This window comes from Lolium perenne, chromosome 4 (assembly GCF_019359855.2).
Source record: "Lolium perenne isolate Kyuss_39 chromosome 4, Kyuss_2.0, whole genome shotgun sequence".
Lineage (NCBI taxonomy): Eukaryota > Viridiplantae > Streptophyta > Magnoliopsida > Poales > Poaceae > Lolium > Lolium perenne.
The window spans coordinates 226,146,093-226,215,112 of record NC_067247.2 but is presented as its reverse complement, the minus strand read 5'-3'; the positions used below and the strand labels follow the sequence as shown (position 1 = coordinate 226,215,112).

At 46.3% G+C, this 69,020-nt stretch overlaps 3 long non-coding RNA genes across 6 annotated transcripts; 1 reads left to right on the top strand and 2 right to left on the bottom strand.

Moving 5' to 3' along the window:
- Positions 1-25,184: 25,184 nt before the first annotated feature.
- LOC127323262 (uncharacterized) lies at positions 25,185-26,928 on the top strand. The gene is made up of 3 exons (XR_007865489.2): positions 25,185-25,417; positions 25,827-26,458; positions 26,656-26,928. It is a non-coding gene; the product is annotated as an uncharacterized lncRNA (long non-coding RNA).
- Positions 26,929-53,405: 26,477 nt separating this feature from the next.
- Positions 53,406-59,620, bottom strand: LOC127323320 (uncharacterized). Of its 4 annotated transcripts, none has more exons than XR_007865546.2 (4): positions 59,235-59,620; positions 58,907-59,145; positions 58,719-58,819; positions 53,406-54,164 (listed from the first exon to the last, which is right to left on the bottom strand). It is a non-coding gene; the product is annotated as an uncharacterized lncRNA (long non-coding RNA). The 4 variants fall into 4 exon arrangements; XR_007865548.2 differs by having other exon boundaries at positions 53,406-54,135; XR_007865543.2 differs by having other exon boundaries at positions 53,466-56,252.
- A 3,537-nt stretch (positions 59,621-63,157) lies between these two features.
- LOC127323321 (uncharacterized) lies at positions 63,158-66,257 on the bottom strand. The gene is made up of 3 exons (XR_007865553.2): positions 66,122-66,257; positions 64,664-64,737; positions 63,158-63,379 (listed from the first exon to the last, which is right to left on the bottom strand). It is a non-coding gene; the product is annotated as an uncharacterized lncRNA (long non-coding RNA).
- Between the last annotated feature and the right edge of the window lie 2,763 nt (positions 66,258-69,020).

Genomic DNA, 69,020 nt, shown 5'->3' with positions numbered 1-69,020 from the left:
TCTCCTGATCCTAAATTTGCTACATCTCCTATAAACATTAAGGATAAGGATTATGATTTTTCTCTTGATTTATCTCATATATCTATTGTTGAGAAAACACCTTTTTGTGGTACTGAAAAAGAGAGTGCTGTAGAGCACATGAATGAGCTTTCTACTTTGAGTAGCTTGTTTTCTGATGATATCAAGAAGCGTACTTATTTTGTTGCCAAAATTTTCCTTTCTCATTAAAGGATGATGCTAAAACTTGGTATAATAGTTTGCCTCCTGATTCTATTGATAGTCCAAGTAGTTTGCTTGATGTTTTCTTTGGGGACGCCGCCTCGGCTAGCCCCAGGCGCTCCCCTCTGGACTACCTAAAGCCCTTGACCTAAAAACCGAGGGGGGTTCGACTAATTTTCCGGAAGACATCCAGAACTCCGCCGCCATCGAAAACCCCAATCTCGGGATCAGAAACTCCGTTCTGGCACCCTGCCGGGACGGGGAATTGGAGGAGATCATCGCCATCATCGCCACCGACGCGTCTCCATCGACCATCCATGTTTCCCCCATCCATGTGTGAGTAAATCCCCGCTGTAGGCTGAAGGGGATGGTAGGGATTGGATGAGATTGTTCATGTAATAGCCATAAGATTGTTAGGGCATGGTGCCTAGTATCCGTTGTTGGTACTTTTATGATATTGTTGCAACTTGTTATGCTTAATGCTTGTCACTTAGGGCCCGAGTGCCATGATTTCAGATCTGAACATGTTATTGATTCATGATGATATTCATTTTTTTATGATCTTACCTGCAAGTTGTATACACATATTGCTGTCCGGAACCCGAGGCCCCAAAGTGACAGAAATTGGGACAACCGGAGGGGAAGGCTGTGATATGAGGATCACATGTGTCCACGGAGTGTTAATGCTTTGCTCCGGTACTCTATTAAAAGGAGTACCTTAATTACCAGTAGTTTCCATAGAGGCCCGGCTGCCACCGGCTAGTAGGACAAAAGATGTTGTGCAAGTTTCTCATTGTGAGCACGTACGACTATATATGGAACACATGCCTATGGTTGTTTAGTACTTGGATACTGTTTTATTATTATCTGCAAATGCCTAGTCTTGATTATTACATGAGTTATCTTATCCATGCAGCGCCTGTTCATCCATCCCTATGCCTACAATATTTTAATCCTGTTGTTTACTAAAATCACTACTGTTGTCTTTATTACACTGCTGCTTATATTTCACTACTGCCACTGCTATAAAACTGTTACTACTGATAAACTATTGCGAGCAAGTCTGTTTCCAGGTGCAGCTGAATTGACAACTCCGCTATTAAGGCTTACAAATATTCTTTGGCTCCCCTTGTGTCGAATCAATAAATTGGGTTTTACTTCCCTCGAAGACTGTTGCGATCCCCTATACTTGTGGGTCATCAACCACTCACATACGATACCGATTCCCTTTGTCACGCGATATTTTACTTATCCGAAGTTTGATCGTCGGTATCTCCATACCTAGTTCAACCTCGTTATCGATAAGTAATCTTTACTCGTACCGTGATATGATATCCCTTGTGAACCAGTCACATGCTTGCAAGCTAATTAGATATTATTCCACCGAGAGGGCCCAGAGTATATCTATCCGTCATCGGGATGGACAAATCCCACTCTTGATCCATATGCCTCAACTCATACTTTCCGAATACTTAATACCATCTTTATAACCACCCATTTACGCAATGGCATTTGATGTAATCAAAGTACCCTTCCGGCATAAGTGATTTACATGATCTCATGGTCGAAGGACTAGGTAACTATATTTTGAAAGCTTATAGCGAGTTTGAACTTAATGACTTGATCTTATGCTACGCTTATATGCGTGTATGTCCATTGTATCATTCACCCAATGACATAACCTTGTTATTAACAACATCCAATGTTCATGATCATGAAACCATGATCATCTATTAATCAACAAGCTAGTTTTACAAGAGGCTTACTAGGGACTCTGGTTGTTTACACAACACACATGTATCAATGTTTCGGTTAATACAATTATAGCATGGGATGTAAACATTTATAATGAACACTAAGATATAACAATGACTAATTTATTATTGCCTCTTGGGCATATCTCCAACAGCTCGTCCTCGAGTAGGTAAGTGATAACAAAATAATTTTTGAGGTGACATGAAGCCAACACAATCTTGATCAAGAATGTAAAGCATTGTGTGATGGGATCGAAGTACTCTAAACACAGGCATGATAGATGTATTTCAATAGAACTTAGCAACTATATTATAACATGAAGAGTAACTCAAACAAAGGATCATGAATAATAGTGCATTGAAAGCAAAGAAAACATAGTAAAGTAGTACTCAACATGTCCTTTATGGAATAGCAAAACATAAATGCTAGGACACCTTCAAAGTTTAGACGGTGACTAGATACAAGTAATTTAAGAACAAGCAATAGCACAATCATGAATCAATCAATAATAATTTTGGGAATGTGCACATTGCACTAAGAATGAAAACTATGCTCTCTTAATTGGTGCATAAAGTAGAAGATGAAGACTCAACATGAAAGTAAAAGAGAGACTCTTTGCAAAGTAAGCAAGATAAACAAGTTTTATGAACCTTCCAAAAAGTATGGTACTTATTAGCTCTGAGCTCTCATTGCCCCTATCATAAGTATCTTGAATGGTTAAAGTTAATGTGAGTCAATAATAAGTTATATGCTTGCAAATCACAAGTTGAAAATCTCATGCCCCTTGAATGCGAGTACCTAAACCTCATGTTACTCAACTTAGGTCTCAAATAAGTCCTTGACATTGTAAGTATACATGTATCATTGAGAACCGCCAACAAGGTACCTCTTGCCCGATGATATGGAGGTAATCTTGTAGGAGCAATCCCATGCCAAAATGACAAGACAAATAGACAATGAGCTCAGCAATTTTTTATTTACTATGGGTATAGTTTTTTATTGCAAATGCTTCATAGAATGCTCACTATGGTTTAGCTGTAAATTTCCACCATGAATGATGCATGGCTTAGATTAGCGGCCCAGGCGTTTCTCTAACTCATATACAAACTCCATGGACTTACAAGTTTCCATTTTATTCGCATCGCTAAGCATCCATAAACAAAAGAACATCACATCAACTAAATATAAGTGCAATGTCGAAAGTGTTCCCCATGAAAGCATGGTTCTACTAACTCCCAACTCGCAATTTGCAAACATATAAGCTTCATAAGATAGGAACAATGATCAAGTTTATTAAGTGCAAGAAAGTAAATGTGCCATCAAGTTCGTGAGAGCTTTACTGACTAATTTTCTCATTCCAAATTTAATTTGGAAGATAAATAAAAACATGATGAATAACTTGGAATAGAAATAATGCTACTAAGTAGATATGGTGGACACAATTGGAAAACTTTGTTTCATGGTAGTTGGATGCACGAGTAGAGATCATACTCAACACATGCGAAGGCTAGCAAAAGACTGGGAGCAACCAACTAAGAGAACAATAATGGCCATAATCATGCATAGCGACAAAACATTATCAATCAAAGCATAAAGTGATATTTACAAGTCAAAAACTAAATGATCATAGAGGCTTTAGTTGACTGGTTATAGTCATAACATGGTATAAGCATGTGCCAAGTCAACCCAATAAAGCATCAAAGGAGAATACCACAATATTATACTTTTATGATAGAAACAACACATGATTCTTTGAATGACACATTATGCACTCTCAGCCATTTGAGACAAGTCATGCTACAACAATAAATACTAAGCATATGACAAGAATAACATCCAACATGACATGCCAAAGTCTACACAAGCTTTCTTTTGCATCACTATAGTCATGAAACATTTTACTCGTATCCAACACCAATCGACTTATTTGAAGTAACTCTCAGATATGAAATACATTATGGATCAGAGAGCTAATAATACATAAATAAAGAATACTAACAAGCTCTGAACATAATTCGAGTGAAAGAACAAGAGCTAAACGCAGTATCAGAAAACTAGAACACTCGCAGAACAATAAGAGCGAAAACTAGAGCGTTCTTTGCAATGAAAATGGAGCGTGTCTCTCTCCCACACAAGGATGCTAGGATACAACCATATGCTACAGCAAACAAAACAAAATAAAACAAAAACACAAATAAAGACGCTCCAAGAACAACACATAGCGTATGAAGCAATAAAAATATAGCGCATAGAAAGATGACCTATTGCTTTGTTGATGAAGAGGGGATGCCTTGGGCATCCTCAAGATTTGACGCTTGTACCTCTTGAATATGTATTGGCATGCAGGGGCATCCCCAAGCTTGAGCTCTTGTCCATTCTTCATCTCATCCCATCATTCTTCTCTCCCTACACTTGAAAACTTCCTTCACACAAAACTTCACACAATTCTTTATTAGCAGTATTAGTACAATCAAAATAAACAAATCCACTTGGGTTCAATACTTAGCATATATCAAACATCATTAAAACATTAGCTACTGTAGCAAATCTTCAATAAGCTCTTTGATCAAAAGAACTCAAACAGAAGGAGATTTAAGAGGCAAATGCAAATAGTGCAGAAATTTGTCAAAACAGAACAATAGGTAAAGATTAATTTTTTTAAAATCCTCTGTTGCTCATCTCGAAAAGTGTTCAACTAACGAAAGCTAGATAATAACCTGGGGCATATGCATAAAACATGGCAGCTCAAACTTCCGCTCTGGATATTTATATGAATTTTTATGGTAACAACAAGAATATGTTTTCAGGACAACAACTTCCCCAAATCTTACTTTATTAATATTAGAGGCTATTCTTGGCACAAAAACGAAATAAAAATTATAAGGAGAGGTTATTACAGAGGTAATAACTTCCAAGACTCAACAAAAAGAAAAATTACAGAAAATAAACATGGGTTGTTTCCCATAAGCGCTTTTATTTAACGTCTTTCAGCTAGGCGCAGTAGTTTGAGAAGATGCTCACATAAGAAATATGACTTGAAGTAAAAGAGAGCATCAGGAAGCAAATATAAAACAAATTTAAGTCTAATCCACTCCCTATGAAAAATAATCTTGTAAGGAAACAAGTCATGAAAGCACAAAGCAACAAGCATAAGAAAGCAAAACAAGTGCAACTTCAAAATTTTCAACATAGAGAGGTGAAACTTAATATTGTTGAGATACATAAAACCATGTTCCCCTCTCTCATAATAACTTCCAGTAGCATAATGAATAAAATTAACAATATAACTATCACATAAAACATTCTTATCATGAGACGCATGCATAAAATAATTATTACTCCCCACATAAGCATAGTCGTTCTTATTAATTGTAGCGGGAGCAAATTCAACAAAATAGCTATCATTATTATTCTCATCATCATAACCATCAAATATAGGAGGCATATAACTACTATATTATAGGGGAACTATCCTATTTTTTCTCATAATTTTGAGGGGATTTGGGAATTAACACGGTGGAGTAACTGTGTACAGCTTCGGTGGTCTCTAGGAATTTCCAGCTACCTTTATCCACGAAGTGGAAATCTGTGGCGTATTCTATTGGTAAGTTGATCGCGTGCGTGTAGCTTCCTTGAGTTCATCTTGGACGTCGTGTCTGTGCAGTCAAAGCGGTGCCCATGTCCCACGATCAGCACCGCAGAGAGAATAACAAGGGAACCGGCTTATCCTTTTCTCATCGTATCTTCCATCTTCCTCTCTCTCCCTTACTCCACCACCGCCGCCGCCATCGACGATCTTCACCCAAGCTGGCATCCTTCTCTCCCTTCTAGACTAGAGAAATCTAAGCACGTTGTGCGGTGGAGGAGCTCGGCTCAATCGTCTCCTCCTAGCCACACCGTGGCGCCACCGATCAATCCAAGGATGTTGTGCGGTGGAGGATCTCGGCTCAATCCTCTCCTTCCGAAGGAGGATGGCGGCGGCATGGCGCAGAGGAGAATCTTTGGGCGCCCTTCTCCCTCACCCCTCTACGGCGCCGGCGGCAGTGCACTCGCCGCAGCGCACGGTGATGAAGAAGAGAGGGAGGCAGAGCCGGATGGAGGCGTCTTTTCCGGAAGCTTCCCTACAGCGTGAGCGGCTGTCGTCGCCCAACAGTTCTTTTCAGCGATGACGACGGCGTCGACGCAACAGACGGTGGAGCGGAATATCCTGGTTGAGGCAGCAGGGGTAGGATAGTGGGCTCGGCTGGCATCCAGGGCGAAGAAGCGGGGGTGGGCATCTGTCCAAGAGCTCGCAGGTACGCCGGCGACAACTTCTGCCACAGCATTGGCTGCTGGGAATCTCACATTTTGTCTTGCTCTCTCCCCCTTTGCCCAACGATAATACTAATCCTGTTTTTCCTTCAATTTGGCAGCGACCATAGGAAGCAGGTGTACATCTGGTTTGATTTGCCTGCGGGGATCTTCAGTTTGCTTCGACAGCTTCTATTACCGGTGGAGGCAAAGGTAAATAAATAATCATCTTGACAAAGGTAAATAAATAATCAATCTGAGGCCCTTTTGTTTTTGATTTGCCTGCAGGAATTTTGGTTTGGTTCATAATTTTCGTCTGCCATGGTTGCAAAGGTCTGGGAGGCAGAGTACGCTCGGACTTGTTGATTTAGGTGCCACAGTTGCCAAAGTCTAGATTAATGCTTTAGGTAGCGCTCTCCGCCCTCACGGCCCTATGTTACGGCATAACTCCCATGTACAATCATGATACTGAATTAGTTGTTGTTGTATATTCTACAGAGCAAGTGCGTAAAGATAAAGATGGTTTTGTGGTAGGCTGACAGAGCGTTGATTTAGTAAATCGGTGTGCTCTTAATTTGCACGATTAGGGCGCCACCCAATGTGCATACGAATTGATGTTCAGACAATTCTTAGTGTTCATCTCCTCCACAAGTCAAGACCCGTGTAATAAAAAATGCAGATCTTAACTTTTTTTTTGTTTGCTCGAAATTTTACCTGTCCAAAAAATATTGATATTCGTACTTAAGCAGAATCAAATATGTTTGCCAGGCCAAATGCAGCCTAAAAATTGTACTATAACCAAGGATTTATCATTCCAGTATTAAGCTAGGCAGGAAACAGAGAAGTGCTTCTCTAATAGTTTGTTGAATAGTCTGGATGATGAGAAAATTATATAGAGAAGATTGCTTTGCTTATATTGTATTCAGTTTAAGTATTCAGCATGCAACTTAATAGTCGGTATATTTGGCGAATCTGGTTATGTTCATCCATTTCGGTACTTCGATCATAAGCGTACATATGTTACCTGTGCATTTCAGAGTGCCATGAAGAACCTTTTCCTGGGACCGAAGTTTCTTTGTTTGGACAAGAAGGAAAGTTTGGTGCCGGTTTTTTTGCTAGATATGGCTCGAAGAAAATGGTAAGCTTAAAAATATTCATTGTCGCATATAAAATACTTTTTTTAACAAGGCATATAAAATACTTAGGCATTTAGAACTCTACACTGCCAGTCCAGATGTATTAGTATACAATGCCATGCATGGCGCACAAATTGCATTTACTTCCTTTATCATAATCTATTGAAATGGTGTGTATTTTTTTACTCTTTGTAACTCTCGAAAGGAAACTTATTGCAATATTCAATTGATGGTAAGCATTATTCACTAATTTTTCGAAAGCAAAATATTCAAATAGATCAATCAATTGAATTTTCACCAAATAGAATCTTGTCATTCTTCAAAATCCAACTGGTCTTTTCTCTCGGCCTGCAAAACATGGGCCCCCTCCCCACAAGGCGGCGCGGCCAGGGTGGAGCCCGCGCCGGCCTATGGGGGGCCATGGCGGCCCTCCTCGGTCTCTCCTTTTGGCTGGCTCCTTCTTCTGGAGAAATAAGACTTTCGGTGTATTTTCCGTCAATTGTTGATCTTCAGAAATATTGTATTCGAACGGTGCTTTTTCCAGCAGAATCCTGACTCCGGTGAGTAATTCTCCAATAATCATAAAACATGCAAAATAGGTGAAATAACATAAGTATCACCTCTAAATATGAAATATATCAATGAATAACAGTAAATTATGATATAAAATAGTGATGCAAAATGGACGTATCAGGGTGCAAGCCAGATTTGCACACGCGGATACTAAGGTTGCCTTGACGAGCCTAGCATGTACAGACATGGTCTCGGAAAACGGGAAACCTAAAGGTAGAGCATGAGTCATATGAATGATATGATGAACACTTTGAGTGTTCGCCTTTGAAGCTACATCTTTTCTCGTGAAGATCGGACTTGGTGTAGTGGATTTGGTTCATGTAATCACTAAGACAATTAATGTGAGGGATGTTGTTTTGAGTGGAAGTTCACCTAGTTAATTTAAGAAATAAAATTGAACTCAATTTATCATAAACTTAGTATAAATTCTTTGCAAATATGTTGTAGATCATGGTCGGCCCCTCCATCAATTTTAACCAGTTCCTAGAGAAAGAAAAGCTTAAAAGCAATGGTAGCAACTTCACTGACTGGTTCCGTCATGTGAGGATTTTCCTCACTGGTGGAAACCTGCAATATGTGATCTATGCACCGCTAGGTGCCCCACCTGCTCCTGCAGTATCTGAGGAAGTAAAGAATATTTACGAGACTCGGAGAACTCAGTACTCCCAAGTTCAGTGTGTCATCCTGTGCAGCCTAGAGGCAGAGCTCCAAAAGCGTTTTGAGCACCACGACCCCTGTGAGCTAGTCCGTGAGCTCAAAGCTATCTTTGAAACTCATGCGGCCGTGGAAAGCTATGAGGCCTCGAAACACTTCTTTGGCTGCATGATGGAAGAGGGTAGCTCCGTTAGTGAGCACGTGCTCGCTATGTCCGTGCCTGCGTTGAGCATGAACATTATATCTGGATCTTGTTTAATGCAAGACGGTTATTCGTTTAAATCAGAGAATAATGGTTGTTCTATTTATATGAATAATATCTTTTATGGTCATGCGCTTGAGATGAATGGTTTATTCTTGTTAAATCTCGATAGTAGTGATACACATGTTCATAACATTTATGCTAAGCGAATTAAATTGAATGATAATTCTACTTATATGTGGCACTATCGTCTTGGTCATATTGGAGTGAAGCGCATGAAGAAACTCCATTCCGATGGACTTCTTGAGTCACTTTACTTTGAGTCACTTGATAGATGTGAAGCATGTCTAATGGGAAAAATGACTAGGACTCCATTTTCTGGTACAATGGAGCGAGCTACAGATTTGTTGGAAATCATACATACCGATGTGTATGGACCAATGAGTGTGGCATCGCGTGGTGGTTATCGTTATGTTCTAACCTTCACGGATGATCTGAGTAGATATGGGTATATCTACTTTATGAAACATAAGTCCGAAACTTTCGAGAAGATTAAGGAATTCCAAAGTGAAGTAGAAAATCAACGTAACAAGAAGATTAAGTTTATGTGTTCTGATCGCGGAGGCGAATATCTGAGTTATGAGTTTGGCATGCATTTAAAGAAATGCGGAATACTTTCACAGTTGACATCGCCGGGAACACCACAGCGCAATGGTGTGTCCGAACATCGTAATCGAACTCTCTTGGATATGGTTCGATCTATGATGTCTCTTACCGATTTGCCGTTATCGTTTCGGGGTTATGCATTAGAGACAGCCGCATTCACTTTAAATAGGGCACCATCTAAATCCGTTGAAATGACACCGTATGAATTATGGTTCGGGAAGAAACCTAAGTTGTTGTTCCTTAAAGTTTGGGTTTGCGAAGCTTATGTAAAGAAGTTACAACCTGACAAGCTACAACCCAAAGCGGAGAAATGCGTCTTCATAGGATACCCTAAAGAAACAATTGGGTACAATTTCTATCACAGATCCGAAGGCAAAAAAAAAATTGTTGCCAAAAACGGATCCTTTCTTGAGAAGGAGTTTCTCACAAAAGAAGTGACTGGAACGAAAGTAGAACTTGACGAGGTTATTGAACCTTCTCCCATAGATCAGAGTAGCGTAGTGCCGGAAGATGTTCATGTGCAGCCTGCACCGATAGTAGAGGAAGCCAATGATGATGATCATGAAACTTCGAACGAGGAAGCTACTGAACCTCGCAGATCGACGAAGGAACGTACCACTCCTGATTGGTATGGTCCTTGTCTAAATGTCATGATTGTGGATAGCAATGATGAAGACCCTGCGACGTATGAAGAAGCAATGATGAGCCCAGATTCCAACAAATGGCAAGAAGCCATGAAATCCGAAATGGGATCCATGTATGATAACCAAGTATGGACTTTGGTAGACTTACCTGATAGCCGCAAGGCTATCGAGAATAAATGGATATTCAAAAGAAAAACAGATGTTGATGGTAATATTACTGTCTATAAAGCTCGACTTGTCGCGAAGGGGTTCCGACAAATTCAAGGAATTTACTACGATGAGACTTTCTCACCTGTAGCGAAGCTAAAGTCTGTGAGAATTTTGTTAGCAATAACTGCATTTTTCGATTATGAGATTTGGCAGATGGATGTCAAAACGGCGTTCCTTAATGGTGATATTGAGGAAGAGTTGTATATGGTACAAACCAAAGGTTTTGTCGATCCTAAAAATGCTGACAAGGTATGAAAACTTCAGTGTTCCATTTATGGACTGAAGCAAGCATCCCGGAGTTGGAACCGACGCTTTGATAAGGTGATCAAAGACTTCGGGTTTATACAGACTCATGGTGAGGCTTGTATTTACAAGAAAGTGAGTGGGAGCTCTGTAGCATTCCTAATATTATATGTAGATGACATATTATTGATTGGGAATGATATAGAACTATTAAGCAGTATTAAAGGTTATTTGAATAAGTGTTTTTCAATAAAAGACCTTGGTGAGCAGCGTACATTTTAGGCATCAAGATTTATAGAGATAGATCAAGACGCCTAATAGAGCTTTCACAGAGTACGTACCTGGACAAAATTGTAAAGAAGTTTAGAATGGATGAAAGCAAGAAAGGGTTCTTGCCTATGTTGCCAGGTAAGGTCTTGAGTAAAACTCAAGGTCCGGCTACGGCAGAAGAAAGAGAGAGGATGAACAAGATCCCCTATGCCTCGGCAGTAGGCTCTATCATGTATGCCATGTTGTGTACTAGACCGGATATCGCACATGATGTTAGTTTGACCAGCAGATATCAAAGTGATCAAGAAATGGAACACTGGATAGCGGTCAAGAATATCCTGAAGTACTTGAAAAGGACTAAGGATATGTTTCTTTGTTATGGAGGTGAACAAGAGCTCGTTGTAACCAGTTACACCGATGCAAGTTGGAACACTGATCCTGATGACTCTAAGTCTCAGTCTGGGTACGTGTTTATATTTAATGGTGCTGCAGTAAGCTGGAGTAGTTCCAAGCAGTGCACGGTGGCGAAGTCTTCAACTGAATCTGAATACATAGCGGCTTCGGAGGCTTCATCGGAAGCGGTATGGATGAAGAGGTTCATTGTTGAGCTTGAAGTGGTTCCTAGTGCATTGGACCCATTAGTCATCTATTGTGACAACATGGGTGCCATCACCAATGCACAAGAACCAAGGTCACACAAGAAGCTGAAGCATATCAAGCTGCGTTTTCATTCGTTTTGCGAGTACATCGAAGATGGTGAAGTAAAGATTTTCAAGTACACACATATCTGAATGTGGCAGATCCGTTGACTAAAGCTCTCCCTAGGGCAAAGCATGTCCAACACCAGAACGCCATGGGTGTTAGGTACCTTACAATGTAATCTAGATTATTGACTCTAGTGCAAGTGGGAGACTGTTGGACATATGCCCAAGAGGCAATAATAAAGTGGTTATTATAATATATTTGTGTTTATGATAAATGTTTGCATACCATGCTATAATTGTATTAACCGAAACATTGATACATGTGTGTTATGTAAACAACAAGAAGTCCCTAGTAAGCCTCTTGTATAACTAGCTTGTTGATTAATAGATGATCATGGTTTCGTGATCATGAACATTGGATGTTATTAATAACAAGGTTATGTCATTAGATGAATGATATAATGGACACACACCCAATTAAGCGTAGCATGAGATAAAGTCTTTTAGTTCAACTTGCTATAAGCTTTCGATACATAGTTACCTAAGTCCTTTGACCATGAGATCATGTAAATCACTTACACCAGAAGGATGCTTTGATTACATCAAACGCCATTGCGTAAATGGGTGGTTATAAAGATGGGATTAAGTATTCGGAAAGTGTGAGTTGAGGCATATGGATCAAGAGTGGGATTTGTCCATCCCGATGATGGATAGATATACTCTGGGCCCTCTGGGTGGAATGTCGTCTGATTAGCTTGCAAGCATGTGACTAGGTCACAAGAGATGACATACCACGGTACGAGTAAAGAGTACTTGTCGGTAACGAGGTTGAACAAGGTATGGAGATACCGATGATCAAACCTCGGACAAGTAAAGTATCGCGTGACAAAGGGAATCGTTATCTTATGTAAATGGTTCTTTCGATCACGAAGTCATCGTTGAATATGTGGGAGCTATTATGGATCTCCAGGTCCCGCTATTAGTTATTGATCGGAGAGGAGTCTCGATCATGTCCGCATAGTTCTCGAACCATAGGGTGACACACTTAAGGTTTGATGTTGTTTTAAGTAGATATGGAATATGGAATGTAGTTCAAATGTTGTTCCGAGTCTCGGATGGAATCCGGGACATCACGAGGAGTTCTGGAATGGTCCGGAGAATAAGATTCATATATAGGAAGTCACTTTCCAAGTTTGGAAATGATCTGGTGAATTTATGGAAGGCGCTAGAATGTTCTAGAACCTTCCAGAAGAAATCACCATGGAAGGTGGAGTCCCGGATGGACTCCACCAACCCTAGCCGGCCAGCCAAAGGGGAAGGTGGAGTCCATGGTGGACTCCACCTCCATGGCCGGCCATAGGGGAAGGAAAGGGCGGAGTCCCACTTCCCCTAGGTTTCGCTCATATGGAAAGTTTTGAATTGGGGTCTTATTCGAATCTTTGGGCAAACCCTAGGGGTTCCACCTATATAATGAGAAGGAGAGGGAGGGGGCTGGTCACCACACCAGCCGCACCACCCAAGGGCACCAAGGCCGGCGCCCCAAGTGCCCCCTCTCCCCAAACCCTAGCCACCTCCCTCCTCCCGATACTCCCGCGGTGCTTAGGCGAAGCCCTGCCGGAGATCTCCACCACCACCGCCACCACGCCGTCGTGCTGTCGGGATTCCGAGGAGGATCTACTACATCCGTTGTCCGCTGGAACGGGGAGAAGGACGTCATCATCAACACCGAACGTGTGACCGAGTACGGAGGTGCTGCCCGACTGTGGCACCGTCAAGATCTTCTACGCGCTTTTGCAAGCGGCAAGTTATCGACTACATCAACCACGAGATCTAATCTCGTTAACGCTTAGCGATCTTCAAGGGTATGTTGATCTTCACCTCGTTGCTACCATCTACTAGATTAGATCTTGGCTTGTTATTCGTTCTTGCGGTAGGAAATTTTTTGTTTTCTATGCTACGAATCCCAACAGCACGCGGTGGCCGGCCACATCTCGGTGGAACAACACTCATTGGATGCTGAAGCACCGACCGATCGAGCTTTCCGGAGGCCTCTTGCATCGGCAATCCACGACACCGCCAGAGCAGGTTGGGGGGGCGGAGGCAGCGGAGCTCTGGCCGACGCGGAGGAAGATCCCTCGATCGCCATCGATACGGTGGCGCGAAAGCTGCGATGGATGGAGTGAAGACGGCTGGAAAACTGGAGCCAGTAATGTCCAGGAAGCTGAGAAAGTGGGAGTGAGTTGGCCGGCGGCGAGGAACATCTCTGTATGTATGGGATTCTTCCCCAAGGAGGCGCCACTCCCCACGATGCCTACTTCCTGGTCCAACGGTCCGGATGACACACTTCCTCTGTAACTAGCGGCACAGGTGGCAACCGCTCGAGTCGTGCGTTGACTCGGCTCGCGAGCCGGACCCAGCCACGATAGGGCCCCTGCCCTTTCGCCTCCTTATGGACGCGAGCAGGACAGACGCCCGGGGGCTACTGTGGGACCAGTGGCTATGGGGGTACCATGGCCCAACTACTGGGTCCAGGCTCCCGAAGGCATATACAATCGAGATGGGAGTGATCCCCATCTTGAGGCTCCACGCGGGACCAAACCCTCTTGGAGGCACACTGCAGAAGCCAAAGATAGGGGCACCCACGCGGAGGTCCCTGATACGTCTCCGACGTATCGATAATTTCTTATGTTCCATGCCACATTATTGATGATATCTACATGTTTTATGCACACTTTATGTCATATTTGTGCATTTTCTGGAACTAACCTATTAACAAGATGCCGAAGTGCCGATTCTTTGTTCTGCTGTTTTTGGTTTCAGAAATCCTAGTAAGGAAATATTCTCGGAATTGGACGAAATCAACGCCCAGGGTCCTATTTTGCCACGAAGCTTCCAGAAGACCGAAGAGTCAACGAAGTGGGGCCACGAGGTGGCCAGGAGGGTAGGCGGCGCGGCCCCACCCTTGGCCGCGCCGACCTGTCTCCTGGGCCCCTCGCGACGCCCCCTGACCTACCCTTCCGCCTACAAATAGCCTTCATCGCGAAACCCCCAGTACCGAGAGCCACGATACGGAAAACCTTCCAGAGACGCTGCTGCCGCCAATCCCATCTCGGGGGATTCAGGAGATCGCCTCCGGCACCCTGCCGGAGAGGGGAATCATCTCCCGGAGGACTCTACGCCGCCATGGTCGCCTCCGGAGTGATGTGTGAGTAGTTCACCCCTGGACTATGGGTCCATAGCAGTAGCTAGATGGTTGTCTTCTCCTCATTGTGCTTAATTGTCGGGTCTTGTGAGCTGCCGAACATGATCAAGATCATCTATCTGTAATTCTATATGTTGTGTTTGTTGGGATCCGATGAATAGAGAATACCATGTTATGTTGATTATCAATTTATATCTATGTGTTGTTTATGATCTTGCATGCTCTCCGTTATTAGTAGATGCTCTGGCCAAGTTGATGCTAGTAACTCCAAGAGGGAGTATTTATGCTCGATAGTGGGTTCATGTCTCCGTGAATGCGGGGAGTGAGAGAAACCTCTAAGATTATGGATGTGCTGTTGCCACTAGGGATAAAACATTGATGCTATGTCCGAGGATGTAGTTATTGATTACATTACGCGCAATACTTAATGCAATTGTCTGTTGTTAGCAACTTAATACGGAGGGTTCGGATGATAACCTGAAGGTGGACTTTTTAGGCATAGATGCATGCTGGATAGCGGTCTATGTACTTTGTCGTAATGCCCAATTAAATCTCACAATACTCATCATAATATGTATGTGCATGGTCATGCCCTCTTTATTTGTCAATTGCCCAACTGTAATTTGTTCACCCAACATGTTGTTTATCTTATAGGAGAGACACCTCTAGTGAACTGTGGACCCCGGTCCAATTCTCTATACTGAAATACAATCTACTGCAATACTCGTTCTACTGTTTTCTGCAAACAATCATCTTCCACACTATACATCTAATCCTTTGTTACAGCAAGCCAGTGAGATTGACAACCTCGCTGTTTCGTTGGGGCAAAGTACTTGGTTTGTGTTGTGCAGGTTCCACGTTGGCGCCGGAATCCCTGGTGTTGCGCTGCACTACATCTCGCCGCCATCAACCTTCAACGTGCTTCTTGACTCCTACTGGTTCGATAAACCTTGGTTTCTACTGAGGGAAACTTGCCGCTGTGCGCATCACACCTTCCTCTTGGGGTTCCCAACGGACGCGTGTCGAACGAAAAGACAATACGTCAACCACGCGCATCAAGCAAAGTTTCTGGCGCCGTTGCCGGGGAGATCAAGACACGCTGCAAGGGGAGTCTCCACATCGCAATCTCTTTACTTTGTTTTTGTCTTGCTTTATTTTATTTACTACTTTGTTTGCTGCATTATATCAAAATACAAAAAAATTAGTTGCTAGTTTTACTTTATTTGTTATCTTGTTTGCTATATTAAAAACAAAAAAAATTAGTTACTTGTATTTGCTTTACTTATTTGAACATGTTTCCTTTTAATTTTACCGTAAAAGACAAGCCGGTAGGACGCGGGTCTATAATTGGGAGAAATAATATAGAAGAATTTTTCAATCATGTTAGTACCGTTGAAGGTTTTGAAGATAGACACTTGGTAGACCTTGCTCCTACTTATGAAATTGCTGCTGCTGCTTTAGTTCGCATGTTGGAAACTAAATTTGTTAATCTCAATCCTATAATCCAACATATTTTTCTTACACTCGGTGATATGGAAGAAGGGGAAAAGAAAGATTTTGTTTTAGAAACCCTTCTTAGAGAATTTGGTGGTATAGCAAGAGAGGCTAGAAAGGTCTTTATTAAATACTAGGAAAAAGGCCCGTGCGTTGCATCGGGATAAACAAATACTCAGACGCTTCAACAAATCATATGGGTTGACACTTCTCTTTTTTACCATCGTCGATGCTGGTCACGGATAAATACCTATGTGGGAACTCTTAGGTGCAAAATGTACAATCCTGGCGCTTCGACCCGTTCAAACAATACTATCCCACTCACCTGAAGAAAACTCATTTGACTCGTTCCCTTCGTCCTTCCACCAATTCTCGAGAGAATTTCGTCACTGCACCACATCTTCGACCCATGCGCGGCCTCCTGCTTTTCGTCGACATGGCTCGGGCCCCATTCCTGCTCCTTGGCTCGGTCCCATTTTAATGCTCGCTAGAGCCACCCTCCTATGTCCTATTTCTCTCAAACTTCTCCCCTCCTCTAGTGTCGGTCAATTCTTCTTTTGGCCCGTAGCACATAAAACCAGTGTGTTAATTAGTATGTCACTATTATCCCCATAGTTCTCCGAAACCATGCATTTGAGCGCTTAGGAAAATTACCAGTGCGTTGCAACGGGAAAAAAATCAAATTTGAAAACATCGATGCGGTCCATTTTTGTTACGAATGTCTATCAACCCGTATAACCATAGCCTCAATTCATCCTTCCTTCAAATATTTAAAATTTATAATTTATAGGGAAAGCATGGACACACATAATTTGGAAATATGTATCGTGTCCTCGTTGTACGATCAACCATAAAAAAATCACAAGATTGTTTTTAGAGAATGCAAAAAATCATGGAAGATCGGAACTCCGCGTAGTTTGGATTCATCATTTATGCACTGACTGACCTCCTCCCTTCTAGGAGTGCCCCTTCAATTTTGTTGTGCTTTTTTTTACAGGAAAGCAACAAATAAATACACCAAGGTTGCGAAAAAACATGAGCTAACCCCGGTCCAGCTTGATGTCGAGCAGCAATGTTGAAGATGCAAAATATCCATAAACATGATGGCAAGTAGAAATTAGTCGTCTGTAACTTTGTATTCAACGGGTTCAGAAGCTTTAAGCAAAGAACCCCAGCAATTTCAGATTGGTGAACAGTCCAACCACCAGTACCGTATTTCATTGTATTAGTAGCCTCGCCGATTGCGGGGACTTACTGATTACTTCAAACTCATCTTGCTGATTTAGGTTCACGCAATGTATATTAATCTAAGGTACTACCAAAAATTGATGCCAAACTATACGATGGTCAGAGCTTGGGCTTGAACCTCGGCACTTCTGCAGACTGTTTTTAACATAGAAACATCCATGGAAAAAGGTAGATTGGCTCATTGCCACAGTCGCGAAGTATTGGCGGCGCTCTACGTGTCGCTGCCGTGCACGGCTGCTAGCCAAAGCTCTATTTGCCGCCCGCGCGGAAGATCGAATACCGGAGAGCAAGCACGATGCTGCCGCCTTGGAATCGAGGATGTTTGGGGGCGGTCTCCATGTCGCTGCGACGCACGTCTCCTAACCAAAGTTCTGGTCACCGACACGGCGCGGAAGATCAAACATGGGAGAGCAAGCACGTCGCTGATGCCATGGAATTGAGGAGGCTTCGGGGGGTCTGCGCGTTGCTGCCGTGCACTCCTCCTAGCCAAAGCTCGGGTCACCGCCCGCCAGTGCAGGATCCAGGTGACGGACATTGTGGAATCCCTCGACGAGGCCGATTGGCCCAGGCAGTCAGCATCATCACATGCATACATGATCACAAGAGGAATTCCGATCGAGTAAGGAACAAGCAGAACAGAGGAAATAGATAGATCGACATCGTGGCCCTTGGGGAGCAACGCCGGGAGGTTCACGCGGTCAGCTGTTGACAACACTGCCGTCCTTCCTACCTCCTGCCAGTCGCGTCCCGGCATGCTTCCCCGTCGACAGCACTGCCTTCCCATAGCCGATGCCCGACCGCGTGGTACTCCTAAATTTCCTGCGAGTCTCAGCACGGTGGAGTCCCCGGTATAGATGGCGCTCCCGTCAGCGGCCATGGCCTCGACTCGCTTCTCCGGCGGTGACGTGCGAAGAAAAAGTCTGCGTCTCTTGGTCTGTTGATTCGATTATATAAGGGGATCATCTGTTTTGGAAAATCATCCATCAGATACGGATATGGATTCATGTTCGTATACGATTGGTCGCCGAACTTTTCCTTTGCAAAAACTGGACACAGTTTCCTTTGATAGTATCGGGACAGGACTTGTATGAAGAAGGGACGCAATAAGTACGACCAAGACATCGGACGAAAGCACACTTTAAGTCGGACGAAAACGCATTTTGACGGACCGAACCAAGGAAACGTTAGCTCCTTTATTATTAGGTATAGATAAGATGCTTGGTTCTTATACCAATTTTGTTAGTCTCCTTGAAAAGATGGACATGGAGAGAATAAGGTACACTAATAATATTAATGACGGTGGGGAGATCAAAGCACCAATACCATGTAAGCTCCTAGCGATGAATGACGCACTAGAAAATAACTATGCTTGGCTTGTTCCTGAAAATTTGTTTGATGAGAGTAGCAAGCCCAAGACTAATGAAAAGGGAGACGCTAAAACTTATGTATCCAATATACTATGCATGGTTGAGAAAACTCCACACCCCGCTGTAGATGCACCATCCTTCGATAACACTTGATGCACACTTTCTGCGCCTAGCTGAAAGGCGTTAAAGAAAAGCGTTTATGGGAGACAACCCATGTTTTTACTACAGTACTTTGTTTTTATTTTGTGTCTTGGAAGTTGTTTACTACTGTAGCAACCTCTCCTTATCTTAGTTTGTGCATTGTTGTGCCAAGTAAAGTCGTTGATAGTAAGGTTCATACTAGATTTGGATTACTGCGCAGAAATAGATTTCTTTGCTGTCACGAATCTGGACAAAATTCTCTGTAGGTAACTCAGAAAATTATGCCAATTTACGTGAGTGATACTCAGATATGTACGCAACTTTCATTCAATTTGAGCATTTTCATTTGAGCAAGTCTGTGCCTCAATAAAATTCGTCATTACGAACTGTTCTGTTTTGACAGATTCTGCCTTTTATTTCGCATTGCCTGTTTTGATATGCTCGATGGATTTTTCGATTCCATTGACTTTCAGTAGCTTTGTGCAATGTTCAGAAGTGTTAAGAATGATTATGTCACCTCTGAACATGTATATTTTGATTGTGCACTAACCCTCTAATGAGTTGTTTTGAGTTTGGTGTGGAGGAAGTTTTCAAGGATCAAGAGAGGGAGATGATACAACATGATCAAGGAGAGTGAAAGCTCTAAGCTTGGGGATGCCCCGGTGGTTCACCCCTTCATATATCAAGAAGACTCAAGCGTCTAAGCTTGGGGATGCCCAAGGCATCCCCTTCTTCATCGACAACATTATCAGGTTCCTCCCCTGAAACTATATTTTTATTCCATCACATCTTATGTGCTTTGCTTGGAGCGTCGGTTTGTTTTTGTTTTTATTTTGTTTGAATAAAATGGATCCTAGCATTCATTGTGTGGGAGAGAGACACGCTCCGCTGTTGCATATGGACAAGTATGTCCTTAGGCTTTACTCATAATATTCATGGCGAAGTTTCTTCTTCGTTACATTGTTATATGGTTGGAATTGGAAAATGATACATGTAGTAATTGCTAAAATGTCTTGGATAATGTGATACTTGGCAATTATTGTGCTCATGTTTAAGCTCTTGCATCATATACTTTGCACCTATTAATGAAGAAATACATAGAGCATGCTAAAATTTGGTTTGCATATTTGGTCTCTCTAAAGTCTAGATAATTTCTAGTATTGAGTTTGAACAACAAGGAAGACGGTGTAGAGTCTTATAATGTTTTCAATATGTCTTTTATGTGAGTTTTGCTGCACCGCTTCATCCTTGTGTTTGTTTCAAATAGCCTTGCTAGCCTAAACCTTGTATCGAGAGGGAATACTTCTCATGCATCCAAAATACTTGAGCCAACCACTATGTCATTTGTGTCCACCATACCTACTTACTACATGGTATTTCTCCGCCATTCCAAAGTAAATTGCTTAAGTGCTACCTTTAAACAATTCAAAATTTATCACCTCTGATTTGTGTCAATGTTTTATAGCTCATGAGGAAGTATGTGGTGTTTATCTTTCAATCTTGTTGGGCAACTTTCACCAATGGACTAGTGGCTTCATCCGCTTATCCAATAATTTTGCAAAAAGAGCTGGCAATGGGATTCCCAGTCCCAAATTAATTAATAAAAATAGACACTCCTCCATGGTATGTGATTGTTGGACGGCACCCGAAGGATTCGGTTAGCCATGGCTTGAGAAAGCAAAGGTGGGGAGGAGTGTCATCATAATAAAACTAAGATAAAAAGGCACTCCTTCATGGTATGAGATTGTTGGCAGGCACCCGAAGGATTCGGTTAGCCATGGTTTGTGAAAGAAAGGTTGGAAGGAGTGCCACACAAAAATAAAATAAAATGGGAGCCGCTCTTTGAAGGTTTGTCTGACAAGGGGGTTAGAGTGCCCACTACCATTCGTTGACAACAACAAACACCTCTCAAAATTTTACTTTTATTGCTCTCTATATGTTTTCAAAATCAAAGCTCTAGCACAAATATAGCAATCGATGCTTTCCTCTTTGAAGAACCATTCTTTTACTTTTATTGTTGAGTCAGTTCACCTATCTCTCTCCACCTCAAGAAGCAAACACTTGTGTGAACTGTGCATTGATTCCTACATACTTGCATATTGCACTTGTTATATTACTCTACATTGACAATATCCATGAGATATACATGTTATAAGTTGAAAGCAACCGCTGAAACTTCATCTTCCTTTGTGTTGCTTCAATACCTCTACTATGAATCATTGCTTTATGAGTTAACTCTTATGCAAGACTTATTGATGCTTGTCTTGAAAGTACTATTCATGAAAAGTCTTTGCTATATGATTCAGTTGTTTACTCATGTCATTTACATTGTTTTGATCGCTGCATTCACTACATATGCTTTACAATAGTATGATCAAGGTTATGATGGCATGTCACTCCAGAAATTATCTTTGTTTATCGTTTACCTGCTCGGGACGAGCAGAAACTAAGCTTGGGGATGCTGATACGTCTCCGACGTATCGATAATTTCTTATGTTTCATGCCACATTATTGATGATATCTACATGTTTTATGCACACTTTATGTCATATTTGTGCATTTTCTGGAACTAACCTATTAACAAGATGCCGAAGTGCCGATTCTTTGTTTTCTGCTGTTTTTGCTTTCAGAAATCCTAGTAAGGAAATATTCTCGGAATTGGACGAAATCAACGCCCAGGGTCCTATTTTGCCACGAAGCTTCCAGAAGACCGAAGAGTCAACGAAGTGGGGCCACGAGGTGGCCAGGAGGGTAGGCGGTGCGGCCCCACCCTTGGCCGCGCTGACCTGTCTCCTGGGCCCCTCGCGACGCCCCCTGACCTACCCTTCCGCCTACAAATAGCCTTCGTCGCGAAACCCCCAGTACCGAGAGCCACGATACGGAAAACCTTCCAGAGACGCCGCCGCCGCCAATCCCATCTCGGGGGATTCAGGAGATCGCCTCCGGCACCCTGCCGGAGAGGGGAATCATCTCCCGGAGGACTCTACGCCGCCATGGTCGCCTCCGGAGTGATGTGTGAGTAGTTCACCCCTGGACTATGGGTCCATAGCAGTAGCTAGATGGTTGTCTTCTCCTCATTGTGCTTAATTGTCGGGTCTTGTGAGCTGCCGAACATGATCAAGATCATCTATCTGTAATTCTATATGTTGTGTTTGTTGGGATCCGATGAATAGAGAATACCATGTTATGTTGATTATCAATTTATATCTATGTGTTGTTTATGATCTTGCATGCTCTCCGTTATTAGTAGATGCTCTGGCCAAGTTGATGCTAGTAACTCCAAGAGGGAGTATTTATGCTCGATAGTGGGTTCATGTCTCCGTGAATCTGGGGGAGTGAGAGAAACCTCTAAGATTATGGATGTGCTGTTGCCACTAGGGATAAAACATTGATGCTATGTCCGAGGATGTAGTTATTGATTACATTACGCGCAATACTTAATGCAATTGTCTGTTGTTAGCAACTTAATACTGGAGGGGGTTCGGATGATAACTTTGAAGGTGGACTTTTTAGGCATAGATGCATGCTGGATAGCGGTCTATGTACTTTGTCGTAATGCCCAATTAAATCTCACAATACTCATCATAATATGTATGTGCATGGTCATGCCCTCTTTATTTGTCAATTGCCCAACTGTAATTTGTTCACCCAACATGTTGTTTATCTTATGGGAGAGACACCTCTAGTGAACTGTGGACCCCGGTCCAATTCTCTATACTGAAATACAATCTACTGCAATACTCGTTCTACTGTTTTCTGCAAACAATCATCTTCCACACTATACATCTAATCCTTTGTTATAGCAAGCCAGTGAGATTGACAACCTCGTTGTTTCGTTGGGGCAAAGTACTTGGTTTGTGTTGTGCAGGTTCCACGTTGGCGCCGGAATCCCTGGTGTTGCGCCGCACTACATCTCGCCGCCATCAACCTTCAACGTGCTTCTTGACTCCTACTGGTTCGATAAACCTTGGTTTCTACTGAGGGAAACTTGCCGCTGTGCGCATCACACCTTCCTCTTGGGGTTCCCAACGGACGCGTGTCGAACGAAAAGACAATACGTCAACCACGCGCATCAGTCCCCGAGCTAATGGCATACATCAATCCAAGGCGCACCCTTGGAAAGGGCAGAACCGACCAAGGGGACATTGGATTCCATCCTTACAAGACTTGCAACAAGGGCAGGGGAGCGGGCTCCAGAAGCTACAAGACAAGCCAGACAGACGTCGCTCACATCATGGATGAGCTCAAAAGCTCCATCCTGAGGAGGCGAGATGCCTTTGCCACTTTGGTGCTAAAGCGGGCTCGACGAGGACTGGAAGCTAAGACCCTATCCTTGCCACTTTGGTGCAAGCCCGGGTGGACGACACAAACGGCCACAAGAGGCGTCATCGATGACCTCAGCACCTGCCATGGACCGACGCTTTAATCGACCATTGACTAGGTCTATCCTGTAAAGGGCGAGGGCACTTCTCGCCCTCATTTGGGAGATGTGGAAACCCTTCCCCTTCAAGATATTTTGGGGGAAGAGGACCGGCTCCCATATATAAGGACTAGCCTTGCTAGCGTACAAAGGGACGATGCAGAGCGATCGCAAACCCTAGATACTTGTACGGTCATCTTCTCCATTATGACCTGCAATACATCCACCAAAGCAGGACATATGGGTTTTACCTCTCCGAGGGCCCTGAACCTGGGTAACCAATATGTCTCTCTCTGCAGCGTTACCGTCGGCAAGACGACGACGTGCTCTTGAGTCCCCAGCGTTCGAACCTCTCGGGTTCGGTGACACCCGTGTTCCTACGGGGACATGAATCTCCGGCAAGATCTAACACCGTGGCCTTCTGGTGCTTATCATATTTCCTCATGGGAGAGGTTTCAGACAACGAATCTGACACGCTCACAAACGTATGTATTTTTGCAATTCATTTGTCTCCACACATCACTCATTTTTCAAATGAGTCGGTATTAATCGTACATGTTTGGTCTTCTGGTGGAACCTTAATTCCACGGTCTGAAATATGTTACCAATATTTGTCACACATAATATAGCTCCATAGTTCTGACACTACCAGAACTACACCAAGTTCTAAAAGAACTCCTTGACACAAACACCCTCGGTTATTGTCAAAACAATAATATACTCTGCCTTCGTTTTTAGAATCCGTCACAATATTTAGAACTCATCTAAATCTAGCATAGACTTCTTCTAGCCCATTGTGCTACCTTTTAATAAACATTCAGCCTAACTGAGATTGAAATTCATTTTTATATGTGACCAAACTAATATTGGTGCAACACCTTACAACGATTTGTTTGTTATTACCCCATATAAAACTATATTTTTTATATCCTTGTCTCTGACAAAGCACTCAGGGATATTCTTACTGTTGTCCAATGATCATCAATGAATCACTCTGATATATGCTCGTAACACCTTAGAACACAGGACATCTAATCGTGTACATATTATTCGTGATCTAAAATCACTCATGTGTTTTTACTCATTGAGTGTCAATTACACTCAAGTTTTGTTAAATCTCCACATGGAAAAGAACACTTTCTTGACATTTTCATATTGAACTACTTCAATATTTGTTCTATGTACTTTGACTTAAACTTATTATGCGCTTCAATCTATCTTCATAGATCTTGACGCTAAATATGTTCTTAATCCATATCCTTTCATTGAAGTTAATTTTCAATGAAACCTTCTAATCACATCAAGTACATGATTACATCATTTCTAATCAACGATATGTCATCCACATAAAGTATTATAAGTATGTCTCGGCGCTCCCACTTAATTACTTACAAATGCAAGTATCTTCATCGTTTCCGATGAAATCAAAACTCTTTGATTATTTCATCCGGTGAAGATTCCAACTCCGTGATACTCACTTCATCCTCTGGCCGGGCACAAAAAACCGAAACCAAAGACCGAAGCCAAAATAACCGGGACCGAAAACGAAATACAAGAAATTTCGGTGTTCGGTCATGCAATCGGTCTTGCCAAGCTATTGATCGAAATATTCTAGTACTGCTCGGTTGTGCCGAGCGAACGACCGAAGCGACCGGTAATTTCAGCCCAATAGCCCATCTATACTTTTCTATCTCAATTCCAGGCCTCTTCTCATTCTCGCTTCCTTCCCCATTCGGCCACTCCACTCCTCTGGACTCTGAAAAACACAAAGGAGAGAAGACCTTCCGGTCCATCCCTAGGGTTGCGCCGCCGGCCCATCCCCAACTAGCGAGCGCTGCCGCCGTCCGGCACTCCGGCCGACCGGACAACACTCCAGGCCTCGAGTAGCATCTCCGTCCCCGCCCCATCTCCAAGTCTCCAACCCCGCGCCGGTCGACAACACGCCACCATAGGGATCCGGTGACCCGACAAGTAATACGGTAAGAAAGAACCTTTCCCTGCCTCTAATGTTCTTTAATCTGCTCGAGACTGCTCATCTTCTAGTGCTATTGTGCTACTATGCTAGTGTCTAGTAGATGGAGATCTCGATCCGTATTCTATTTCTATGGCTTGGTCTCCAACTGCAACTGGTACAGAAAAATATTAGATCCCCGCATTGTCATCTACGGATTGATCTCCATATCTCCATATTATGCATGTTCTATTTCTTTATTAGCTAGTGTTAGACTGTTGTAAAATATACTGCTACTATTAAACAGTTAAACTAATGTATTTCGACTGCTGTAAAATATACTGCTAGTGACTATTTGGACTAATATTTCTGTTTAATTCTACTGGTTAGTTGTGCACTTGTTTACTCAGATGTATTTGACTTCTGTCTGTTTGTAGATGGCATCCGAACCTGAGTATGCTCTTGAGGATGAGCTGAATGCACGTGAACTTGCCCTTGCGAATGTCCGTGAACTTGCGGCGGTTGCCCGTGAATTTGCGCTTGCGGATGCAGAAGCATCTGCAGGAGTGAAAGCCACGGTGAAAATGGAAGATGTGTTTGTGAGTTGTTTGAAGAATATAGGCTTAAATCCCCCTCACCTGCCGCTGCAACGAAAATATCCACTGACCAAGCTTTAAGTGAAGGAGGAGGTAGTATGATGAAGCAACTTATTGCGAACAAATTGAGGCAAAGTAATGCTACAAGTGGAGGTAGTAAATCTGAGCTTGATAAATACCTTGCTGAAGATTGTGAAGATCCCCAGACAAAACTTGACATCCTAGCATGATGGAGCGTGAATTCATCAAGGTTTCCAACCCTGGGGAAGATGGCTCATGATATCTTGGCGATTTCCATCTCAACAATGGCTTCAGAGTCTGCCTTCAGCACAAGTGGACGCATACTTGATGACTTCAGGACATCTCTTACTCCATTCATGATACAAGCTTTAGTGTGTACACAAGAATGGTTGAGATGCTCCACTGACCCGTCGACATCCAAGAGGACATGGAGGCATTACAAGTAGAAAATGGTATGATTTGCTGCCCATGTGCTATCTAATTAACATACTGTAGATGCCCATCTTATATACTACTCCTGCCCATGTTGTTTACATAAAATTATTCATGTGCCATCTTATTTTCATACTACCGATGCCCATATTATTTATATACAATCAACCATCTTATTTACATACTATTGTTGCCCATTTTATTTATGTACAACCAGAGCTGCTTGAAGAACTTGGTGACAAAGGGAAAGGGAAGCGCAAGGCTGATGCTGCTGCATCCTCGGCCTTGGGAAAGTCAAGCAAAGTCCGCTAACAAGTGCAACAACTCTATATTATATATGTTCTATTGTGCTTGTCATCTGTAAGATGTTATTTGTCAAGTTGTGAGTTGTGACTGTGATACCATGAGATTGAGACTTGCTATTTGTTGTAAGAATTAATGTTCTCTTATTTGTTTTGAATTATAAACTGCTATCTGTGAGCTGCTGCCATTTCCTGCTACTCTACTGTAACATGTTGTGAACTTGTGATAGATTGTTAGTTTTCCCATTTGTGTGCTCCCATTTTTATGTACATGTGCTATCAGCCTGCCATGTTGTGCTAGTTTATTCTTCTGCAGAAATTATGAAGTGAAATGCCATAAATAATAATGTGTTGTGCTTCCATTTCTTATATATATATATATGTTACACTTTCTTTATTTGGTCTATATGGTAATGACCGAAGACCGGACCGAAAAGACCGAAGACCGAATACAGAAAGACCGGAAAGACCGAACATATTTTAGGTTGCATTTCTGGATGACCAAAATTTGTGAAGACCGAAAAGATCGGACCGAGCAAACCGAATGCCTGGGCTGAACTAGTAAAACTCTCGATTGTATCTGTATACACCTTTAATACACACTTCCGCTAAGGAATGTGTTTCTGCCATTCTACTAACATATCTCATAAAAGAAATATGTAGTTATTACTAGAATGATCCACATAGACTATAAGCATTGCTACGGAAGATCTAATCTTAACGCAGTCAACTCTTTAAATTTTGTCGTAAACAACCTTTCGATAAGTCAAGCTTCTTCAAGGATATTACACCCATTTCCATTAATTTTATAGATCCATTTACTTTCAAAACCTATTTATTCCTTCAAAAGGTTTACCAAGCTCCAAGCTTGATTATAGATACCATCTTCGATTTCATGGCACTTAGCCATTTTAACGGAGTCCTTCTTTATATGTAGTTGGTTTATCATTGTTCAAAATCAATTCTTTGTCCACAAATCATTTATTTGGTCACAAAGTAAACCATACCTACAAGGTTCAAGAGGTACTTCGATCACCATGGCTATAACACTTTGTAGACATGGGAACAATAAGCGTTGTGGCTGCTTCCAGAACCATTTTCGATGTTCTGCTACTCTGCTCATCATGCTCAGGTTCATCAACCTTACCGAGTTTCATTGTCCTTCCACTCAAATATTTTGCAAGAAACAATTTCTTGAAAATAAGCAAGAAACATCGACAAACACTTTTGTCTTTGACTTCACAGTGGAAAGAATTCCCAATTTGTTCTCTAGGATAACCAATAAAGACATTCATCCGATTTTGGTTGTAAACTCATTTACTTATGCTACGCATACCAAAATTTAAGAAAGGACTATTAGAGTTTATACCCATGCCATAACTCGTATGGGGTCATTTCAACGGATTATGATGACACTCTATTTAGTGTAAACGTGGTAGTCTCTAAAGCATAATCCACAAAAATATAATGACATCATTTTATTTTATCTCACCATTAATCCAACAAGGTTTGGATACGTCTCTCGAATACTCCATCATAACTATGGTGCTCCGAGAAATGTGAGTTGTGGAACAATTTTGCAACTCTCTTCGATGTTCGCTAAAACTCGTAATTCAAATATTTCTACCATGATCCAATCATAGAAATTTGACTTTTCCATTACGATGGCTTCCACTTCATGCAAAAATTTATTTGAATCTATTCAAATGTTTCAGACTTCTTCCTCATCAAATAAATATATCCACATATATATACACTCAATTCAGCATTGGAAGTTTTATGATGTAGAAGAATCTCCCGCACACAACTATGCCCAATGAACCATATTCATCATCATGTATGTTTTCACTAAGCTAGTTGACATAAGCATCCCCAATGGGCCTGCCAAAGATGGTACCTGGGGTTTACTGAAGGCCCACGACTCGATGAATATGAAGATTCAGAAGCCCAAGTTAGTACTAAGGAAAGCTAGAGTTGTATTGGGAAGACGCCTCCGTTAGGATTTTTCTTCGTATCTGTTGATACGGAAAAAAGTAGCAAACCGACGTCGGAGACGGCGCCACGCCGCTGAGAACGAATCTGGGGTCTTACCTTCGCAAAATTTTGCAGCATTCAGAGTTTATTCGCAACTTTGGCGCTCTGAGAATATATTGTCGAGTGCTTTTTCGGCTGCTGGAATAGCACATTTTATTAAGTCAACAGATGACTTATCTTGTCTTCCCGATGTGAGTATATGTAGAGTTATTTGTATAACTCGAAATATGCTCACTTTTTTTTTTATAATTTCATCGGGCACGCGAACAGCGTTCCCGATGGGAGTAGCCCTCGAGGCTACAGCCAAGGACTAGTGCTTGGTTGTAGGCTCAACACTTTAACGCCTTATGTCTCTATATTGTCACTCTTTCTCGAATTTTTCATATCTATCGGGTGCGCGACCAGCGCTCCCGATGGGAGTAGCCCCCGAGGCTATGAACAAATGCTTGTATTTGGTCATAGGCTCTCGCCATTTCTATTTTGTCATACTCAAAATTTTCTTTTTTCCAAAGTAGCCCCCGAGCGTTTGAGCAAAAACTTGTATTTGATCAAAGGCTTCTCAAAATAATCAATAGTCTTTGTCTGCCGCCAATTTCAGTAATCTTCATAGCCGAGATTTTTCTTTAAAAAGGTGACATCACTACTGACGATAGCCACGATCCTTGTATTGGGAAGACGCGAGAGCTGTCCGTTCACTGACCTGCGGGCCCAAAACCTGCCACCTGTTTGACACGTTACGTAAGTGGGGGACACACGTCCTCCGCTTTTTCTGCTCCACGCGCTGTAGCGCCTGTCCAATTCCATCATGGTAAAAGTACCATTGTACCCTTTGATCCACGTGTAAAACATCAAGTCTATTTGGAGAACATCCAACGGTGCGGCGTTCCGACTAAGCCTGCTATAAATACTCTCCTTCTTCCTCGCGTATTCCCCTTCGCCGCACCTTCGAGCATATCTCCTCTGCTCCAATCTCCATTGCAAACAGCCAAGCTCTAGCGCACGCGTACTGCTCCACTTTCTCCGCACCATTGTTGATGCCGCCGCGGCCAAGACTTTCAAGGCACACCACCCCCGAAGCGAAGATGGCGACAACGGATCTGGGGAGCACTGAGTGGGAGAGATCCAAGATCTCCGCCCAAGATATCAACTTGCTGAAGAAGCTTGGGATCAGCAAGAAGAAAGATTCGCTGCGCTTCCCCAGCGAGGAGAGCTATCCATCCCCTCCTATCGAGTATCGGGTCAGTTTCGTTGACCACCTCATCCGCGACCTTTCTTCCCCCATTCACGATTTTCTGCGTGGGTTGCTTTTTGTTTACGGATTGCAACTTCACCATCTTACTCCCAACTCCATCCTCCACATCTCGATCTTCATCACTCTTTGCGAATCTTTCCTTGGAGTCCAACCTAACTGGGCTTTATGGAAGCGCATTTTCCTCCTTCGCCGTAATGGCTCTCCCAACGTTGCCTATAACATAGGCGGCGTTGTTATCTGCGTTCGCCCTGATGTCGAGTACTTCGATGTCAAATTCCCTGACTCAGTTCAAGGGTGGCGCAAAAAATGGTTGTATATCCACGAGGAAAGTCACGACTCGGCGGAACACAACATTCCCCCTTTCGATGGCAACGAAAAAATCTGTCGCCACCGGTCCTGGGATGCAGAGGCTAGCGACGAAGAAAAAGCGGCGACAGAGGCGCTGATGACACGCATCCACGAGCTTCAAAATACCCGCGGACAAGAACTGTCGGGTATCCAAATCACGGCATATTTCCTTAGGATTAGGGTGCAGCCTTTGCAAGCTCGCAAAAATCCCCTTTGGATGTATGCTGGCGACAAGGATATGGATCGCCTATCGATAGATTTAACGGTCAAGGACTTAGAAAAACTTGTCCGAAAAATCTCGTCGCTTAGCAAGAAAGACACCGTCCCGTCATCTTGCTGTGTGACACCATATAGCGCTACCAACGCGCTCCCGCAGGTAATATATTTTTATCATTTGCTTGTTTGTTCACTCTTTTCTTCTCTCTCTCTTTTTTTACTGCTATTTCTTCGACTGCTGTTATTGATACAAATTCCTGTCGATACTTCTTCTATCTTGTCCAGAACCACAAAACTGCGTCGCCTCTTCCTCCCCTTCCTGAAGGTGGAGAGGTCGAAGATCGCGCAATTATTACTGAAGACACCCAGGTTCCTCCTCATCGTGAGAGCGAAGTCGCGGTTTCTCACAAACCCGCGGCTTCCTCTGAAAAGGAAATCGAATCGGAGACTACCGCATCGACACACCCCCCCCCTCCTCCGCTATTTCTCCAAGGAACAAGAGAAAAAGGGACGAAGTTGCCGATTCTGGCACCTCCAAAGCCGGCGCATCTCATGCCGAAGAAGTTGTTCCTACTGAGGAAAGGACAACTTTCAACCCTTACGAAGATGCCCTTGTCAGCTCGTAAGTTCTTGCTGCTCTTTGTTGTTTGCCCTCGATATTTTGTCTATGTTGTTTCTTATATTGTCGTCTTTTTATTGTAGTGGTGACGAGGATGAAGATCGACCTATTGACGCGATTGCTCAAACGAGTACGTCGTGTACTTTAGTTGTCTTTGAAGCTCAGCCTGATGGGGATGAAACCTCGCCTCCTCAGCAAGACATCGAGCATCCAACTCCAATTGCAAGCCCCCGTGCCCCTTCACCAAAGAGGGCTAGGGTTGAGCCGCCCAAGGAGCCTACCTTGCTAGTTGGTTGTTGTGGGTATACTTTATGGGTATATCAACGGCATGGCCTAGATCCGGCAAGCCCGGGTGGCCCATAGTTGGTGGTGAGGCATGTGGCCCATCGGGCGGCCCAGTTGCTATAGATCATGAAGGATGAAGTCCAGCCCAGGAACAGGAAGCCGGATCTCAACCGACCTACGAAGGAGGCCAGATCCGTGGAGGCCCATAAAGTATCCGGATCCAGCTCGGCCTAGAAGGAAGGCGGATCCTTGACGTACGCGGCAAGATATTGTACCGTAGTTAGGTAACTTGTATTCCGGCTAGGACTCTCCATGTAAACCCTAGATCCGTGCGCCTATATAAGCCGGATCCCGGGAGCCCTAGAGGCACAACCACAACTCATTGTAATCACGCGAAAGCGCCCAGATAATTCCAGATAAGCAGCAGTAGGCCCTGTCGTCGTGCAGGTGTTCCGAAGCTGGGTAAATCGCGTACCACCGTCCCGTGTGCACTCCGCCCTATGGCCCCTACTTCTTCTCCCCCTCGTGAGGATCCCTCCTCCGAGGTACCGTCGATTAGGCAACGACAGTTGGCGCCCATCGTGGGGCCTGTGGCGTCTGGAGGCCGGAACCGGGAGGGTTCCGCCATGGGAAGCTACGATGACACCATCGCCGTGGGGCGCGTCCTCTACGCCGGAAATCTGCCGATCGTCCCTCCGGATGAGTGTTGGATTCCGGCTAGGACAAACCCCGTCAAGCTCTCCATTGTCCCAGTTGGCGGCATACACATCTTCATCGGGGAAACCGTCGATTCCGACGGAAACCCACTGGTAAGTAACGCAGACGCGACCGCCGCAGAGCTGGACGCTGTCGCGAAGATCCGATCCGAGATGCAGGAGCTTCCCAAGGAAGATTCCGCCTCGGATCTGGAATTTTCAAAGCCCACCCAATCCGCCCCTGAGCAGGAAACAACGGTGGAAGACCAATGCAGATCCGCCTGGGTCTCCCAAGTGTTAGAAAAGCAGAGGTGCCACTTCGTACACTTCTTGGCCCATACCGCCGGAACCGCCCCTCAAGAAAACGGAGCTGGTCCTGAGCAGGTAGAGGCACCGGAAAACGACGCGGATCCGGATCAGGCTAAGCCTGTCGGAGAAAGCGAAACTCCGGTTGAAGAGTCGATTTTGGGCAATCTGAGCCCAATTTCCGGAGATACCCCCTCCATGGATACTGACGAGTTTAACCGCAAGCTAGGGGAGTACGGTTTCGGTGATCAACCTGAGGTCGACTCCGCCCACCCTAAGCAGGTTCTCGCAACCGTAGCAGCGCCGGGGCAACTCGGATCGAAGAGGCAACCAACCAATCCGACCCTCAGCCATCCCGCCAAGGATCTCCACCATCACGGGAGGCGACCCCGCAGGATTCTTCCTCGGAGGAACTCCTATCAGCTGAAGAGATGGTTGCACGAGCAGTTCTTAACAAACCTATAACCCCGGGCGACGCCGCAGATCCGGAGGCTCTAGAGGCCACTAGAAAGGAAATGCTGGCCACAGCCAAGAAGCTCGCCGATGCCGCAGCCGCATTAAGGGATGAAAGGGCAGAAGCTGCAGGTTTGGTGGACCAATTCGACAGACAGGATCGCGAAATTGCTGCCACACTCGAGCATGTCAAGAGCATGGCGCAAGAGTGGGAAGTAAAGATGACCTATGCGCAGGCGGAGGCCGATCGAATTGTTAGAGAAGCAATTCCGCCTCGCAGAATCAACTTCGCCACGCCCGCAGAGCAGCAGCAGCTGGAAACCCCAAAGGACAACATGCTAAAAGCTGCGGAGCTGTTGAAGAAGAAGGACGAAGAGGTTGATATCAACTACCTCCGCAAACTTGTCGCTTCAGCAATGCAGCAGCAAAGCAAGGCGGATATCAGCGCGAGCTAGAATCCAATCCGGATAACTGTGTATCCACCACGCAGAAGGACGCTCGCGCCGATCGGCATCCCGATGATGAATCACACACCGGATCCTCGGAGCGCAGAAGAAGAACCAGGGAACACCCAAATCCGATCCCCGTTCCGTCAAAGACGCCTTCGTCAGATCCGAGAAAGGGAAAGGATGCAATGTACTCTGGACGAGACAAATATCGCAACCCCTCTCCTCCACCTAATAGTTACCCACGACCCCCTCGCCGCCGTAGTCCAGCCGGAAACACCAGGCCCCCAGGGCATGGTGGGATTGTTATCCGCGACAACGTGCTGCCAAGAAACAGAAACAGGGAGCGCTCGCCGGAACCTCGCCGGAACCAGAACAACGTTCGTGAGCCCGAGCCCAGGAGGAGTCGGAATGAGGAGCGCGACCCAGAGCCTCGCCGGAGCCGCGACCCGGAGCCTCGCCAAAGCCGGAACGACCAGGGTAGCCAGCGCCATGGCGAAGGCAGCCACAGAAGCCGGAGTCAGCACCGGGAAGGCCGAGGAGAATCGGAAGGCGGAAGCAAGAAATCGGACCGACCACCTCGCAGGTCTCCCTCACCACCACCTAGCGGTGGCGGCGGAGGTGGAGGCGGAGGCGACGGCCGGAGATCTCGCTCTCGCTCACAATCTCCTCGCCACGGCTCGCGCGACGCGCGGGAACGCCTTAACGAATACAGAACCGACTACATTGGTCCGAAGTGCTTTGGCAGGATGATTCGAGAGGAACCAAAGCCAAGGATGAACCTCAAGCTACCCGGAAACCTGAAGCATTATGATGGCACCGAAAGGCCGGATACCTGGATTGAGGATTACTATAATGCAGTAACCTTTGCCGGAGGAACCCCTAACATCGCCTGCCGCATGCTCCAGTTGTACCTTGTAGGTCCAGCCCGGATCTGGCTCAGTGACCTCGAGAAGAACTCCATCTTTTGCTGGTTCGACCTGAAGACCGCTTTCGAGAAACACTTCAGAGGCACCTACAAAAGACCTGCCACGGCAAGCGACCTGCAAGCCTGCATCCAGAAGAAGGGAGAAACCTCAAGAAACTACCTCACACGATGGTTGGCATGCAGGAACGAGTGCGAAAACATCGACCACACCACCGCCATGTACGCCTTCATTGGTGGACTGCAGAGGGGAGGATTGCTGAGGCATACGCTCACTCGTTTGGCTAACTCAAACAAGCTGACTTTGGATGAAATGATCTCCATTGCCAGTGATCATACCGCCGATGATGACGCAGCGGTGATCTCGCAGCTCTGACAATCCCTACATCAACAAAAGAAGAACCGTGATAACGGCAACGGCAGCAACCATAAGCGCAAGAACCACGATGACCCGAGAAGAGTGGCGGATCCGAGATGGTCGCCATGGCGTTTCAACGCGGAGGTTCGGGAGGCGGAAGAGGACGCGGCCGTGGAGGCGGAGCCGGCGGGGGTCGGCGGCATGCCATCGAGGTCACGGTGGCGGATCCCGCGCCCCGCAAACCTACGAGGAGTACAGAGACATGCCCTGCCTGGCCCACCTGGATCCGGTTACAGGGAAGTCAACTCACACCAACCGCAACTGCAAGTGGGTCAATGATCTAAAGAACGACCCAGAGGCAGGATACAAGCGAGCCCGGAAGCACCGCCCACGCGGCAAGGGAGGCAAGGGCAAGAACAAGGACAAAGAGGAAGATAGTTCCGAGGCGATGGACGAGGATGATAACTCGCCGGATCCCAAGGTAGGATCCGCAGGAAAATCCAACCCATTCGAGAAAAAGAGCGTGGGGGCTTACCACACTTTCCTCGGAACCCCAACAGTCCGCGCTGCCAAGTCAGCTACCCAGATCCTGAACGCCACGATTCGGTGTCTGCATGATATGTCAGGTGGTCGGAAATCCCGTGCACATTTGATAGGGAGGATCACCCTGCCATTGTGCCAAAAGAATGTTACGCCTTGGTTGTAAGTCCCCGCATAGATGGGTATGACTTCTCCAAGTGCCACATGGATGGTGGAGCCAGCTTGAACATCATGTACCTGGAGACTCTAGAGCGGATGAACCTCACCAAGGAACAGCTCAAACACAGCAACACTGAGTTTCATGGCGTGGTTCCGGGTAAGAAGGCGAATTCCCTCGGCAGCATCACACTTCCCGTGGCTTTTGGCGATGTTCATAATTTCCGCGAAGAGAAGATCACGTTTGAAGTTGTGCCCTTCAAGAGCTCCTACCACGTCATCTTCGGCAGGCCCACCTACCACAAGTTCCATGCGAGAGCATGCTACATCTACAACAAGCTCAAGATTCCGGGTCCTAAGGGTATGATTACCGTATCCGGAGACTACAAAAAGGCTCATGAGTGCGAGTTGGGCGAAGCCGCCTTCGCAGAGTCTGTGATATCTGGAGAGGAGCTGAAAGGCTATAGAGCCGCGGTGGATCCGACTGAGATGCAGACCACCAAAAAGCAGATCTCCGAACAGAAGACCTCCTTCAAGGCCGCGATAGAAACCAAGAAGCACGACCTCATCAAAGGCGACCCTTCCAAACAGGTTTCAGTCGGAGCCAATATGGACCCCAAATAGGAAGACGCGCTCGTCGAGTTCCTCCGCGCTAACATGGATATCTTCGCATGGCAACCTTTCGACATGTCCGGAGTACCTAGGGAACTCGCCGAGCACTACCTCAACATAAATCCGGGGGCTAAACCGGTGAAGCAAGCTATGCGACGCTTTGGAGATAAGAAGCGCCGCGCCATAGGAATGGAACTAGCTAAGTTACTAGAGGCAGGTTTTGTAATAGAAGTTATCCACACCGATTGGATCGCAAATCCCGTCCTTGTACCCAAAAAGAACACTGAAATACTAAGAATGTGCATCGATTACTCCGGCTTGAACAAACACTGCCCGAAGGATCCGTTCCCCTTGCCGCGCATTGACCAAGTCATTGATTCGACGGCGGGGGCGGAACTTCTGTGTTTTCTTGATGTGTATTCCGGGTATCATCAGATCCGGATGAAGGAATCCGACCAAAAGGCGACTTCATTCATTACCCCGTTTGGTACTTACTGCTATGTTACTATGCCTTTTGGTTTGAAAAACGCAGGTGCCACCTACCAACGTCACGATGCGGCGGTGCTGAAGGACCAAATCGGCCGGAACGTGCACGCTTACGTCGGCGACATCGCGGTCGTGACCCGGAAAGGATCCGACTTGATCGGCGACCTCACGAAACCTTCGACAACCTCCGCGAGGTACAAGATGATGTTGAATCCGCTGAAGTGCGTCTTCGGCGTACCAGTAGGAAAACTTCTTGGCTTCATAGTCTCTCACGAGAGGCATTGAGGTTAACCGGAAAAAATCAAGGCAATCCTGTGTATCAAACGGCCAACTTGTCTTAAAGATGTGCAACGGCTAAGCTGGTTGCGTCGCAGCAATCGATGGGTTTGTTAGCCGTCTTGGCGAGAAGCGCTACCTGCAGCCTGTACAAGCTGCTGAAGAAAACGGACAAATTAAATGCAGGGACGACGCAGCGACGCAGCTCTTCGGGGGTTGAAGGAAATACTCACCTCCCCACCTATCTTGGCAGCCCAATGAGTGAGCCAATGCTCCTTTATGCGGCAGCTACCAACAAAGTCATCAGCCTCGTCATCGTGGTGGAGCGAAAGGAAGAAGGTCATGAATATGACGTCCAAAGACATGTCTATTACATTAGCGAGGTGCGACGGAGTCAAAGCAAAGATACCCTCACTTTGAAGCTAGCTTATGGAGTGTTCCTAGGCGGCCGGAAGGCTGAGACATTACTTCCAAGAGCACCCGATAACGATTGTAAGCAAGGCTCCGCTGTCAACAATACTCAACAACGGCGACGCAACAGGACGTACGGCTAAATGGGGCATCGAATTATCCGCCTTCGACATAAACACAAGCCTAGGACTGCGGTTAAATCCCAAGTCTTGGCGATTTTCGTCGCAGATTGGACGAAGCTCCGGATGCAAGTCTGGAGCCGGAACCGAAAACATGGGTCATGCACTTGATGGATCCAAGCAGCATCAAGGCTCGGGAGCCGGAGTCACCCTGAAGTCCCCTACCGGAGAAGAAGCTGCATTATGTTCTGCGGATCCACTTGAAGCTACAAACAACATGGCGGAATACGAGGCTCTGCTACACGGTGCAACGCATCGCTAAGGAAATCGGGATCAAGCACATCATATCTTGTGGAGATTCCGACCTGGTGGCTCAACAAGTAGCCGGAACACAGAACGCGAAACTCCGTCATGGCGGCCTACTGAGAACGAAGTTGACAAGATCGCCAAGTGCTTCCTCGGATACGAAGTCAAGTACGTCGGGAGACGATAACACGGCGCGCGGACATGCTATCCAAGCTCGGATCCGGCGGGAAGCAAATTCCGCTTTGGCATTTTCTGGAGCATCTCCGGATACCCTCGGTGAAGGGCGCTAACCGGAAAACCCAGAAGTGGCGGTATCTCCGGCTAGGGAAGTGATGGCTATCATTCGGCTTGGACACAGCCTTTCCTGGACTACCTCATCGATCGAAGTTGCCGGAGGACGAGGTCTTTGCGCGACGGATCGTCGAACGAGCAAGATCCTACACAATTGTTGATGGACAGCTCTACAAACGAAGTGCAACAGGGTATTTCTCAAATGCATCTCCAATCAAGATGGCATTGAAATCCTCGAGAGATCCATGCGGGGACTGCGGGCATCATGCCGCCCAGGTCACTCGTTGCAAAAGCTTTTCGGCTAGGTTTTTCTTGGCTCACGGCTAAAGAAGATCTTGACAAAATAGTCAAGACCTGCCGAGGTTGTCGGTACTACGCTACTCAACCAAACGCCCCAGCCCAAGAGCTGAAAACCATACCTATCACCTGGCCATTTGCGGTGCAGGGGCTCGATATGGTTGGTAAGTTAAAAAGATCATCTCTGGCGGTTTTGAATACCTCCTGGTCGCTGTTGACAAATTCAGCAAGTGGATCGAGGCAAAGCCAGTGAGGAAAGCCGTTGGTGCTACGGCACTAAAATTTGTCTGCAGCCTCGTGATGAGATTCGGCATCCCACACGGCATAATCACGAGATAATGGCACAAACTTCGCTCAAGGAGAGTTGAGGGATTATTGTGAGACAGTAGGGATTCGGCTGGACCTTGCCTCTGTGGCTCACCCACAATCCAATGAGTCGAGGTTGAAAGGGCTAACGGCCTAAAATTAACAGGAATTAAACCGAGCCTTGAAGAACCGCTGCGACGAGCAGTGGAGCTTGGGCTGATGAGTTGGAAGCTGTTTTGTGGAGTTTACTGAACTACCCCTAACGAGATCAACAGGGTTCACCCCATTTTTCTGGTATACGGATCCGAAGCCGTGCTTCCCTCCGACATCATCCACGATTCACCGCGAGTTTCCGCCTACAATGAAGAAACAGTGACGAGGCGGACAACTATCTGTGGACCTGATCGAGGAAGCTCGGAACTTAGCGACCAGCGCTCCGCCATCTACCGGCGAAGCTCGACGCTATCACGGTCGTCGAGTTCGGAATCGCTCCTTCATGGCGGGGAGACCTGGTCCTCCGCCTATCGACGGGTGAAAGACCATAAGCTGCAATCTCCACAGGAAGGACCCTTCGTCGTTAGCAAAGTGCTTCATAACGGGTCGTACTACCTTGTTGATTTCCGTGAGCTGAAGGATAGACCTGCTAATTGGCACCGGAAATGCAAGCGTGAGGATCCGGATGACATCTACGACGAGACAGATCGCCCTTGGAACATCGCACAGCTACGTCCTTTCTACACTTAGCATATTTTTTCCGAGTTACAAACTCTGTAATAGTTATACATGATCAATGAAATAAAGCTTATGGTTCACTCTTTGAGTCTTTTACCTCCTTTACTTGTTCATTTTCGATCATGTATGTTTTTTCGAACTAAAACCGCAGAGCTGGATGTTTCCGCCTAGGCGTGTATGAAAGTTGTGATTTTCAAAATCATCCCTTAGGACGTAAGCCTAAGTTTTACGGTGGAAAATTTTTTCGTTGCGAACTCGTGGATTCTGGTAGCGACTTCCGGCACCTAGGCTGGGGGCTTGTTTCCGCGGTTATGGACGGACGCCATTGGGCTTCGTCACCGCAGGCGAGCGTTTCCGGCCAAAGGTTTTCCGGCTCGTGGAAGGTCAAACGAGTAAGCCGGAAAATTAACAAACCAGCACTTGCTTTTAACAAACAAAACATGCAAAATAATTCTAACGGATAGCAGGATAAGTTTTCCGCCCACGCATAATTGTTTCGTCCCTAGATACTTAAGAATTAAAGTTATATTACAAACCCTCGCTGGGGCCAAAATGATGCATTGTTTCTCCCGCAGGAATAAAAGTTTTCACTCCCCCTTAGCCGGAGAAGTCTTGCCCTCTGGATCTTTTTCCTTGGCGTCTTCGGCCGGAGATGACACATCTTCATCACTTTCTTCCTCTTCTTGAAGGCTGCAGCGCTGGTCTTGGGTTCCTCTTGGGGAGCGTCCTTGGAGCTGGTCCAGGTAAATTGGGTTCCGGATTCCGCAGGTCGCGCCTCCGCGTCGCGCTCCTTTTGAAGTTCAGCTTCCAAGGGCTCGTCCGCAGGAAGAACGACCTTGTCGTAGAATTCATCATGCCGGATCCTGCGCGCGATACGGGTGTCGTAGCCGCTCACTGCATCCAGGAGCGCGTTAACATCCGCATCCGGAGGAACGCCCGTGGTTACCTGCTCAAGATCAAGCTCCGGGTTATGTGCTAAGCACATAGTTAAGGTCATTGCAGCTGCGCCTCGGGCTGATGATGCTTGTAGATCCGTCACCAGCTCCGGAAGAACGTCCACTTTTCTAACAAGTTTGCGAACGTTGCAAGTGCGACTCCTCTTGATGGATAAGTTGTAGCATATCTTGCGGGAGGCGGAGATGAGATCTTTGCAATCATCGCCTGCAAGTTGAAGAAGGTCGTCTCGTGGGAACAAATTCCGACGCTTTTCCGGATACCCAAGCGGCTCCGCATAAGATAATCAGGATATCAGCATGCAATTTGAGCACAAAGAAAAAGGTCGGAGCAAACATCTGGACAAGGTTTCAGCATAGTACCCAAGATGTTCTCGTTGAGCAAGTCCCAGTGATGTTCCGCGGTCTCCATATATTTCTGGAACCCATAGAGCTCTTTCTGCTGCCTCTTGATGGTCTCGCTATCAGCATTTATTTTCAATATAAATTCGCCCTTTTCCCTGATGTGCTCGGAGTTTTTCTCCGCCAGCTGTTTCTCGGCCTGCTCCCTCTTTAGTTCCGCCTCCTTTAGTTTCGTTTCCAATTCTTGGTACGAGGAGCGCAGGTTCTCAAGTTCCGACGAGGCTGTAGCAAGGGAAGAGGATGCGCCTATAATAACATAAGTCAAAAGCAAGTTCAAAGTCGGAATATGAACTAATGAAGAAAAAGACGGAAACCAACCTTGGGCGTCCGCCAGTTGTTTGTTCAGTTCCGCATTCGCATCTTTCAGAGTCCGGATGTTTTCCGCCTGATTCAGAGTAACGCGGCGCTGAAGGGCAATGTTCTTGTGCAGCTCGTAATGCAGCGCCTGCTGTTCCTGTAAAACATAGACAGGGCAGGAGTAAAAATTCGGCCTGTAACAGTGGTTTCCTTCAAAGCATTATTGCCGGAACCTTTCCGCCATAATGCTTGGGGGCTACTGATCCAATTTAAAAAAATTTCCCGGAAGTAATCTTTCTCTAAGCATCTAAGCGCTAACTATTCTTTGAGTTTCCGCCTACATGCTTGGGGGCTACTGGGGAGTACCTTTTGCTTGCAGATGAGTTTGTCGAAGAAGCGCCGAGCATCCTTCTTAAAGTCCTGGATTTCCGATGTCGCGACGTCAGGCTTCCCCCAGGCGTTGTTCAGCATGGTGCTGAGCAAGTCTTGTTCAAGCTCCCATTTCTTCGCCTCGGTTAACTTGTTGAAAAACTTGGTAGCATATGCTTTGGGGGTGGAAGTGGTGTCAGCCGGATCTCCAAAGTTTTTCGGAAAAACGACGATGTCGCCAGCGCCGTTTCCGGCCTTCTCAGAAGAAGTGACTTCAGCCTCTCCTTGGCCTTGTTCTTCTGCGTCTTCTTGGGCAGGGCCTTTGGCCTTAGGATCTTCTCCGCCCACTTTCTCGCTGCTAACTGGAATTATTTCCGGTGGAGTGTTTGCGGTAGGAGGGGGAGATTGATCAGCCTGAGGGGGAGATGGCCGAGGAGTAGGGTGGGAGGTACTTGGCGGAGCTGGAGTAGTAGGACCAACAGCCGGAGACTTTTTCATGTATTTAGTAATAGGCTCTTGGGTGATGGTCCGCGTGGCAGTGGTACTCGGATTCCTGCAAACAAGTGAAAGGGATCGAATAAGAAATAATTTCGCCAAAATAGAGGTGCACCATATTCGGAAACTTACGGGGCGCCGGGGATGATGGGGCGCGAGCGTTTGCCAGCTGTTGAAAGCATCTTCGGGCGTGCACGTTCCGCTTTCCTCGAGTCTAGCAGAGGTGGCCTTACGGTCTTGGACTTCTTGGCGGAGGCCTCGCCGCTAGCTCCGGCTTCTGAGCCGGAAGCTTTGGCGCGGGGACGCTTCGAAGGTCGAGGGGCCGCCTTGCGGGGTGCCTGTTCCTCTTCCTCCTCTTCGTCTTCCGGAACCTCCTCCGCCGCGTCGCCGCTGACAGGGACACGAAGAATGGTGCGGAAGTTTTCCTCCGCCAAAGTGTTGAGCTGGGAGGAATATGAATAAAAGTCAAAGTTAACATCCAAAAACTTGTAAAGTTTGAAGCAACGAAAAGAACAGAGCTTACCGGAGGACACTGGTCGTTTGTGTAAATATCCTTGATCAGTTCCGGGACCTGTTGGCCCCTAGGAATTTTCACCAACGTCTTGAACCTTCTCTTGAGGGAGTCGCCGGAAGATCGTGGCGAGTGACTCGGAGGAGATCGTCCGCCCCAGTGTAGGCACACATCAAGCGTGCGTTGTAGTGCAGGGGCTGGATCCTCCGGCTGAACCAGCCAAGGGTAAGCTGTGCTCCGGTTAGAACGTCATGGACTAGCCAGGAGATTCTCCGCGCTGCCTTCTCCAAGATAGGGGTTTGGGCGAGCGAGGGAACAAAGCTCCAGCTTGCGAGCTCTTCCGGAGGCTCGTTGATGAACTCGGGCAAGCCATCGTGGACGTCCGGAACTGAGGCGTTCTTTTCATAGAACCATCCGGCGTTCCAGTACCGGACGGATTCGTGCGAATCGTGAGGAGGATACATGCGGCTAGGTCGGAGCATGAACGTCATACTCCCACAGTTCACCATTGCTTTGTCTTTCGTTTCCTTCTTCACCCGAAAGAAGAACTGCCATAATCTGACATCTGGCCGGATCCCAAGGTGCCCTTCGCAAAGAGTTACGAAGTTGGAGAGGAGGAGGTATGAGTTTGGGCAGATGTTGTGGGGCTGGAGCCCGTATGTGTTGAGGATGGAGAGGAAAAACTCCGAGCAAGGGAGTGATAATCCGCGTTCCACCAAAGCCTTAGTCATGACGATTTCTCCGGTTTCGGGCTTGGGGACGTCGGAATCGCGTGTGAAGCTCCAGTGAGTGGAGATCATACCCTCGTTCTGGAGCTCTCTAAGCTCCACATCAGTAGTTGCGCAGGGCCACCCGCGGCCCCGCTCTCCTTCACGGATCCGGGCCTTGGACGCCCTCTTGTTTTCCGCCTCCCGTACCTTGGCTGCCATCCTAGCTTGTCCCTCGAGTTCTTCTTGAAGCTCTTTGAGGAGGGGATCCGGCTGGAGCGGTCTTTGGAAGATGCGGAAAATGGTTGAGCTAACCTAATGTCGGAAACATATGGTGGCGGGTATGCTATGGGATCCGGACATGCGGTTCTAATGGATTGGGATCCGGGCTACTCGGAGAGCTACCGGTGATGCGATGAATCAAGTGGCATGCTTCCGGCTGCGCCCATGCAAATTATTTGAGTATCCGGATCTACACTAAGTTTGTCTTCTACGAGGCCGGCGCACGTACCGTTAATGGCGCGGTGGCTCGACGGAGCTCCGGTGAAGTCGAGGTCGCCGGACTTGTAGGAAATCACCTCGCGTGACCACGAATCGGCGGCGGGAAGGATTTCCCGTTCAACCGAAGGGGTCTTGGCGCGAGGAGAGGCTTGGACTGGCGGCGCGCGGAGTTCACCGTGGCGAGGTTCGCCGGAGATGAGATCCGTCGGGCGGCGCGGCGCGAGGAAGAAGACGATGAGGGTGAGAAGGTGAAAGAATGAGAAGTTACCGCGGGCGAGGGTTATATATAGACCCCGCGCGGAGATTCGTGTTTCGGATCTAACGGCGGAAACTGAACAGTCACGCCGTTGGATGATCGACACGTGTCTTAGGTCAAATAATGGTAAAATGACGTGGAGGTAACTTAACTGTGCGCTCCCGAAATTTCTGGCTAAAAGATTCGCATCTCCGAAGATTTAGCGCGGGAAAAAAGGAAGTTGTGCGCGGGAAAAGTGGGATTTCCGTTTCATTATCGATCTAGAAGAAAGGAAGATTTCCGAATAGATGATACCGGAAACAAGAGAAAGTTTTGAAGCTCTTCAAGATTCTCTTCGGATCCGAGCTGAATGAAGTCGGAGGAATGATGAATCTCGGAGAACTTCGGGGGCTACTGTTGTGGGTATACTTTATGGGTATATCAACGGCATGGCCTAGATCCGGCAAGCCCGGGTGGCCCATAGTTGGTGGTGAGGCATGTGGCCCATCGGGCGGCCCAGTTGCTGTAGATCATGAAGGGTGAAGTCCAGCCCAGGAACAGGAAGCCGGATCTCAACCGACCTACGAAGGAGGCCAGATCCGTGGAGGCCCATAAAGTATCCGGATCCAGCTCGGCCTAGAAGGAAGGCGGATCCTTGACGTACGCGGCAAGATATTGTACCGTAGTTAGGTAACTTGTATTCCGGCTAGGACTCTCCATGTAAACCCTAGATCCGTGCGCCTATATAAGCCGGATCCCGGGAGCCCTAGAGGCACAACCACAACTCATTGTAATCACGCGAAAGCGCCCAGATAATTCCAGACAAGCAGCAGTAGGCCCTGTCGTCGTGCAGGTGTTCCGAAGCTGGGTAAATCGCGTACCACCGTCCCGTGTGCACTCCGCCCTATGGCCCCTACTTCTTCTCCCCCTCGTGAGGATCCCTCCTCTGAGGTACCGTCGATTAGGCAACGACATTGGTAGTTCCACGACTCCTTCAATGGATGATGTAAGTTGTTCACTTCTTTTTTTTATGTTCCGAATTTTTCAATGCTTTCGACTCTCCTTTGCTTGTTGTTGTCGACCTTTTCGCTTCCTATATTGATTTTTTGCTCTCTATTTTTCTTTGCAGCCTTTGATGAAGGAGTTTATCCGTCTCGGTACCCAATTCTTCGGGTGCCGTGACCATGCTAAAAAGCTTGAAGGTACTATTTTTGCTGCTATTTCTTCGACTGCTGTTATTGATACAAATTCCTATCGATACTTCTTCTATCTTGTCCAGAACCACAAAACTGCGTCGCCTCTTCCTCCCCTTCCTGAAGGTGGAGAGGTCGAAGATCGCGAAATTATTACTGAAGACACCCAGGTTCCTCCTCATCCTGAGAGCGAAGTCGCGATTTCTCACAAACCCACGGCTTCCTCTGAAAAGGAAATCGAATCCTAGGCTACCGCATCGACACACTCCCTCCCCTCCGCTGTTTCTCCAAGGAACAAGAGAAAAAGGGACGAAGTTGCCGATTCTGGCACCTCCAAAGCCGGCGCATCTCCCGCCGAAGAAGTTGTTCCTACTGAGGAAAGGACAACTTTCAACCCTTACGAAGATGTCCTGGCTCAACACTTTAAATTATCAATGCCTACACAAGCACGGGTGGACAGAGCACGACAAACTAGAAGGGAACATCGGCATTCCCCAGAGATAGATGACGAGGATATGTGTGGGCTACCGTGCTTTACAAGGAGGGTCCGGAAAACTCGAGTTCCTTCAGGGTTTAAATTACCCGATAATTTCAAAAAATTCGACGGCCTGCAAGATCCAGAGGATTGGCTAGTTGATTATCTCGAGACGGTGAGGCTGATAGGAGGAACTAGAGCAACAGCCATGCAGAGCATTCAAGTACATCTGAGCGGAGCCGCGCGATCTTGGATAAAGAAGCTTCCGCCGGGTTCCATCGACAGCTGGGACAGTTTAAAGGACGTGTTCGTCAAGAATTTCCGATCCACCTGCAAAAAACCCGCATCACTAGAAGAGTTGAGATCGTGTCGACAAAAGCATGATGAATCAATGAGAAAGTACATCCAACGGTGGAACATTATTAAAAACTCGGCAGAGAACATATCTGACGAGAGAGCAATAGATGCATTCGTGGCAGGAATTCGACGAGGAGACTTTGTCGAAGACTTGGGGAGAACCAACCCAAGGACAGTATCAGCATTGATGGAGATAGGAAACAGGTGGGCAGATGGAGAAGATGCTGTTGATACGTCTCAAACGTATCTATAATTTCTTATGTTCCATGCTAGTTTTATGACAATACTCACACGTTTTATATACACATTATAATGATTTTACGCATTTTCCGGAACTAACCTATTAACAAGATGCCGAAGTGCCAGTTCCTGTTTTCTGCTATTTTTGGTTTCAGAAATTCTACACAGGAAATATTCTCGGAATTGGACCCCACGAAGACGGAAGTCAATATTTTGCCGAGACGGACCCGGAGAGCCAGAGAAGGGCCGGAGGGGGGGCCAAGGGGGCCCACACCATAGGGGGCGTGGGTCCCACCCTGGCCGCGCCGCCATGTGGTGAGGGCGCCCTGGGACCCCTCCGAGGCCGCCCTTCCGCCTATATATTCTTCCAGAACCGAAAACCCTATACCAATTGACGAAACTCCAGAAAGATTCTAGGGACGCCGCCGCCATCGCGAAACTCTGTTTCGAGGGACAGAAGTCTCTGTTCCGGCACGCCGCCGGGACGGGGAATTGCCCCCGGAGTCATCTCCATCGACACCACCGCCATCTTCATCGCCGTTGCTGTCTCCCATGGTGAGGAGGGAGTAGTTCTCCCCCGAGGCTGAGGGCTCTACCGGTAGCTATGTGGTTCATCTCTCTCTCTCATGGTGTGATCTTTATGTGATCATGAGCTTTGTATCACTATTAATCTATGTGCTACTCTAGTGATGTTATTAAAGTAGTCTATTCCTCCTCCATGATGTAATGTTGACAGTGTGTGCATCATGTAGTACTTGGCGTAGGTTATGCTTGTAATCTCTTGTAGATTATGAAGTTAACTATTACTATGATAGTATTGATGTGATCTATTCCCCCTTTCATAGCTATTGTTGACAGTGTGTATGCTATGTTAGTACTCGGTCTAAATTGCAATGGTCTATTATGCACTCTAGAGGTTACTTTAATATGAACTCCGGAAGTTGTGGAGCTTGTTTACTCCGGCTTGAGGTGTGCTTTGTAGCCCTACGAATTGAATGGTGTTTGTTATCCAACAAGAGAGTGTTTAAAAGTAGCATTTATTTATTCAGTTATGTGATCAATGTTGAGAGAGTCCACTAGTGAAAGTATGATCCCTAGGCCTTGTTTCTAAGTATTGAAACACCGTTTCCAACAAGTTCTGTTACATGTTCGCTTGCTGCCATCTTTATTTTATATTGCAATTACTACTTACAATCATCCATATTACTTGTATTTCACTATCTCTTCGCCGAACTAATGCACCTATACATCTGACAAGTGTATTAGGTGTGTTGGGGACACAAGAGACTTCTTGTATCTTAATTGCAGGGTTGCTTGAGAGGGATATCTTTGACCTCTACCTCCCTGAGTTCGATAAACCTTGGGTGATTCACTTAAGGGAAACTTGCTGCTGTTCTACAAACCTCTGCTCTTGGAGTGTCGAGGGTACTTCTCGGCAATGCCCTACGATTGGGGCTTAGGGTTGATGGAATCATGTAGGCTGACACGAGACATCGGTTCAGAGACAAGCGGGGAGAGTGATTTACCCAGGTTCGGGGCCCTCGATGAGGTAAAACCCTTACGTCATGCCTGTCTGATCTTGATTATGAAAGTATTGGGTTACAATGGGGTGCCGAAGGGTTCGACTGAGATCTCGTCGAGAGGCTAAGTGTTGCGGCGACCTAGCTCTAGACTTTTGGTGGTTAAGATTGCTATGATTGATCGTGTCCCTCGGCAGCCCCTCTCCTGGCTTTTATATAGGAGGCCAGGTCTCAAGAGGTCTAACTGAGTACGACTAGGTTTATAGTAGTTCTAGATCTAGACTTTCCTTGTTCGGCTCCCTCCTTGTCTTGTCCGCCAAGGAATCTTCTGCTGCACCGTCCAAGTGGCCCACCTGGCCATCGAGTACCTTCATGGGCCTCCAGCTAGATCGCATAGGGTAGGGCAATGTCGGTTACCCGAAGGGTAATGCCCACATCAGTAGCCCCCGAGTGTCTAGCCGAAAATAGTTCGGGTAGAGACTAAAGCATGCCTCCACCTAATGTTCTTCTCCTTGATTGCTCTTGTCCATCTGGTACCAGCACCATCTTCTTCTGTCGGGTGCGCGTCCAGCGCTCCCGATGGGAGTAGCCCCCGAGTCTAGGTACGGATGCTTGCAATCCGCGCATAGACTCAAGTTGTACCACTCGAACGTTTTGCTCTGCCGAAGTTTTTCTGCAGGTCTTCATAGGTCATCCAATATATTTTGCACTAAGGCTTGTATTTTCCGCGCGTAAGGGATAATGAGTAACGTGCCCAACTTTTGCTGGTTAACTGCCGATGGCAAAACAACTTCACCCTACACAGAATCAAGTCCCCGGGCATGATCCTGGAGTGCAAAAAAGTTCTATCGGGTGCGCGTCCAGCGCTCCCGATGGGAGTAGCCCCCGAGTCTGGACACGGGTGCTCGTAACCGTGTGCAGACTCGAGCTGAGTATTCCATCCTTTTCTTTAAACGTTTCTTCTCAGAAATATCTTCGAGTCTTCATTTTATCGGGTGCGCGTCCAGCGCTCCCGATGGGAGTAGCCCCCGAGTCTGAACACAGGACCATCCGATGTTTCTTCATTTTTCTTCGAATGCTTCGAGCGTTTTTTTACGACATCACTGATGACGTTATTGACACCCTTATTTTGACTGACAGGACACGACCCAGTGGGCCCATCCTACCCCTGCCTTGTTCTATTTTTAAGTAATATCCTCCCTTTTCGCACGGTTACCAAGGCGCCTCCTCGATTTCTGCGATCAACAACGGAAAAAGGGTCCTCTTAAAGAACTGGAAACAGCACGTGTCCACGCAATCCTCAAGTTCTCCCTTACTTAAAATCTCATAGGACAAAAATCCTTAGCATTCCCTTCTTATTCACCGTAGCATCTTCCTGTTCTTCTTCTACCACTCTCTTTCACAACCGCTGCGCCGCCACCACCGTTTTTAGATCTTCTCCAGATCTTGCAATGGTGAAGAAGAAGAACCTTGCTGCCACCGCCAGCTCCACGAGCGGTGGCGCCGCCGCCAAGGCCTCCTCGAATCTTCCGAAGAGGAGCGCTCCAGATGCTCCTCCCCCAGCTCCGGCGCCGCCGGCACCGCCAAGCTCGATAGCCAAACCCGGAGACTGGCTAGCGTCCTCCATCACGAAGCGAGATGAGAAGAGGGCCCGAAGCCTCGGGCTAATCTCCTCCGATGAGGGGAATGTGATTCTTCCAGGTGCGATTTCTCGGCCCAATCCTCCTGCTGGTTTTACCGTGATGTTCCTGTCGTTCTTGTATTGGTGTCTCTCGCTTCCTGCCCACGAATTCCTTCATCGTCTTCTGCGGACTTACGAAATCCAACTGTGGCAACTCACCCCTAACTCAATCCTCCACGTTGTTGTGTTCATCAGGCGTTCTTGGGCATCGAGCCTCACTTTGGGTTGTGGAAGAAAATTTTCTGCGTAAAGAGATACAACAGTAGCAATGGATCTTTTGTCATTGGGGGAGTGGGGTTTGTTGTCCGTTCAGAGGTCAACTATTTCAGTTTCCCAATGAGAGAATCCGTGCAAGGATGGAGACTGAAATGGTTTTATGTTAAGGATTCCTCAACAACCGAGTCACAGCTTCCTTGCTTTGTGATGTCTACTCACGCTTCTTTTCCTGTAGACAGTGTTGGGCCTCCAAGAGCAGAGGTTTGTAGAACAACAGCAAGTTTTCCCTTAAGTGGATCTCCCAAGGTTTATCGAACTCAGGGAGGAAGAGGTCAAAGATATCCCTCTCAAGCAACCCTGCGATCACAATGCAAGAAGTCTCTTGTGTCCCCAACACACTTAATACACTTGTCAGATGTATAGGTGCACTAGTTCGGCGAAGAGATAGTAAAATGCAAGTAATATGGATGTATATGAGTGGTAATAGCAATCTGAATAAAATATGGCAGCGAGTAAACATGCAGTGGAACATAAACAAACAGTGACAACGGCGCCAGAAAATGCTTGCTGGCGTGCAGTTGACGTGGGAGATAGGAATCTTTGTGGTGTGACTTTTCTATTCGGGAACAAGGCCTAGGGATCATACTTTCACTAGTGGACACTCTCAACATTGATCACATAATAAAATCACTCTACACTCTCTTGTTGGATGATGAACACCACTAATTGTGTAGGGCTACAAGAGCACCTCAATGCCGGAGTTAACAAGCTCCACAACATTCGATATTCATATTTAAATAACCTTAGAGTGCATGATAGACCAACGCAATTATACCAAGTACTAACATAGCATGCACACTATCACCATCATACTATGTGTGACGCCCCCGGAACCGGTACCATGAGGATTCCAGCGATCCCGCCGAAATCCGCACGATATCGATTCAGAGACGCCCTCCGACACGACGTGCACGACAAATCACACACGTGATGCCAGAGGAATTAACACGAGCGGTAACATTACAACATGATTACAATAGAGCCCACAAGATACATATATTACAACAACGACTCCAACAAGTCAAGATACAAATATACAATACAAAGATCCAAATCATACAGAAGATCGTATACGTCCGAGTACGGACAAGATACAAATTGGACTAAGAGTCCTGAAGATAACCAGTGGCGTCCATAACCACCGAGCCAAGCCGGAAGGGTAACCTTGCTAATGTCGTCATCTTGTACCTGTCAAAGTCGGGCCATCGGTTGCCGACAAAAGGGAGGAAGCAAAAGAGAAAGGGGAAAAAGCGAGAGTAAGTACCAAGGAACGAACTCCGACACGTACTTAGCGAGACTAGAAATGGCTATGCTCGCCGGGCGAGTATATATATATATATATCACCTGGGGCTATATGGTAGGTTTAGCGGCAGCATAACTATAACCAAAAGAGACACGCTACAACATCCTCTAATCAGAGAAGATAAGAGAGCGCATAAGGTAACAGATATAATACTACACAAACATAACCTAGCCGATTACACATATCCCCTTCAACAAAGCGAAGAGGCAATGTAAAAGGCACTCAACGGTGGACTATTAGGTAGCCGTTGTAGTAATGCTATATTGCTACGCAAGTTATTATCAAGTTATTAGCAGCAACATAAAGATGTAAGTTGTTCTATGATCAAGCCATACAATTCCAAGTCGTCCATAACCGCGGACACGGCTTATCGATAAGATGTACACCCTGCAGGGGTTGCCCAAATGTAACCATACGCATGCTCGAACCCACTTACTACAGGTGGAGTCTCACATCAAGACCGTTCCCAATGCAAGAGAAAGTTTAAGGGGAGCCACTCCGCTAAGCTACCCGTGACGAAGTTCGGCCGTACTCCGATACGGACCCAGAGGTTTGTGTCAACGGCTAAGCTAAGTGTGAACAACCTGCTATCGCTAATCGTTCCACGATATGAGTACAGTACATAATATAAACACCCGAAGGCAACAGGAAGTAAATCGTGCATCGTGCATATGAGCAAATAAAACCAAGGTTGTGGCTCCCAATAAAAAGACTCGAGGAAAGGTAGTGGGTGATGGGGGTCCCACTCCCCCACGTACGGGTAGAGCGCTCAATCTCGGAACAGATAACAAGAACTCGGGTCCTAGGGGACATTAGCAAGTCAAAGTTCCGATGCTTTCGCAAAGGGGCTCACAGATGCCTCTGCTTACAATTTTAGTTGTTAACAATTAAGTAAAGCATGTGTATCTCCAACAGACTAATATAGCATGTGATAACCTCCCAACAACCCAACATATCCCGATATCAGATCGAGATAAACAACAGATCCTAAAGACGCCTACGACTCGCAAGGCTCAAACATCAAGCAACGGCTAAGGGTAAGGAATGATACATATAGGATTGTTATGGTAAACAAGTGGAATAGGACACGTGACTCGATAAAGAAGCGCAACATAAGGATAGCAGTGCGAGGGAGAGAGTAAAATAAGTGAAGAGAGAGGGCTACTTTGTGAAAAGGCCGCGAGAAGAACTTGTCGTATCTCACCACACCACTTCGTGATCCTATCCGGGAAGAAGCAAATGCTACAACAAACATCGGATGCAAATCTTACTACTACGCAGAAGAATCGGCATGCTCCAGATATAATATGCATGCTGGACATGGCAAGGATGATGCGATGCACTTATCCAATTTAATCGGAGTCGGAACCCCGGACAAACAAATTAGGTTGGAGTTGCATTTTCTACCGGCAAAGTTAATGGTTGATTAGCATAGCAACATGGCAGGGGTGAGCTACTTCAAGGTTAAATGGAACCGGGGCAACATTATACACTATATAAAAGGTAAACATGTTTACCGTCCCAAAGTGATTTGAGCACTGTAGATAAAGTATTTATCCACTTCTCTGTCCAATAGTTGTTTGACACGTAGCCTCCTATTTTATCCCAATATTGGTTGGATTAGTCCGTTATTTTTCGTCTCTTTTTTTTTTACTGGGTGGCAACCGGTTACCGGCTCTCACCAATATTTTTTCCCTACACTTTCGATGATTGGGTTGGTTGCTCCGTTTCGTTCGGTGCTCTGTGGTTGGGTGCCACGCGTGCCTAAACGTGGCATATTCCGGTTTGGTCGCCGCTTCTGGATTTATCTAGCAGTTTCTTAGAGTCACCTGTTTTGTTGTGGTTTTTCTTCTTCCTGTCATTTGCTGTAGCAGCTCTGCCGGACCGTTCCTCCTGTATAATCCTCTCAGGCTAGAATTCCTGAATAGAGGCGCCTAATTGCCCGGCGAATCCTTTCCCCATCTCTCCCCTCCCGCCGCCATCGAGCATGGCCGATCCATGGATTGGGCATGAATATGTGACCGAATAGAGGCGCCTCGAGCATCCCGACGGGGGTCCATGCATCTAGCGAGCATCTCCAAGTCGTACAAGGGGGGTGGCCCTCGCGTGTCCTGGAAGGTGCAGCGCAGGGAGAGAGTTGGGCTCGTGGGCGGCACCGGCGCCGGCAAGACCACGCAGCTTCGCCTCATCGCCGACCTCGAGGAGCCCAGCGGCATCTGTGTCGCGAAGGATAAGGAGAAAATGAAGATTGACTTGCTCATCCAGAAAATCGAGGTTCGTGCCACCCAGACCGGCACGGAGAGGAATTCCTCAACGCCTTCTAGAAGGAGATGGGAGTCAAGGACTACCTCGAGCAGGTGACCTCATGGGGAGGCTTCTTCACGATCTACATCTGCTGCAGCGCCAGTTGCAGGATGTAGATCTGGGCTTGGTGCAGGTCGAAATTCGAAGCTGATGCTCGATCTCAGATTCGTACCGGGGGATTGCGACCCCCTGGAAGTATCTTTCAGTGGCGGCTGCAATGAGGATGTTGCCATGCAGGATACTTCTGCATGTATAGAACTATAGATTAAAATTTGGGGATTTACCTTCATTATCGTTTGGAAAATGAGTGTGTCGCTGGGCAGATATTTTTAGGTATAGATTAAAATTTGAGGAATTCACCTGTAGGAAATGATGGTTAACAATGGTAGACAAGTTCAGGTTTTTCTATGTGGACTACTAACTTATATGGCATCGATTTGTAATTGCCAATAATTTTTGTTTTCTGACTGTTCCATTGCAACTGGTTTCAGTTTCATCTTATACCAACTATAACGTCACATTTTGTGTGTATTTAACATAGTAATCCTCATTGTGTGCAGGAACCTGATTTTCTTCAACTTGATGAGCCATTGTGTTACTATCAGCTTTCTTTTTTTGCTCTTCTATTGATATATCACGTCATGCCTCCTTCTGCGTAGATTCCATCCTTCGGTTGATGATGCTAGGAGGTGCGGGTGTTCTCCTGGCTCATGCATTGTGTTGTAACCTTCAGTTTCACTAGAGGTGTTCTCTTCATGGCTGTGAATCTGTGATGATGCCAGCAGTTTCTGTCCTGTTCCTGCCAGGCGTCTTGACCTTCCTGCCGTAGATTATGGTGCTTGGAGGCGCGAAATCTGTCCATCCTTCTCTCTTCCCTTCTAGGAAATCCTGCCGCGACTTTTTTCCTGTGTGTTCTTCGCCTTTCAGCTTCTCAGTAAATCAAACAACAAATTACATACGTACACACATCAACTTAACACACTCATGCTGATTCTTCTCCATTCATTTTTTTTCTCCGTAGTAAATCGGTCGGCACCAATGAATAGCTCGATCAGCTCCTCCGTTTGTGTTTTTCTTTCAGACTTTCTGGTCTCCTAATTGGCTCTCTTTATAATAGTTAATTGGCAACGAGTCCCTGTCAGGACATCGCCACATCCAGTAAAGATTTGATGATACCTCTAAAGAATATGATCCTTACATGATTATGTGATAATCAAATTTTGTGTGCAAATTAATATGCAGTGGACTACTAGCATTTACAACTGATAGAATGATTGGTACGACCCTGATGCATATGATTGGTACGACCGTACAACTATTGGTATTTAAGTTAGACAGAGATTTGGTGCACATGGGCACCAGTGATCTCGTTTTAAAAAAAAAATCAAAAATCATATTTTTGAGTTTCAAAAAAATCTGGAAAAAAATCTGCAAATAGTCAATGATGTATCTCACAAACGTGCAAAAAATCAATTTCAAATACTTAATATTTTGAGCTACACAAAAATGACAAAATTGCAGATCTAAGTACTCATTTTCAAATCTTCAAAACATATCAGATTTTGTCATTTTTATCTAGCTTAAAATAAAAAGAATTTCAGATTGGGATTTTGCATGATTGTGGAATGTATCAATGACAGTCTTCAGAATTATTTTCATGATTTTTATAACTTGTAAAAATATTTTTAAATTTTTCTTAACATAGTGAGAGCACTGGAGCTCAGGAGCTAAAAACACTTTTCGTTTAAGTTATTGTTGTTAATGATAGAATGGCATACCAAATGCAAGTTTTGTGATGAGAGGATGATGAACCGGAATGTGCTAGAGAGATAAAACTATAAAAAAGAAGAAAAATAAAGGACAAGTAGTAAAAAGAACTGAATATCTTTGTCATTGTCTGTAGCTTTGTGATCCAATACACTGCACACGCTTATACACAGCTGCACCAATGCTTTTGATCAAAAAATTGAAAACTTGCAGACGGTTCCTTCTTTATCATGATCTGCAGGTTGGTAATATTCTCGATGGATTAATTTTAGGTCTTCGACCCCAAGTGTTAATCAATTGTTCCTTGTGCTACAAGGTATGTTAGCTCTTCGTTTATACTATTTCTTCCGCGATACAGTTGATGGTTGCAATATGCACAGTTGGTGTGGCAAACTACTATAGTTCGGTGTAAGCTAAATGGGTAAACGAGTGTTGTGTTGTCTGTTAGTGGTTGACAGTTGCGACTACAACCAAATTATTGTTGCTACCATGTACTTTGACCATGATTTTCATTTCTCCTTTATTTTTATATGCCATTAAAAATCTGTTTTAGGCCAACTTCTGAACTATTTTGCACCACTCCTGGGGTTGGCCGTTTCTTATACTTCTTTGGTTGTGCAGCGTTGGTAGGGTCGTAGAGAGACGAGCTGGGTGTTTCTCAACTTGCTCTAGGTAGCCAACACAGGCGACACTGGCTAGCAGGCCAAGCCGCTACCACCATTTTGCTCGAAAGATCCTTCCTAGCTATATGACTTCTCCACTGATGCTCCTCCTTACGCATGCGCTCCTGATTGTGCTTCCTGATTCCTAGGTGGTACAAAGGAAAGATATATTCCTGACATGCTTCCGAAATAAAAACAGACGGAAAGGATGCCTAGGTGTTATTTCTGTTACAGTAAACTTGAGATGTTAAGTAAGTGATTCAGTATCACATCCTAATCTTACATGTTTTCTTGAGTAATTAAGTTATCACGCAGAGTCCTGCTTTACTTTACATTTTGTGCTACAAGATTTACATGATGTATTGGAAGGTGTGTTCCTTCTGAAATATTTGCTATTTTGGTTAACATGGTACATATAAGTTCTACAATAGTACATGTGCATGTCTGATTTCTTTTAATGCAAGACTTTTCAGTATGAAGTCCAGAGCTGTTGTGGTGAATCTTTTGAACAAAAGGAAGAGCTGTTGCCCATCAACCTTCCTCTAGCAGCATCAGAAACTAAGACATATATGTTTGTAGATTACTTTGAATTATTAGTTTCATAATCACGATATCATGCATAAATTCCATTGTATACTGCTCTGTTTACCTCTGTAATATGGGGAACAGATAAAACATGACATATATGTTTGGTATGGAATGGTCATGGATGCACATCTTCTGGTCTAATTGTGCTTCTAGGGTGCTGCAACCAGTTGAGAAGTTTTGAGCCACTGTTGTTGTCACCGTGAAGTCTGAGCAATTGCACATATATTTAGTTTACCATTTTGCACAAATATTAGGGATAAAAAAGGATGAAACCTGCTACATTCGGGGTTCATGACTTTGAAATCACCTCTACACCTATATTGACAATAACTGTTAGATACATCTCCATTGTGCGGACTATAGATTTACTTACTTCTTATTTTTCGATAAAGGGAATATATTAATATCAAAAAGATACCAATTACACCCAGCCTCTGCAACAACGCACCACCCTAATGGCACTACGGATGCACACAGCCAAAAAAAGGAAAAGAAAACTAAGAAACAAAAGTCCCGCTACAGTATCTCGGGCCTAACAACAGCAATACATCCACCGCCAAAACAACACCTGAAATACAGACTCTCCAAAAACGACGCCTCCAAGAAGGGAACAGTGCTCTAACACCGTCGTCGCCCGATCAACGATCTTAGGTTTTCACCCTGAAGATAGTCCCCGCTCTCAAAACAATGCCTCCAACAAGGTCGTTGTCAGGCACAACCAGTTAAGGTCAGACCTTGGGTTTTCACCCTGAAAGGTAGGACTCTGAACTTCACCTGTGTTGTCGCCCCCACTTTCATACCGCTGCTGTGAAGCCCGGAACACCAAGCAAGTCCATCAACAGCGCGGAGACTTGAACCTCCCTTAGCTAGTCCTCCCCTCCGGCCTTCATGAACTTCTCTTCTTCCGACTTTCATCATGGATCCATAGTCACTTGATGTCAACACAGAAAAAGAGCTCCGCGCCGCTCCCTCCAGAACCAATCGGTCGGAATAAAAGCATGGGTGCGCACGACCGAATACCACCGATCCAGCAAACTCCAGGCAAAAAGCACTGTTACATTCGCCGGCGGAGCCTTCCGGAACTCAACACTCCGGCTAGATCACGAGTCCAGGCCTCCGGTAGGTCTTCCTCTTCACGCAAGAGAGACCCTAGGACCACCGCCTTTATTCAGGTCGGACCTCCACGTCGGCGACCATCCTGGGCTGGCCACTCCAACCCTCCACCAGCGACTCCGTCGTCGGCTTCCATGCATCTCCATCTCGCCGCTGGAACGCGGTGATAGATCGATAGATCCACCACCACCAACCGCAGGCCGACCCTCTCCGGCGAAGAAGAGGGCCACCTCCACCGTCGTACCCAAGGCTGCTGCCCCAGGCGACCTCGTGTCGCGGGTGAAGCCCGAGATAGCCTCCACTCACCGGCGAGAGGCGGGGGGGAAATGGCGCAGGCCATGGGCCTGGCCGCCGCCCACCACCAGCCCCTGCCGGAGTGCTGCGAGAGCCGACGGGAGGAGGGCGCAGCAGGCCGCCGCCGCCCATCCCAACCGCGCCGGCCGATCCACAAGGGAGAGCCGACGGGAGAAGGGGGCGCAGCGCAGCCGCCGCCGCCCATCCCATCCGCGCGTCCGCCATGCTCGAGGGAGGGAGATCCGGCCGCCGTCCACCAAGCGTCGACGAGGAAGGGCCCCCGCCGCCGCCACGCCCCGTGGGTCTTTGCCCCGGTGGCGCTACCGGCGGCGGCGGCGGCTAGGGCTGGGAGGCTGGGGGTACGGGAGGCTGGGGGCTGGAGGCTGGGTCCGGTTTAACAGGCTTTACCATCTTTTTGTTTGAGATATTTCATCCATGAAAGAACTGTGGGAAGAGATTCTTCACTATTATTTTCCTTAAATTGTATTTCAGATTTTCTATTTTAACTAGGGCAAGATGGTGGGTGACCGGTGAATGCTCTGACAAGTTTTCCTGTTTTGAAAATATTGCATCAAGCTTCCCTGATGACGACAATGAAGCTGGGCCCTTAGAAAAAAATAACTATCATTCACATCCTCCAAGATGGACGATGACTGTAACGGCGAGCATTTCGTATCTCTGAAGCCACAAAGTATAAAAGATAGTTATCTTGGTATAATATTTATTATGTTCTTCAAGTTTTCGTCAACAGATGTATGTAGTGTTCCCCATTTAGTAAATTTGGGATCTGTTATGCTTTCATTCTGTATTTCTCTCCGACAACCTAGCGAACTTGATGGGATTTCAAGATATATTTATATTGTTGACCGTCTCTTCTCACCTATGCAAGAACCTTCCAAGTGATTGAAAATAATTCCTACTTTTTTTGAGATCAGTGATTCCTATACTTGACATTGCACTCGCCTCTTAGTCATCTTACGGGTGCGGCGTGCCGCCGCGCCACTGCTTACTAGTATATATAATATCCCACATATTCCATATGTTCCATATTAGGTGATAATGCAAACTATCACGAGATGGTATGAAGCATGATGCAACAGCAGACATGGATGGCATATTCATGTTCCTCATGTTTTTCTGATCAATATTCATATAGAACACATTTTATTTCGAGTTATAGTTTAGGAGATATGAATTTTGCAAGTTTTGAACATTTTCTGGAAAAACAAAGAAGAGAGGAAAGGCATGAGCGAATTGGGCCGGACCTGCGCCGAGACAGCGGTAGATAATAGGCTGTCGCACGCCGGGCGAAGAAGAAGCTAGTGCGCAAGTGGGCTGAGGCCCATATGCAAAAGATCTAGCAGATCTGGCAAAAAGAGAGAAAAACATGTGCTTAAATTGCCTGTGAAAGGAATTGAACTCAAGATCTCCACGAGCCAGGCAAACGACCAACCATCTGGGCTATGCATCTGATCTTGTTTCGAAAGAGGTGTGCGAACTTTTCAACCAGGCCGACGCGGAAGTTCTGGGAAGAAACAGCCATGGCGGGGAGATCCAGTAGCCAAACAATCCGGCGATTCAAGGCGAATCGGGACAGGGAACTTGGCGTCGGGGATGCGCCAGAACACAAGGAACCTGATGGTGTTGGTGGTGATACCGGAGAACCACCGGAGCATCGCCGGCGACGAACTTCTGCGAGCAAGTGACGGTGATCAACGCCGGCATACCAAAATCGAGGCGGATGGAGAACAAGGAGAGGCCTGCGAGGTGCGCACACTCACCAGGATCGTGATGGAGGGCTCGGACTAGCTGGGGGACGGCGGAGGCGGCCGCAATCGATGGTTTTGTCGCCGGACTTGAGGAAGGAAACGACGAATTTGCCGGTGAAGTAGCGAGCCCGCGGTCGATTCCTAGCAGCCGAACGTAGAGGGTAACGAAGCGGTTCTTCTGGTGGCGTCGGCTCGTCGAGGGGCGGCCGGTAGAGGCGGCGCCATGGTGAAGAGGATGGTGGCAGTATGGTTTTCCCCTGTTCGTGTTCGTTTTCTCACAGAGAAGAGAAGAGAGAAAGGGTGGAGGGAGGTAGGTGGCGGCGTGAGAGAGGGAGAAGGTTGGGGCTAGGGTTTGGTGGGGCTCGATGGGGATAAGAGGGAGGGAAGGAGTGGTGGTGGTGCAGCGTGGAGCGGAGGACCACAGGAAGGTTCTAGCGAATCGACTGAAAGTCATTCTGCCTGACATTATATCGGAACAACAAAGTGCCTTCGTCCCTGGTCGTCTCATTACCGACAACGCACTCATTGCTTTCGAGTGCCTGCACACAATCAGGAAACAAACATGTAAGAGACCCTACTTCGCCTTGAAAATTGATATGATGAAGGCGTACGATAGGGTCGAGTGGCAATACTTGCATGGATGTTTGACTAAGTTGGGTTTTGCACCTTCATGGATCCAGTCAGTCATGAGATGTGTGTGAGATATGCTGTTCGAGTCAATGGCGAACTCACAGATCCAGTTGTTCCCTCGAGGGGAATTCGACAAGGAGATCCGATTAGCCCTTATCTGTTTCTTCTCTGCACCGAAGGACTGTCATGTTTACTGCAACAAAAGGAGGACCGTGGTGAGCTCTATGGTATCAGAAATGGTAGACTCGGCCCCCCTATTTCCCATTTACTGTTTGCGGATGACAGCATCTTCTTTGCAAGAAGTGATAGTAGGAGTGTGGAGGCTCTAAAGGCGACGTTAAAAATTTATTGTGATGGCTCGGGACAGAAAGTTAATTTAGACAAGTCATCAGTCTTTTTTGGCAACCAATGTGAGGAGGGGATCAAGGATCGGGAGAAGAACTGCCTAGGAGTGTCCAGTGAAATCCTGAATGATACTTACCTAGGCATGCCGACTTCAGTTGGTCCATCTCCAACGGCCACCTTTAACTTTCTGCATGAAATGATGTGGAAGAGGATGAATGGATTGACAGGCAGACCTCTGTCTCGGGCGGGTAAGGAAACTTTCCTGAAGGCTGTCATCCAAGCTATCCCAACGTATGTTATGAGCTGTTTTCAAATTCCTGTCTCAAACTGTGAGAATTTCCGAGCCTCTATTGCTAATCAGTGGTGGGGCATTGAAGAAGGAAAGAGGAAACTTCATTGGCGATCCTGGGAATGGTTGTCGACTCCCAAATCGCTTGGAGGAATGGGCTTCCGGGATATGGTGCTGTTCAACCAGGCTATGCTAGGGAGACAAGGTTGGCGGCTTCTTACCGACCCAACATCTCTCTGTGCCAGGGTTCTCAAGGGGAGGTACTTCCCCAGTACAGACTTTTGGCATGCCCCAAAACCGAGGTCGGCATCCTATACCTGGCGAAGCATCTTGTTTGGTCGTGAGTTGTTATTGCATGGGGTTCAGTGGGGTATTGGAGATGGAAGATCTGTTAAAATTCTTTCGGATAACTGGATCCCTGACTGTCCACCGTATATGCTCAAGCCTGTAAGTGATATTCCCGCGGTGGCCACTGTCCATTGCTTGATGGACGACCAGACGAGATCCTGTAGTGCGGAGACTGTTTATGCCTTCTTTGATCAGGAAACTGCAGACCTGATTATGCAGATCCCGATTGCCCAAGAAGGTGGCGATTTTGTGCGGTGGCCACATACAAAAGCTGGCATATATTCAGTCAGGTCGGCGTACAATTTAGCACGGTCTGACAGCTTCTTTTTAGCTCAGAGCAAATCTGGAGGTGGTACCTCGAGTGCAACGACAAATGAGGAGAAGCGTTGGAAGGCCATATGGAAAATAATTGCTCCGGGCAAGATGAAAATACACTTGTGGCGATTTGCTCATGATTGTCTACCTACTGGAATCCAATTGATCCGGCGACATGTGCCAGCCAGTTCGGCATGTGTTTTCTGTGGTCGGGAGGAAAGTATAGAACATGCGATGTTGCATTGCCAATTCGCTCAGGAGGTTTGGCGGGGAGTGAAATCAAACTACAGCATACAGCTCCAGCGGCGTGACTTCATATCACCCAAGTCATGGTTATTTCAATTCCTGAACCGAGCCACTGATCTTGATGCTACTGTCTTGGCTGTGACCTGCTGGTTCATCTGGGAGGCTAGGAACAACACAAGAAATGATCATCCTATGCCCAATCCGAATCAGGTAAGTACCAAGATAGTGGCTTATGTTGAGATGATCATTCTTCATTGTTTCAAGGCTAAACCAAGCATTAGGCGTGAGTCCAAGGATCTAGCTAAATGGACACCGCCGCCGCCAGGGTTTATGATTGTGAATGTGGATGCAGCGCTTTTCCCTGACCTTAATCGCATGTCGATGGGAGCCATCTTCAGAGATCATAGGGGAAGCTGTGTCATATCGATGAGTGAGCCACTCCAGGGTTTTTCGACGCCTGAAATGGCAGAAGAGATGGCGGTGCGTAGGGCGTTGAAGGTTGCAGCAGATCACGGCTTCCCCAGAGTGATTGTTGCATCCGACTGCCTCTCCCTCGTCCAGAGGCTCTGCTCCTCACAAGAAGACCGATCTCTGGTGGGCTCAGTGGTGACTGATGTCAAACGGATGGTGGTGCATTTCGACAAGGCCATCTTCCGTCATGTCATGCGCTCGTTGAATGAAGCGGCACACATTTTGGCTAGGACTTGTGATGTTTCTAGCTTAGGTTTCATTTCCAGTTCTACTCCGAATTCAATTATGAAGACTTTGTGTATTGATGTTATTTAATCAATAATGTGTCGCGTTCTGTCAAAAAAAAGGAGAGGGGAAAAGAAGCTCACGCTTCCTTCGTGAGGGAGAAAGACGACAGAGCGACGAGGAATCTCTCTCCACGATGAAAAGGTACGGGCCAGACGTGGGTTGGGCCATAGGAGAGAGATGGGCCGCCGGTGGGAAGGAGAGGAACCAGAGGGAGAGGGCCCAGGGAAAAGGGGAAGATTTTATTAAACCACATGAGAGGGAAAACACAAAGTAGTTTTATTTTAAATAATTTTACCTTGTTAAAATCATGTGGATGATATGATGCATGATGATGCACAAAAGAAAAAGAGCAAACAAATCTAGTATGGTGCTACCCGGGCCATTACAATCGACACCACTAACAAGGAACCTCGCCCCGAGGTTCCACCTCAAGGTACGGGGAAAAGAGGTGAACTATCGGGTCTTCAGGCGACATGTCGATCTCCTCGACACCACTAACAAGAATTGTTGCTCCATGTAGAACGGTCGACACCACTAACAAAAAGTCGCCGTTCCGCTGTTGATGATGCGCTTCCGTCGGGACCTCCGAAGATCGGACCTATAGGATAAGGCAAAGATCGTCCAACCCACGTCGGAACCTAAGATCCAGAGAGCTCAGATAAGAGAGAAGACTCAAAATGCGCAAAGGTAAGAGGAGAAAGAATATAGATAAGGAGAAAAATAGAGCTAGTCAGATCTATTTAACGAATTTTAGAAAATAGTTTTGACACGCTAAACTTAACGACCATTGGCAAGGTTATCCTACAGGCTGGACTAGTGGGGTACCGTCAACCTGAGCTCTGATACCAACTTGTGACGCCCCCGGAACCGGTACCATGAGGATTCCAGCGATCCCGCCGAAATCCGCACGATATCGATTCGGAGACGCCCTCCGACACGACGTGCGCGACAAATCACACACGTGATGCCAGAGGAATTAACACGAGCGGTAACATTACAACAGGATTACAATAGAGCCCACAAGATACATATATTACAACAACGACTCCAACGAGTCAAGATACAAATATACAATACAAAGATCCAAATCATACAGAAGATCGTATACGTCCGAGTACGGACAAGATACAAATTGGACTAAGAGTCCTGAAGATAACCAGTGGCGTCCATAACCCTGCCCAGGCCAAGCCGGAAGGGTAACCTTGCTAACGTCGTCATCTTGTACCTGTCAAAGTCGGGCCATCGGTTGCCGACAAAAGGGAGGAAGCAAAAGAGAAAGGGGAAAAGGCGAGAGTAAGTACCAAGGAACGAACTCCGGCACGTACTTAGCGAGACTAGAAATGGCTATGCTCGCCGGGCGAGTATATATATATATCGCCTGGGGCTATATGGTCGGTTTAGCGGCAGCATAACTATAACCAAAAGAGACACGCTACAACATCCTCTAATCAGAGAAGATAAGAGAGCGCATAAGGTAACAGATATAATACTACACAAACATAACCCAGCCGATTACACATATCCCCTTCAACAAAGCGAAGAGGCAATGTAAAAGGCACTCAACGGTGGACAAGTTTTATTAGGTAGACGTTGTAGTAATGCTATATTACTACGCAAGTTATTATCAAGTTATTAGCAGCAACATAAAGATGTAAGTTGTTCTATGATCAAGCCATACAATTCCAAGTCGTCAATAACCACGGACACGGCTTATCGATAAGATGTACACCCAGCAGGGGTTGCCCAAATGTAACCATACCCATGCTCGAACCCACTTACTACAGGTGGAGTCTCACATCAAGACCATTCCCAATGCAAGAGAAAGTTTAAGGGGAGCCACCCCGCTAAGCTACCCGTGACGAAGTTCGGCCGTACTCCGATACGGACCCAGAGGTTTGTGTCAACGGCTAAGCTAAGTGTGAACAACCTGCTGTCGCTAATCATTCCATGATATGAGTACAGTACATAATATAAACACCCGAAGGCAACAGGAAGTAAATCGTGCATCGTGCATATGAGCAAATAAAACCAAGGTTGTGGCTCCCAATAAACAGACTCGAGGAAAGGTAGTGGGTGATGGGGGTCCCACTCCCCCACGTACGGGTAGAGCGCTCAATCTCGGAACAGATAACAAGAACTCGGGTCCTAGGGGACATTAGCAAGTCAAAGTTCCAATGCTTTCGCAAAGGGGCTCACAGATGCCTCTGCTTACAATTTTAGTTGTTAACAATTAAGTAAAGCATGTGTATCTTCAACAGACTAATATAGCATGTGATAACCTCCCAACAACCCAACATATCCCGATATCAGATCGAGATAAACAACAGATCCTAAACACGCCTACGACTCGTAAAGCTCAAACATCAAGCAACGGCTAAGGGTAAGGAATGATACATATAGGATTGTTATGGTAAACAAGTGGAATAGGACACGTGACTCGATAAGGAAGCGCAACATAAGGATAGCAGTGCGAGGGAGAGAGTAAAATAAGTGAAGAGAGAGGGCTCGCCTGTGAAAAGCTGCAGAAGAACTTGTCGTATCTCACCACACCACTTCGTGATCCTATCCGGGAAGAAGCAAATGCTACAACAAACATCGGATGCAAATCTTACTACTACGCAGAAGAATCGGCATGCTCCAGATATAATATGCATGCTGGACATGGCAAGGATGATGCGATGCACTTATCCAATTTAATCGGAGTCGGAACCCCGGACAAACAAATTAGGTTGGAGTTGCATTTTCTACCGGCAAAGTTAATGGTTGATTAGCATAGCAACATGGCAGGGGTGAGCTACTTCAAGGTTAAATGGAACCGGGGCAACATATATATATATAATATCCCACATATTCCATATGTTCCATATTAGGTGATAATGCAAACTATCACGAGATGGTATGAAGCATGATGCAACAGCAGACATGGATGGCATATTCATGTTCCTCATGTTTTTCTGATCAATTTTCATATAGAACACATTTTGAGTTATAGTTTAGGAGATATGAATTTTGCAAGTTTTGAACATTTTCTGGAAAAACAAAGAAGAGAGGAAAGGCATGTGTCGGGGGGAAGACCCCGGATAGGGCAATGGACGCGGAGCAGCCGGCTGGCCACTGGCCGGCTCGCGGCAAAGGCCGGCTGAGGAGCAGCCGGCTGGCGCCGTGGCCGGCTGGTCCGGAAGCCGGCTGGCTCTAGGTCCTAGTCGGCTTGGCTACGGCCACCAATGCTGTAGCTGGGCCGGCTTCTACAAGCCATATCCGACTGGGGTTTGTACCTCAGACCGACTCGAGGCTGGCGAGTCTTGCACTGGAAGGAACCGGGTTGGTGATCCGGGTTCCTTAAGTCCACGCTGACTCCATCTTCCGTAAAGCGCGGGACACTGTGGAGCAATAGTGCCACGCGCCGGACAGGCCGTCAGGGCTTACGACGATCCGTGCGCTACGGTGGGCTGACGGCGACAGGGGACACTACCTCTCCATACCTCTGACAGTGGCACCCGGATGGGACGGGCCACGATACCTCAAAGTCTCATGACGTCACCTCCTCCTGAAGGAGCTGAAGCCGGCCGGCCAAGCCGGCCAAGAAACTATAGGGTCTTATATGTAAAGTGCGGCGCCTATATAAGCCGCACTACCCCCTCTCGTGCGGGGATCGATCATTTATTGCTTCCTCCCACCTACGTAGCTGCCCCGTGAGAGAGACCATCGTCTCCCTTAGCCTCTCGGGAGAGCGGCGGACACAGCTCTAGGAGCACCGTTGTATTGTGTGATCATCATATACACTCATAGCAGGAGTAGAGGTTTTACCTCCATCGGAGGGCCTCGAACCTGGGTACGTCGCCGTGTCGCTCGTGCCCATACCCGCATCCGGATACCGCCGTGAGATCCCTCAGGAACCACTTCGATTAGCCACCTTATGGCAAATGTCGTGACAATACCACGACAGCATGAGCGAATTGGGCCGGACCTGCGCCGAGACAGCGGTAGATAATAGGCTGTCGCATGCCGGGCGAAGAAGAAGCTGGTGCGCAAGTGGGCTGAGGCCCATATGCAGAAGATCTAGCAGATCTGGCAAAAACAGAGAAAAAGGTGGGCTTAAATTGCCTGTGGCAAACGACCAACCATCTGGGCTATGCATATGATCTTGTTTCGAAAGAGGTGTGCAAACTTTTCAACCAGGCCGACGCGGAAGCTCTGGGAAGAAACAGCCATGGCGGGGAGATCCAGTAGCCAAACAATCTGGCGATTCAAGGCGAATCGGGACAGGGAACTTGGCGTCGGGGATGCGCCAGAACACAAGGAACCTGATGGTGCTGGTGGTGATACCGGAGAACCACCGGAGCATCGCCGGCGACGAACTTCTGCGAGCAAGTGATGGTGATCAACGCCGGCATACCAAAAAATCGAGGCGGATGGAGAACAAGGAGAGGCCTGCGACGTGCGCACACTCACCAGGATCGTGATGGAGGGCTCGGACTAGCTGGGGGACGGCGGAGGCGGCCGCAATCGATGGTTTTGTCGCCGGACTTGAGGAAGGAAACGGCGAATTTGCCGGTGAAGTAGCGAGCCCGCGGTCGATTCCTAGCAGCCGAACGTAGAGGGTAACAAAGCGGTTCTTCTGGTGGCGTCGGCTCGTCGAGGGGCGGCCGGTAGAGGCGGCTCCATGGTGAAGAGGATGGTGGCAGTATGGTTTTCCCCTGTTCGTTTTCTCACAGAGAAGAGAAGAGAGAAAGGGTGGAGGGAGGTAGGTGGCGGCGTGAGAGAGTGTAACAACCCAAAAATTTCAAAACAAACAAAATGAATTTCCCTAGCTCCAAATTTTGGAACCAACAAAAACTTTTATTAAAATAAGATTGATACATATAGATCTTGTTTAAATCTTGTGTTTTGCCATGATGAGTGTTATTATGCTTATGTGCTAAACCCTAAAACCCTAAAGTGATCAAGTGAAGATCACCAACCCAATAAAATAAAAGAGAAGGAAATTAAATAAGAAAGAGGCATATGTGCCTATGGCTATATTTATAAAATTGTACCCTAAGCCTTTCTACCTTGCTTAGAGGTTTGGAAAACCTTCATACACCTTACCTAGTACTTATCAAACCAAATCCAAGTGGTTTCCCAAGAAAATAAAAAGAAACTAAAAATGCCATAGAGGCATATGAGAGTAAAGTGCAAATTTGTGAATTTGAGAAGATTGACCCTAGGACTTGTGGTGAATGGTTGGATCACTCCTATATACCATTTCAACACTCAACAACATCAATTGGGTCAAGCCAAGTCAAATTGAAAATCAAATGCAACATATGCATAGAGGCATATGTGACACATAGCCATTTTCCCCAAATCTTGACCTATGCACTTCTACCTTGACCAAATGGTGTGAGACCATCTCTCAACCTAATATAACACTAAATTGACCCTAACCCATGTCCAAGTGAAGCAAGGGGGACAATTTACAAAAATAATAAAATTTGAACCTCACCTCTTATGTGTTATGGCCAATTTTGCAAATCTTTGATCAAGACCTTTTGAAATGGATTCAATGGTTTGAAAATGTTTCTAAACTAATAAGAATCACTTTAGAGTCAACAAAAGTCAACTCAAATGGGGAGAAATCAAATGGTGAAAAAATCCCATTTTCACTCACATACACACTTAGCCAAATTTGCAAATCTTCAACCAAGGCCACCATTGCTTGATCTATTGTTTGTAGAATACTTATATGTGATAAACAAACACAATTGCATCAAAGAAACCAAAATCAAATCAAAGCAAATCTCAAATTTAACATTACATGTGATAATGGTCATTGGGCCATTTTATAAAATGTTCCTCACTTTACCCCTCTGGCTTTGACTTCTCTGCAACCAAACTTGGTCAACTATGACCATGTCATCCAAGACCATATGAAGGTGAACAACTTTCATGTTGACCACCATACCCAACGTTGACCAGGTTGACCAGAAATAAATTGACAAGTGATGACTTTGAAACAAAGAGAAGATGATCCACTTTTTGAATTCTTGCAAACTTTCACCAAAATGAGCACCACCACCACCTTTCCATCCCTATGAATATATGAATGAGATCCACCAAAGGAATTTTCAAAATTTGAAAACTTTTCTCTTTCGGCCATTTTCTCAAACACCTTGCATGCAGAAGTAAAATTGAAGCCCATGCTGGATTTTGGCTTGGACCAAGTCCAACCCTGCACTCCCCCTGCACCCCTGTACCCTTCTGCATCACTGCCAAGCCTTGCCAGCCCTTCACCTTGACCACCTTGACAGGAACAACACCATGCCGGCCACCTTGTCACTCCACATGCTCACCCCCTCTCCTCTCCCATCCAAGCCACTCCACCATGTCTCTGAGCTTGCCTAGACCTTGCTGATGCTGACCCTGCCTGCCCTTGACCAAGTGGACGTCGGCATTGACCAGGACCAGCGTGCCTGCACGCGCCCGAAACGCCCATGCGCGACAGACGCGCATGGTGACGCCCCGGAGCACGCCAGGACATCACCTCGCCCCGTCGACTCAGCGCTCCCCTCGACCTCTCCTTTCACCTGCAGCCTCACCTCGACATCAGCTAGCTCGCAGACATCGCCAATTGGCCGCGGACGCGCTGCAGATGACGCCCACGACGACGACTGCCCGCCACGGTACAACACGCGCGCGTCACGCTCCTGCTCGCTACAGACCACCGTTTTCAGTGCCTTCAAGCGCGTCGTGATCCCCGTGACGTAAGGAAGAGAGCAGCATCACCGCCCACTCCTCTCCGCCACTGTGCCGTCGTCGCCATGATCGACCAACCCATGCCGCGCTACCCTTCCTCGCCCGCTATAAAAGAAGGCACCCCCCGGACG